This window comes from Vicia villosa, linkage group LG4, assembly GCF_029867415.1.
Source record: "Vicia villosa cultivar HV-30 ecotype Madison, WI linkage group LG4, Vvil1.0, whole genome shotgun sequence".
NCBI lineage: Eukaryota > Viridiplantae > Streptophyta > Magnoliopsida > Fabales > Fabaceae > Vicia > Vicia villosa.
The window spans coordinates 188752612-188824700 of NC_081183.1; the positions used below are offsets into that span (position 1 = coordinate 188752612).

The 72089-nt window shown below is 34.6% G+C and overlaps 2 protein-coding genes and 2 long non-coding RNA genes across 5 annotated transcripts; 3 read left to right on the forward strand and 1 right to left on the reverse strand.

The window, feature by feature from the left end:
* Positions 1 to 4658: 4658 nt before the first annotated feature.
* Positions 4659 to 5180, forward strand: LOC131600577 (uncharacterized). The gene is made up of 2 exons (XR_009283204.1): positions 4659 to 4740; positions 4828 to 5180. It is a non-coding gene; the product is annotated as an uncharacterized LOC131600577 (long non-coding RNA).
* A 23815-nt stretch (positions 5181 to 28995) lies between these two features.
* LOC131598556 (uncharacterized) lies at positions 28996 to 45593 on the forward strand. Its single transcript, XM_058871143.1, has 4 exons — positions 28996 to 29754; positions 29892 to 30874; positions 44474 to 44615; positions 44769 to 45593. Exons 1-4 carry the CDS (start codon positions 28996 to 28998, stop codon positions 45591 to 45593), a joined length of 2709 nt encoding a protein of 902 aa, XP_058727126.1.
* A 1214-nt stretch (positions 45594 to 46807) lies between these two features.
* LOC131600578 (uncharacterized) lies at positions 46808 to 47232 on the forward strand. The gene is made up of 2 exons (XR_009283205.1): positions 46808 to 46894; positions 46984 to 47232. It is a non-coding gene; the product is annotated as an uncharacterized LOC131600578 (long non-coding RNA).
* Positions 47233 to 54137: 6905 nt separating this feature from the next.
* On the reverse strand, positions 54138 to 58198 carry LOC131596445 (diaminopimelate decarboxylase 1, chloroplastic-like). 2 transcript variants are annotated; one of them, XM_058869095.1, is made up of 9 exons: positions 57439 to 58198; positions 57146 to 57320; positions 56285 to 56434; positions 55873 to 56034; positions 55366 to 55551; positions 55151 to 55273; positions 54938 to 55027; positions 54499 to 54590; positions 54138 to 54460 (listed from the first exon to the last, which is right to left on the reverse strand). In XM_058869095.1, the coding sequence occupies exons 1-8, from the start codon at positions 57912 to 57914 to the stop codon at positions 54510 to 54512; spliced, it is 1443 nt and encodes a 480-aa protein (XP_058725078.1). In that variant the 5' UTR covers positions 57915 to 58198; the 3' UTR covers positions 54138 to 54460; positions 54499 to 54509. The 2 variants fall into 2 exon arrangements, with proteins under 2 accessions (XP_058725078.1, XP_058725077.1); XM_058869094.1 differs by having other exon boundaries at positions 54138 to 54590; positions 57439 to 58197.
* Between the last annotated feature and the right edge of the window lie 13891 nt (positions 58199 to 72089).

Sequence of the window (72089 nt, forward strand, 5' to 3'; positions counted from 1 at the left end):
CTGCTTTTTCAGCTTTTTGTATTTGATACTAAGATGAGACTTGAGTTCCAGAAGTTCTGTTAAACTGGAAACTAACTATTCTCTAGATAGTTCAGAAAATACCTCTTCAGAATCTGATTCTGATGTAGATTCTGATCCATCATCTTCTGTAGCCATCAGCGCGAAGTTGGCTTGCTCTCCTTCAGAGTCTGATTCTGATTCTGATTCAGAATCATCCCATGTTGCCATAAGACCTTTCTTCTTATGAAACTTCTTCTTGTCAGCCTTCTTCTTGTCCAGGCTCATTGCACTCATAGCAGACAGCCTTCTTCTTGTCAGATCTTCTGTCACCAGAAGATTCTCCTCGTTCAAATCTCTTTGAACTTATGAAGCCTCTGAACTTCCTTTGCTTGCTCTTCCAGAGTTGGTTTACCCTTCTGGAGATCATGGACAGTTCATCTTCTTCTTCAGATTCTGATTCTTCAGGATCTTCTTCTCTAGCCTGAAAAGCGTTAGTGCATTTTTTAACATTAGATTTTAATGCAATAGACTTACCTTCCTTTTGAGGCTCGTTTGCGTCCATCTCTATTTCATGGCTTCTCAAGGCACTGATAAGCTCTTCCAACGAAACTTCATTCAGATTCTTGGCAATCTTGAATGCAGTCACCATTGGACCCCATCTTCTGGGTAAGCTTCTGATAATCTTCTTTACATGATCAGCCTTGGTGTAGCCTTTATCCATAACTCTTAATCTAGCAGTTAGCGTTTGAAATCTTGAGAACATCTTCTCAATGTTTTCATCATCCTCCATCTTGAAGGCTTCATATCTCTGGATTAGAGCAAGAGCTTTAGTCTCCTTGACTTGAGCATTTCCCTCATGGGTCATTTTCAATGACTCATATATATCATAGGTCGTTTCCCTGTTAGATATCTTCTCATACTCAGCATGAGAGATAGCATTCAGCAAAACAGTTCTACATTTATGATGATTCTTGAAAAGCTTCTTCTGATCATCATTCATTTCTTGCCTTGTAAGCCTTACGCCACTAGCTTTCACTGGATGTTTGTAACCATCCATCAGAAGATCCCATAGTTCACCATCTAGACCAAGAAAGTAACTTTCCAGTTTATCTTTCCAGTATTCAAAGTTTTCACCATCAAATATTGGTGGTCTAATATAACCATTGTTACCATTGTATTGCTCAGCAGAGCCAGATGTAGATGCAGGTGGATCTGTTGGAATTTCACCAGCCATCTTTTACTGAAGCGTTTTTCTCTTCCTGAATCTTTTCTAAACACGGTTAAGTGCTTGCACCTTAGAACCGGCGCTCTGATGCCAATTGAAGGATAGAAAAACACTTAGAAAGGGGGGGGGGGTTTGAATAAGTGTAGTCTAAAAACTTGAACGGTAAAAACAATTTGCACAGTTATTTTTATCCTGGTTCGTTGTTAACTAAACTACTCCAGTCCACCCCCACGGAGTGATTTACCTCACCTGAGGATTTAATCCACTAATCGCAACAGATTACAATGGTTTTCCACTTAGCCCACGACTAAGTCTTCTAGAGCATCCTGATCATAACCTGATCACTCCAGGAACAAATGCTTAGACACAAGCTAAGACTTTCTTAGAGTATCCTGACCACCACGTGATCACTCTAATTACAACTGCTTAGACACGAGCTAAGACTTCCTAGAGTATCCTGATCAACACTTGATCACTCTAGTTACTTACAAATTAATGTAATCAAATAAGAGTTTTACAATGCTTCTGAAAAGCTATAATCATAACAGTGATATTTCTCTTAAAGTTTAAGCTTAATCTCACTAATATATTACAACAACAATGTAGTGAGCTTTGATGAAGATGAAGTTTCTGAGCTTTGAGTTGAACAGCGTTTCAGCAAGTTAATCAGAATAAGTTCGTTCAGAATTGGTAACCTTGCTTCTCATCAGAACTTCATACAGTAGAGACTCTTTAAATTAATAATGTTAGGACCGGAGAAATTTATTATTTTAGCGAGTTATTAATTTATCGATAAATTAATAATGATTAATTTAAAGAGTTTTTAAGTAATTATACTATACATACCAAACAAAAAGACAAATTAGTCTATGCCTCTTAGAATTACATTGCAGCGAATCTTGGGACTCAACGTAAATTAGTAACTATTGTGTTCATATGCTATTGGATGCAATAAGAAAAGTTAGAGATGAGCTCCAAATAGACTTGAACTTTAAAGTAAAACAGACAACTATTGAATTATATTTCAATAGAGTGTAATATATTTTTTTCAGTTTTTATGAATTATTAATTTATGATTTTCTTGGGACCAAAAATTATAAAGGGATCTCCCGAAAAATTATTATCTTATTATTTTATCGAGTTTTTCAATTTTTTACACTGGCCCAAGTCGGGACCGGACAAATTTATTATTTTAGAGAGTTTATTAATTTACCGAGTATTAATTTAAAGAGTTTCTACTGTATTTATAGGCACTTGAGAAGATGACCGTTGGGAGCATTTAATGCTTTGCGTATTCCGTACAGCATTGCATTTAATGTTTCACTCTTTTGTCAACTACCTCGAGCCTTGTTTACGCTGTGTCTACTGACGTTGCCTTTAATAGCTTCTAACGTTCCTTTTGTCAGTCAGCATAGCCTGCCATCTTGTACTTGCTTCTGATCTGATGTTTGTGTATACAACATTTGAATATCATCAGAGTCAAACAGCTTGGTGCAGAGCATCTTCTTGTCTTCTGACCTTGAAGTGCTTCTGAGCGTGATACCATGAGAACTTCAGTGCTTCTGCTTCTGATCTCAAGTTCTTCTGATGCTTCCATAGACCCATGTTCTGATTCTGCTTTGACCATCTTCTGATGTCTTGCCAGACCATGTTCTGATGTTGCATGCTGAACCTTCTGAGACAAAGCTTCTGAGCGCTGATTTGTGCATACTCTTTATATATTTCCTGAAAGGGAAATTGCAATGTATTAGAGTACCACATTATCTCACACAAAATTCATATCCTTGTTATCATCAAAACTAAGAATATTGATCAGAACAAATCTTGTTCTAACAGGTTGGTGGCAGAGTTCGACCTGGTGGTTAATGGGAAAATAGTTTGGGATCTTACACGACAAAGATCCCTTTTCTTCGACAGTGGTGTTTGAAAAAATTCTTTCTCTTCTCTAAGGTGTTGGTTTTTCCTTCGATAGAGACAAGTGGATTTGAAAGCATTCTAGATAAGGGACTTTCTCAGTTGCTTCTACTTATCATATTTAGTGGGAAATGTCAATCTATATTTCGGAGTATAACTTGAATGTGAATTCTTACCTACTCTTTATCTAGGTTAGTTGGGCTTATTCTATGGGTGGTTTTCACTTAAGAGGTTTTGCATGATAGACTCCCACCCTCTAGGGAGAACTTGTCATATCGGGGAATGATTGTTGATCCTGGTGGAATATTGTGTCCCTCTTATGGTACTTTGATCGAATCAGTTTCTCATCTTTTATCACTTCTAATTTCGCTTTTCTGTGTGGTATAAGATCTTTCAGGAGTTGGGTTGGCAGATAGTGCTACCTAGAAAACTTAAGTTATTTTTTTAGTGTTTCCTCTTTTTAGGGTGTAGAATTAAGTATAGGGGTGATTTTCTTTTGATTTGACATGTTGTAGTTTGATCTATTTGAAGAGCTCGTAATCTTTAACGGTGATGCAATAAATGTGAAAGAGAAGAGTATTTTTTAAGTCTGAAAATGGTTTTATATAAGTAAAGGTGAACTCTTGCAGTTTCTCTATCTATATTCAGAACTATATCCTTCACCTACACCAATAAGGAATCAAGTGCTTGTCTTAGCTCAAAGGACGGTATTAGTTGGTGGTTTTGGTGCTCTCTTGATAGGTCTAATATGTTGGTCGTGAAACTGGCAGTATGAAATCTAGCCTAATTTCATTGAAGTTGTTTTTAGCAGAATTGACTTTTATCAGCGGACCATGCGTTCGGTGGTACATATTAGATTTTTTTGTTGTTTATTTATTTGCTATTTATTTTCTGTGTATCCTCGATAGTCCTTCTTTATATATCTTGTACTTTGTGACTACTTTGATTTGAAATTTCATGATTTTTCTCCTTTTATAATGTATTAATTTGTCATTAAAAATAATATGGAATAAAAGAAATCAATGTTTGTAACGATAAATACAGCATAAAAAATTGAACAATGCTTAAGCATCTCTTATGTTATGTCTCGCATTTCTAGGGCTTATTTCCTCATCTTTTTTTTTATAAATTTTAATATTTTTTTTTTCATTTGAGGCACTATAACTGAGACACTTGACGATGGAATTGAACTTGTGGTGTAACTCTTGGAAACATAGTTTATTAGAGATTTGTGTTCAACTTTGACATCCACTTCTCAATATATATCCAAATGCCTTCTCATACCAATCACATGGTGTATTCTATAATTGTACATGGGTGTAAAATTATACACATAAATTTAGACGTTAGAGCTATGGTGATTCCACTTTTCTCGGAAATGATAAATGCCATAGAAAGATACATAACTAAAAATGCTAACGAAAGAGAGAGAAAAACGTTAATGATATTCCTTACATTTAGCATTATCATGTGTGTGTATATATACATAGATTCTCACTTAATAAAACATCATCATTATTGAAAGTTTAACATTTTTAATCTCAAAACTAAAGACATGAAAAGTGTATTCATTATTTTGCTTATTCTTTCCATTCATTTTGGTATGAGTTATGATACTTGTATTCAGTTTTTATAAAATCTCACGAGTTTTTTTTTATTTAATTAATTATATTTTTGTTTTTCTGCAGGAAATCAAATGGAAATGTTAGAGGCAAAACAATGTAATAAAATTGTACCTGGTTTATGTCGTAAGTCTGGAAGAAGTGTTCAATGCAAAATACAATGCAAGTCATTATGTGGAACATTTTCTGCACGTGGAGAATGTGGGAGAGACAAAGATTGCCATTGTAGTTGTTGTTAAATTAATTAGTTATATAATGATGAAAATATAATAAAGTCTCGTGATATAATAGAGACAAGATATAATGTAAAGTATGTATGATAGATGTATCATATCACATAGACATGATAATTATATAGCATCATGTGTTTAATGTGCATGTAATATCAAATAGTAACTAGTAATATATTTTTTATAGTATGTTTTTGGTGTACATTTTGTAACATGTGATATGTTTTTTTATAGTATTTAAGTGGCAAAGTTAACCTCGAAATACACAATGTCTTTAGTTGTTTCCTTCTTTCCGGTTGCTTCTTAGTGTTGATCATATTTTCTTTTGTTATGGCTCTTTGGATACTTCATGTATCGTTTGTAACCCTTTTGTGAAATTTTTATCTATCCATATATATTTGTATTTCAAAAAATAAATAAAGGAGAGCTTAAAATATTAATAGAAAAAGAAAAGACGGCAATATATACGAGATTTGATTGCAAACAATGTATTTTTGGGTGTACAAAATGTTGATGAAAATGTGTGGATGAAAAATGGTGTAGAAAATGTATTTTTATGATACTGATCTGTCTTTGAATAATAATAAGTTAATTTTTTGGATAGTTGGATATCAGTATTTTTAGTGTAAATTATATTTTAATTTATTTTAAAATAAAATAAAAAAGAGATATGACATTTAAATCTACTATTTGATTGAACAAGAGTATCGGTACCCAATTAAAATCAAAGATACCAGATTGTTTACGTAATAATAATACTGTTATTTATGTGAGTGAAAAAATTAAGAGCGTTTAAAATGTGTACTAATTTTTGTCATAAAAAATTGAATGTATTAATTCCTATAAATATATACATTTAATATTTGATTCACTTGTAATTATGAAAATATCATCATTAAAGTATCAATTATAATTATAACCGTATTAAAAATAAATAATTAGAATTATATATTTATATTATTTATAACTATTTTTTAAAAACTATATTATTTTATAACTATATTATAGGCTAATGCACAAAAGTATTAAGTATGACACTTGCATGAACAGATTATACAAAAATTCAATTATTTTGTATCATGAATTTAATTGAAATGAATAACAATGTAAAAAAAATTTATACGTTAGATAATGATAGACGTTAAATATTAGAAAATTTTAAATTTTATTTTAAACACTTATAATTAATCTCTCGCATCGTATAAAAGTTTATATAAATATTTTAGACTAAAAAAAAAGAATATAAATTAAAAATATATTTATATTGTCAACTAGATTACATTTTTATTTTTAAAATATTGATATGATAGGATAAATATAATAATTTTGATTAATTGTATCTCTAATATTATTTTATATTGAATATGCAATGCCTCTAAATTCTTTAGAGAATGACAATATACACAATAATACTATAAAATTCCCAAAAATTAAAATTTTCTAAATTATACAAAGAAAAATTGAGACTTTACACATTATTACTTTCGATGTTCATTTACGGCTGCTTATTAAAAAAACACTATTTTTTCTTTTTCAGAGTGTTTTAAGAATCGGTCATCGGACATCAAACCGGTGAGGGTATTGGGTCACTGATTTATTGGTCGAACCATTGAGTCATTGGTCGAACCACATGACTAAACTGGATAACTCGGTTAAATAGACCGGTCGTTATAACAAAATTATATAAGTATAAAATCTGTCGATCCGAATGATTCAGTCTCTACAAATATAACTAGCATTTAAATTTTTTGAGAATATCATATTATAAATAAACTCACAAGCTCATAATTTAAATTCAAATTTTATACATAGGTATCACACACAATAAAATAGTACATAATTATAAAATATAATTGTAAACAAAAGTTTAATCGCAACATAATCTAATTGAATAATTTATAACGAAATAATTTTATTGTCTACTAAATTTAATTTCAAAAAAAGAAAAATAATTTCAATGTTGGGATCTCCTTCCTCAATATCAAAATCATTGATAACAAAATCAACTGCATATGCAACAATTTTTTTATTTTTTATTTTATTTTAATTTTAATTTTTGATTAAAATAGTCAAAATGACGTTGTTTTAATTTTAGTTTAAAAAATGATACAGTGGATAAAGTGTTTTTTCGTATTCTCTTTTTATTTTATCAAACATTTGAATATTTATATTTTATATGAATTTTTATTTGAGTTTTTTACTTATTATTTATTTTTTTGCAATATTTTCTTGTTAATTTTGTTCAATATAGTTATCATTTTAATATGAGAACTGATTTTTTAGAAGCAAAATTAATTATACAAAACATTAAAAAACTTATAAAAAATTAATGATAAAATATTGCAAAAATATTAAAATAAATAAATAAAAAACTCAAGTAAAAATTCATATTTAGTTTAAATATTCAAATCTTTTGATAAAATAAAAAGAAAATATAGAAAGAAACACCACAATATCATTTTTTAAACTAAATATGAAAGAAAAAGTAATATTTTTGAATAAAAAACCGTAAATGAAAATGGAAAGTAATAGTGTGTAAAAGTCTCTATTTTTCTCAATTTTAAAAACCACCATATCTTTTAATAATCTCTATTTTAAAGAATACTAATAATTCAAGATACAATTAATGATCTTTAAGGAGTTTTTCGAAGAGACAAGTTAGTATTGTCCTAATGGAGTATATGTAATTATCATTTTTTAAAGAATAAAAACATAATTAAAGCTCATTTAATATTCTTTATCCAGTGTTTGAGACACTAGTTAACATAACCCTTAATTTGTTTATAGTTGTCGGGGTTAATTACAAATAAAAATAATAAAATTTATTATTTTTATTAAAGATTCATATGTTTTTCTATAAATATCGATATATCATTAAAACACTAATTAACATATTCAACTTAAAAAAACATTAAATAAATAAAAATAGAGTTTAATTGTTATCCACGGTTAGTTAGTGTAAAATTTTTTATACTATCAATACATCACAACCACTCAATTATATTATTTTTAAAAAATTAGAATAAAAGTCAAACACTTCTAATAAATTAACGATTGTAATTCACTTACTGACGTTGTAAAAAGAATTTACATGCATGTGTATTCCAATTAAATTCATAAAAATATAATAATTATTATGATATCCTAATGTTGGTTAAGAATCACTTAACACATTAATGATGATTGTTATATATAGACGCCCATGCTCACTTAGTGAAACATCAGAATTCAAAGTTGAACATTTTATCCTCAAAATTAAAGCTATGAAAATTGTCTTCATTATTTTACTTATTTTTTCAATTCATTTTGGTATGAGTTATAGTACTTTTATTCAGTTTCTATAATATCTCACGAGTTTATATTTTTTTAATTAATAAAATTTATGTTTTCTGCAGCAAATCAAGTGCAAATATTAGAAGCAGAGGAATGTAATAAAATCATAGATGGTTTATGTTACAAGGGAGGGAGTTTTCGTTGCAAAATAAATTGCAAAGCGATATGTAAATCATTTTCTGCAAGTGGAGAGTGTCGCAAGCAGGAAGACAAAGATTGCCATTGTAAATGTTGTTAAATTATTAAATGGTTAAATATAATATAACCATGGAATAATCACATTGTGAAATGGTTAGGTCATAAATATATTAAGTTTACATTTTTTATCTTATATCTCAAAAAAATTAGTAATTATCCATTCTTTCATTACTTTTAGTTTTCTTTCATCAGAAAAACTTCAGAATTCAAATTAATTTTACACAAAAAATATATTCAATTTAATCCATTATAAAATTTAATGGAATCATATTAATTTTATGATAATATTTTTTTCAAATTAATTGTATTACCATCCTAAGTTTTAAATAATTTAGAATTTAAAATAAAATATAAGAAATTCATTATCATTCAAGTTAAGAAATCCGTTATCATTAAAATTTAGTAACAATATAATTCATGCAAACAGAGAAATAAGCTAAAAATGTTTTATTTTAGTGATACATTGGAATTGATTAAGCTTCTATTTTAGTGTAGAAAATGAGATTTGAGAGACTGACAGATATCGGATTTTAGGATTTTGAAAGACACAAATAAGATTTGATTTCGTAAAAGATGAGAGACCAAAAAAAAAAGTTTAGCGCATAATGGATTTAAGGCTTTCTGTTTTATTAAAAAAAAGAGGAAAATGGGGCACTCATCATGAGTTAAAAAAAAAGTAAACAATACTAAAATTTAATATTTTAAAAATAAAAATAATTGAATTTTTTAAGGAATAGCAAAGTTTTTTTAATTAAAATTAGTTGTATTTAATGCATTAAAAATTTAAATAAATAATTTAATTAAAGAATATTTTTTATATGGAATATTTAAATTGTGTTCTGGAGGACTCGTTAACATGATCCTTAAAAAAAAAAATATTTGAATCCATAAAAAGAGAAGTGTCGGTTGAATATATAATTAAATAATTTTTAATTAATTCATAGAGAGAGAAATTAATATATAATAATTAATTTTTAATTAATTAATTGTTAAATATTTGTTCCTCTCATCTTAAAAATACTCTTACTTAATATGTTTATATATGAGGAAGGTTATATTTACTCCAAGAGTAAGTTATTATAATTTACTCCACATCTTGACCATTTATTATTTTCAATCTAATGGTTAAAAATAATAAGTAATAGTTTTCTAATATGTTTATATATATATATATATATATATATATATATATATATATATATATATATATATATATATATATATATATATATATATATATATATATATATATATATATATATATATATATATAGACATATTAGAAAACTATTACTTATTATTTTTAACCATTAGATTGAAAATAATAAATGGTCAAGATGTGGAGTAAATTATAATAACTTACTCTTGGAGTATATATATATATATATATATATATATATATATATATATATATATATATATATATATATATATATATATATATATATATATATATATATATATATATATATATATATATATATATATATATATATATATATATATATATATATATATATATATATATACCATTAGATTTATATTTCATGATTGAGATTAATAGATATTTTAAAATTTTTATCAATGATATTTCTTTCTTCTTAATATGACACATGATTTAGTGAAAACAACACTTTAATCTCAACCTTTTCTTTTTAAATTCGATGGTTCTTTTTCATTTTTATATTCTCATATAATTTACTTATTTCTCATTTTATATATATATATATATATATATATATATATATATATATATATATATATATATATATATATATATATATATATATATATATAAAGATCTTTTACTAGTATTTGATAAATTAATAATAAAAAGTTCCTACATATCATTGCAAAAATAATTGTGCACTGCTAAGAAAATAAAAAAATTTCTCTTCCAATCGGTTAATTAGTCAATGTAGTGTATCGAAACTCGCAATAAATATGAAATTTCTTCTCTCCCATTTGGAAATTCTTCCCTCCCATGCCCCTGAAGAAAAATCTGAAGTTCTCAAACCTAAACACCATTTCTACTTAAAATTAGAAATTCCTTAAAATGAGTGTCATACTTCCGTCTCCTTGTTTTCATAAGAGATCAAGTTGAAAAAGGGGATTAAGTAATAGGGCATGTATCTTAATATATTCAACTCACATATATTTTTACCAAACATCTTCCTAATTTTTTTTCATAAGAACTGAGTTAGTAATATTAAATAATTCACTCATGGATTAATATCTATTAAGTCGTCGTCTTCTTCTTCTTCTCTATGTGGTAACATGATCTATCTGCTTGCTATGTTTAATTTTCTCCTTTTTGATAAAATCCTCTTTATTGAAAAATCGAATACTTAATCTAAGAGATTTTAACAGGTTGATCCCTCAAACCAAAAATGAAACTTTTGACATGCTAAGCTCACGAACTTGGAACAAGATTTTACTTGGCTGATCTCAAAAATCAAAAAGAAGTTTTACCAAGATAACGTCAACAACCAAACAAGATAAAAACTTCAAGAGAATCACACTCTTGATAAAAATATGAATACTTATACAAGTAAAACCTCACAAATATATTTCATTCACAAAGGCACTAAGACAATTTTTTGTGAAAGAGAACATAAGGGGGGGAGAGAGAGAGAGAGAGAGAGAGAGAGAGAGAGAGAGAGAATAATGATTGAATTTCAAATTCTAGTGTGAATATTAGCGAGGAGATGCCCTTTTTATATAGGAGAAAATATAGCTAAAAACACTACGCCAAATTTGTCTTGTAGCAGCACCCCTACGAAAACGCTGCTATAGGTTTCACTAAAAACAAAATTAAAAAACACGGAAAAAAAAGCGCTCTTATAGGGGGTTACGAAAGCGCTTTTAAAAAGCGCTGCTATAGGGGAGGATATGAAAGCGCTTTTCAAAAGCGCTCTTATAGGGGAGTTATGAAAGCGCTTTTAAAAGCGCTGCTATAGGGGTAGGCTACGAAAGCGCTTTTATCCTAAAAAGCGCTGGTATAGCCTTAGTTACGAAGGCGCTTTTCAAAAGCGCTGTCATAGCGTTTTTAAAATTAAAATTTTTAAAAACAAATTATACTAAACGCGTTTCATAATTTCTCTTTCATCGTTTCCATCTTGCCATCGCAAATCCCTAATTCCTCTTTCTCTACCATCGCTGCCCACAGAAAACTCAAAATCTTTCTCAGCCATCGTTGCCTTCGTCGCCCACAAGAGAACATCGTACCACAGAAAACCTTACCTCATCCTCAAAACCGCAGCACTTAACCTCCATAAAACTACCCTCACTTCGAATCTGTAGAAACCAATCTCCCACAACTCACGTATCACAGAAGAAGTCAAGAAGAGAAGACGAAGGAGATACGCTGAAGAAACGTACCTGATTTAAAGGTTCTTCCATTTTCATGTTGTCTTCATTTACGATTGTATCACTGTGTAACCTGTATGCTGATTCTGATGTAATGAAACTTAGGGTTCTTTAGGGATTGACTGGGATTAGGGTTTATAGTTCTTGAATGATTGTTGCGGTATTTCTGTGTTTGACATTTGAAAGATTGAACATTGTTGAGAGAAATCGCGAGTGAGAATCCATGATGAGAGAAAGCAATCGAGAGAGATAAGGAGATTCGCGACCGAGAGAAGAGTGAGCAGCATTCTTTTTCTCCTCTGTTTTTTTCACGATGAGAGTGGAAGAGTGTAGTACAGTTGGGAATGTGTTGTTTTAGGGATCCATTATTTATCTCCTCGTATTTCCCCTTTGGGCCGACCCGGTTTGGTCCAAGTTTCCTCATGCACTTTTTCATTGAAATTGGGCCATGAAGGTCTTGGCCCATCTGAGTTCATCTTCTTTTTAAAAAAAAAAAAGAAGATTCAATTATTTGCATTGTGGATGAAACCTGTTGATTGTTGTTGGTAGTTGATGATAAATTCTAGTGTGGATCTTGTTGTTTGAATATAAGTGTGATGATGATGATTACATGCTTGCTACTGGTGATGATACTTGAATTCTGAATTTGCAAATTGTTGTGCCTAATGAGGAATATTCAATTATGGAGGTTGTTGTTTTTGAACGAATTTGAATGAGAGGTAGAATTGCGTTGATATTCATATTGATTTTGAACACTAATTGTTGAGATTGATATTGCTAGAAATTCATATTTGTTGTTGTGGATTCTTGAAACTCAATGCTCTTTGTGCTTAATTGATGATAGAAATTAAAGTGTTGTTGTTCATTCTTGAGGATTAAGGGTGGGGATGTTCATTGAATCACGCATGTTGAATTGTTGTTAATATCAAATGGTGATTATATTGGTTGATTGATGTGGTTCAAATTCTTGAATACGGAGTAATGCATCATTTGTATGGCCTCATTTTTTCTTAAGATTGACATATTTTTTAAGCTATGGAGTATGGCCTCATTTTTATGAATACTCACATTAATGCACTATTTATGCTATTACAGATAGTTCCAGCATCATTTGTATATAAACTAATTAGTGGTTGAGTCGGTTTTTATTGTATGATTTTTTTTATAATAGAAGTTTTCTTTCCTTTGAATTAGTAGCGTTTCCCGGCCTAGTTCGACGTACAGCGCTCAATCTCTACGTTTTCTTGAGTTCGGTAAAATCTGAGGTAAATTTCTTTCTCAAATTATTGGTATTGTGATGAATTTGTCTGAAATTGCGTGAATATATATGATGTGTTTTATTGCTTTGGATTCATTCTGTATATACTGTGTTGTGCCTTAATTAGTTGTTTTTGTTTAGATTAATTAAGACATGGATAAGACATGGATGAAATCAAATCGATTGCCGAAAGTGTACGAGAAAGGGGTATTGGAATTCGTTAAGGTGATCGATCCCGCGATCTTACCAACATTGCAAAAAGAGATAGTTGTTACTTTATGTGATCTTGAAATGTATTTTCCTCCCTCGTTTTTTGACATAATGGTTCATCTAGTCGTTCATCTTGTGAAAGAGACACAATTGTGCGGACCAGCTTATATGAGATGGATGTACCTTGTTGAACGTTATATGAAAATATTAAAAGGGTACGTGAAAAACAAAAGTCGACCGGAGGGTTGTATTGCCGAACGATACGTTGTTGAAGAAGCGGTTGAGTTTTTTACTGAATATTTGTCAAATGTTCAATCAATTGGACTCCCCAAATCTCACATTGTCGGAAAAAAAGAAGGAAAAAGGCTAATTGGAAATAAAGTTGTGACAATATCAATGGTCGAACGGGATCAAGTGCATTTGTATGTTCTGCACAATGAGATTGAGGTTGAGCCGTATGTTGAAATGCACAAGGGTGTTCTCCGAGGTTTAAATCTGAATAGAAATGAGAATTGGATAGTACGAGAGCACAATCAAATTTTCATACCGTGGTTTAAGGAACATATTTATTCAAAGTATCGTTCAGATCCTGCTTCAGTAACAGAAAGGTTGAGATGTTTAGCATATAGTCCAAGTATAGTTGTGTTTTCTTATAGCGCATACGCAATTAATGGATACACATTTTATACCAAAGAACAGGATGATAAAAGTACTATGCAAAATAGTGGTGTTACCTTGGTTGCTGAAGCAATGCACATATCAAGTGCGAATGACTTAAATCCAAAATTTGCAAATTTGTCATATTTTGGGGTTATCGAACGCATTTTGGTGTTTGATTACGCGAAGTTTCAGATTCCTGTATTTGGTTGCAAGTGGGTTGAAAATAATAATGGCATACGAATGGATAAGTCAGGATTTTTGCAAATGGATCTCAATAGGGTGGGATACAAAGATGAGCCTTTCATTCTAGCCTCTCGAGCTAAACAAGTGTTCTATGTCAATGATCCGACAAGTACGAAATGGTCTATAGTGCTTTTATCTAACAAAATAATTGATGAAAACATTGGAGATCAAGGTGATATTGGTGTTGGAATTGAATCTTGTACAAGAAACAATCAAAATGAGAATGAATCTTGTAGTAGAAATGATCACAATGAGGGTATTTGGATCAATCCAACCGTCCGCGTTGTTAAGAGACGCGTAGAACATATTCCTACCAAGAAAAGAAAGAGACGTTAGTGAAAAAGGTAATAGTACTATATATATTCAATTCCGACAACTTTCTTTTTTTGACACAAGTACTAATGTGCTTTAGTTTGTTTGATACAAGTAGTATAGTTATATATTCCTATTCAATTAGTATATATATATATATATATATATATATATATATATATATATATATATATATATATATATTCAATTTGTATAGTTTTTTTCAATTTTGCGCCGATTGTTACAATACTTGTCATCCGATTTTGGTGCATATTTTTGTTTTGTACATAACTTTTGAACCATGTACCCGTTTGTCGACTTCTTTACATGTAACTATACTATTTTGACGATTCCGGAGCTGCTCATGCACTTATCTTTGCATTTCGGGACTTTTTTTATCGGTTTTGCTTCTGTCCATAATCAAAAGTCGGGCTTAGGGTCTGAATTTCGGAAAATCGACTTCATTTTTGAGTCCGTGAGGACGTTTTCCCATAGCCATGTAAATTTCGTTCAATTCCGACAACTTTCTTTTTTTGACACTTATTCCGATTTCACCGATTTCGATTTCGATTCCGATTTACTTGTACATAGTTACTTTGACTTCCATTTGACTTGTATACATGTTTAAATATTAATAGTGTACTAATGTGCTTTAGTTTGTTTGATACAGGTCAAATGACTAGTAATTAAGAAAACTCACAAGAAAACTCACAAGATAGAGATGCTCCAGATACAAATCCTCCATCTGATACATCAGCAACAGAAGTTGCACGAGGCATCACCATTATGAAAGGAATCACTCGAGATAGAGAAAAAGAATTAATATATAATTTAGAATGGAATTCTGATAACCAAGCTATTGGTACTAATGTTGCAAAGTTGACAAGCTACATTGGTACACTTGTTCGTATGCATATTCCAATCTCCGTATCTAAATGGAATATGAAAAGCAAACCGTTGGACGATAAAAAAATATGCTTTGGGATGAGCTTAAGGTATCATATATGGTTGTTGTTATTATCTTGACGATAATTTGTTTAAATTACTTATACTAACACACTCAATGCGTATGTTTTTTCGCAGAGGTCTTTTAACATACCAGATGAGCGTAAACACTACATACTTGGTTTGGCTGGAAAAAGACATAGAGGGTGGAAAGCTTTTTTAACAAATACCTATCTTAAGGATAAAGAATGAAACTTTCTTGAAGAGGCCCCTGACGTCCAAAAAAGTATGAGATCTTCATTATAGATGAAGATTGGGTTGGGTTTGTAAATCAAAGAGATGAAGCTTTCCGGAAAAGGAGTGCCACAAATAGGGCGAGAGCATCAAAACCCGCGTATCCATACAAAAAAGGGCGTTTGGGATATGCACGCTTAGAGGAAAAAATTGTAAGTAAATAGAAATGCTACGTTCTTATTAATTGTCTAAATATGTTGTAATTGACGATTTTACCATTTGTTTCAATGCATAGTTCGAGGAGACGAAAAGTGAGGAAACCTCACTTCTAGTACATGTGTTGTGGAAGGAAGCTCGTGTGGGCAAGAATCGAGCTGTTGATCCCGATGTTCAAAAAGTTTATGATGAATGTGTAAGTATAACACTGTGTCTTTAATTAAATCAAATGTTTATTAATATATAATTGATTTTTATCTCCACTAATAATTTTCGAAATGTAAATGAATTACAGGAGACCATGTCACAATCGGTATCCACCGGTGAGGACCAGGATAATAGGAGCGTACTTAGTAGAACACTAGATGTTCCTGAGTATCCCGGTCGGGTGAGGGGTAAAGGTCATGGTGTGACTCCAACCTCTTTCTATAAGCATTCTAGGAGAAGAAGTCCTACCAATGAGGAAGTGTTGTAAAAATTGCAGGAATTACAAGCACAAGTCTCTGAATTGCAAAGAGATAAAGAGATATATATGAGAGAAAAGTGCAATACTTCATCGGTGAAAGAAACTAGTGATAAAGCTAGTATCAACTGTCAAAGAACATTTCATGAGGTAATTATAAATTCTTTTTTCTTACGATTGTTCTATTTCTGTAATGATAATGACTCTATATTTATTATTGGTTTAGGGCATTTCATCTTACCAACTATACTTATCGTCACCTGATTATCGCCTAGTTGGCAAGGGAAAAGTGCACAACACTTTGGGAGATTTACTTCACCATAGACCGCTCCCGGATGGACACCTGAAAGTACCAGTTGATGTTGTATTAGATCATGATGCGGTGCTACCGGTACCTGACATGGTCTCAAAGACAACATTGTTGCGAGATGCAATAGGATCATTTGTTGCATGGCCCTCGGACCTCATTTTCATTGGTGATGAGGTATGTTGAAAACCATTATGAATCATTTAGTTTTCGAATGTCAATTCTGAACCGTTACGTTAATTATTTTTTACAAGATAATTTTAGACTACTCCTACAAAACCCGCAATTAAGGATAAAGGGATTTTGCAGGAGGACGAGTTTGTTGCATCACTAAAAGAGGTACATTTAAAGTGTTAATATATGATCTTAATCTAAAACTGCATGATTTTATAATTTACCTAATTTATATGATTTTTAGGTATCTGCTCGAGGGTCACAACAAGTGACGCAGCAAGTTTGTAGCGTACCACCCAAGGAAAAGGGTCCTCCGAAGGCCGTGGCAAAAAGAGGTGTTTTTGTGCCTTGATACCGGTAGACGCTCGGAACACTTGTTGATATATCAGATTTGACGACAGGTGCTTTCCGTGAAATTAATATGGATGAAGTTGTCTTTGGTATTGAATTCCTCGGAAATGTTGCACTAGATGACATGAAAGAGATTTTTACGCATGACCAATTAGGCGTCGGTAATATTCACTCATACATCTGTTAATCCGATAAATATATTATTTAATTATTTGAACAATTTATTTACAAATTTCAATAAAAATAGTCTAATGTTTATTATGTTTTTATTTAAGGTTGTTGTATGACAAAGTGTTGCGCGGAACTGAATTGTCAAACAGATTCCATTTTGTGTCTTCCTCCCATTGCAGCAGACAGACAATTGCTACGGAACCGGATTCAGTTAGACAGCGCTTAGTCGATAGATTCATGACCACCGGCAATACAGAAAGCCTGTATCTTTGGGCATATAATACCCGACCAGTAGGGTTAGTTTTTCATTCTTGGTTCATCTAATCTTTGTTTCTTTTGCGTAGCAAAATTTTCATATAAACTTTTGTTTTAATTTATAGAGTACACTGGTTGTTGCTTGCTATCAACCCTATAAAAGAAGTGGTATATTTTCTGAATTCGGTAGATGGTGAGTGGACCAATTATCCGGCTATGAAGTCAAAGATTGATAGGTAAGTGAGATCGTTCTAAATATTCGTGTATATTTATATATTTAATTATTTGTGAGATTGATCTAAATATATGCTTTTATATTTTTGTTAGATCAATACAAGTGTTTCGAAGTCAAAGAGACGCACAGGTATCCCGAACTAAATCAAACAACATTACTTGGATCAAAGTGCAGGTACATTAATTTTTACAATTTTGCTTATAATAGTTATGCTACTTGATAAAACAAGACAACTATAAAATCTTATTTGTTTTTCTATGTAGTGTCCGCAACAGCGAAATAGTACAGATTGCGGATACTTTGTTTTGAGGTTTTTGAAAGAAATCCTTCAAACAAATCAATTAGAGATTCCAATCACGGTATGGATTTATAACTTAGGATAATTTCTTATAATTTATTACATTTAACTAAATTATGCATATTATGTTTTTGTTATGTAGTACTTTTATGACTTTTATGTTGCTTCTTACACGAGACTTAAGTGGGAAGAAATCAAAGAAGAATTGTGTCAATTTTATATTCAGCGACTATTCATATAGGTATGAATACATTATTGTATGAAAAGTTTTATGAATACATTACTGTGTGACGGATTTTGATAATGACTTTGTGTTTGATATTAATTGACGATGATGACGTTGTCATATGAATTAAGTTTGTTGTTTGCTGAATAAGAGTGGTGAACTTTGTTTTTGTTGTTGTTGAGTTTGATTCTTAAATAAGTGGTGTTGATAGTTTGATTTGAGACTGGATTGATGACATGTTACATTGGTGGATTGAGTTGCAAATCACATGAAATTGTTTGCTAATAATATTGTTGATGTTTCTGCAAAGTTAGTTTAATTGACCGTGTTGTTCTGTTCATACTTTGTAGGACCAGGACCGTGCGCTCGTCAGATTTTGAGAATTTCGGGCTTATATTCTGATTTAGTTATTGTTAGAGATGATTTAGTTACATATATATGTTGTAAACATGTGAATTGAACTATAATGGTGTATATATTTTATTTTGGATTATAATGGTATTATATTCGTATATAATGGTATATAATGTCCTACCTATGGTTGAATATATTACAGGTTGAAAATATATTACAGGTCGAAAATAAATATAGGTTAAAAATATTACAGGTTGAAAATATATTACAGGTCGAAAATATTACAGGTTGAAAATAAATATAAATTACAGGTCGAACAAGGAGGCTTAAATTACAGGTTGCACTTTAAAATACTGCATTTAGCAACGACAGCGCTTTTAAAAACGCTCTTATATGCCTACCTACGAAAGCGCTTTCTAATTAAAAGCGCTACCTAAGATAATAAAAATATAAAAGATAAAACAAGTGTTACCTACGAAAGCGCTTTCTGGAAAAAGCGGTGCTATAGGGGATGCTACGAAAACGCTTTTCTAGAAAAAGCGCTGCTATAGGGGATGATACGAGAGTGCTTTTCTAGAAAAAGCGCTGCTATAGGGGATGCTACGAGAGCGCTATTGGCGTACCAAAAAGCGCTGTCTTTACCTACGGCAGCGTGGCTATGGAAGCGCTTTTAAGCGCTCTAAAAGCCCAAAAAAAACGCTGTAAAAGCTGCTATTTGGCGTAGTGAAAAGAAAAGTGATTCATGGGCTTTTTAATGATCATCATCAAATAGGGCTAGAAAAATATCTTTAGAGATCAACATGATCAAGCAAATGATAAAAAAAATATGATTCGAGAGATTATCAAAGTCCACACAAAACCACATGATTAAAATGTGATCAAAGTATCAGCTACGGTCTTTTTAACGTACAAGCACATAAATCCACATGTTGAGGATCGCTCTTTCTATCAAACGTCACCAATGGATGGCTTGGAAATTTCTAAGACTAAATTATCTTGTCTTATGGTAAAGAGGGGTTGAAGATCTACAACCTATATGCCCTCTTAGACTATATTGTCTTATCATTGCTGATATGGGCTTGTATAGATGATTTTCTGAAAGTTTTGGTTCTCGCAATGCAGTTCATCCATAGCACCTTGCATCTCTTCTACGGATTCCTAACTGCCAGAGTTGGATGTAGCACACATGGACATCCTCGTTAAATGACAACTAGATAAATAAAACTCTTGAAAAAGTGTGGCCCATAAATATTTTACTAGGCCCCATAGTGGGCAGAAACTCTACTTAATGTGAGTATAATGGTTCCCTGTTTGTGATACGCCAAGCAAGAGATCTTTATGATTGTATTTTATAAGAGAAAACTCATTACCTTGCTATTGAGGTAGGCCTATATAAACCTCCTTAACCTAGTGGGCATGCATAATCTCAAAGTTATTTCCTCAAACTCGACTAGCCCTACCCTACTCTATCAGGGGTAATCGTGGGTGACTCATATCCGAGGAAGTCTCATGATGTGGAAAATTCTATCATATGACAATCACATATTATAACTTGTCGGATTCCATTTAGGATCTCTTGTGCATTAATAAGCCATTGAAGATGCTTAAGTTCATGGATAAAAGCGTCGAATGATATGAAGTATCAATAAGCAATTGTAGATGCTTAAGGTCATGGATAAAAGCGTCAAATAATAGGAAGCTAAAAACAATAAAATAAGTAATTTCTAATAAAAAATACTTTAAAATCCAATCGAAAAAATGGAAGTATAAATAATCCATGGGAGATGCTTATGTTTATGGATAAAAGCACCAAATGATAGGAAGGTAAAAAGTAATAAACTAATTAATTCATGTTAGCTCCATAAATTTTAAGGTTGGTTGGCATTATTTTTTCTAAAACATGCCTCTGGTGAAGATGTCAGACAAAATATCATAACATCCTAACTGATACAGCAATATTGGACTTAGTAGAATTGTTTTGGCACAAAAGAGTTTGGGCTTCTTTGAAATGACAGATGTACTAACAGATATCGTAACATCACGAATAAGAACATCAATGCAGAGTTATTTTAAATCTTGACAGACTTAGTTGGATCCTGTGAGATTTATTCCAGATATATCTCAGTATATCTCGCAGGTCAAGATTATTTCATCTGGAACAAGGAAATCAAACCTCCAACAGAATTAATATTTACATTGAAGATTGAAGATTTGAAGATTTGTTGCAATATTTAAGGAAAGTTTATCACAAGATTGGTACAATTGCAAGCGTGTGGATCAAGCATTTGTGAATAAAGAATTCGAGGCCCAAAAGACTTCTAAAGGCTACATATAGAAAACCCTAGTCCTAGTATTTTTGTATCTTTATCTTTTATAGTTTGTAAATTAGGATTTAGGGTATAAGGGTTTTGAAAGTCTCTTGTGTAACTTGTGGTGTACGTCACCCTTGTATCTTTTGATAATTGTGGTAGACCTTTTTGTTCTCATCCAGAAGCCTTTAGGTAATGAGTTAAGTATTGTTCTCACTCTTAATCTTTTAAGCATAGAGTTGAGTATTGTTCTTGATCGAAGCTTTTAAGCAAGATCAAGTATTTGTTCTTGGTTAAGGAGTGTCTTAACTAAGTTCTTTGTTCTTAATCAAGGGGTGTCTTGATTGAGGTATTTTTTCTTAGGTAAAGCTGTGAAGCAAGACTAAATATATTTTACTGGAAGTGTAGTCTTCCCTTGTCACTAGTTTGTGACTTGATTTTTAAAGTGTGATTTTCAGCTACGTGAAAGGTCGTTGATACAGTATATGGGACTGGGACTATTAGACATCGCTGCAGTGATTGGAAGTGAGATGGGATTTCTCATATCTTGGATGGTCTTAGGTAGAGGTAGAACAAGGTAGTGATTAGGATGGGAAGTTGTAAGAATGAGACTTGTTTAGGCTTTGAACTAATATTATATTAGACTTCCTTCCTGGCATGGTAGCGCTCAGAGTAGGTGATGTTGTTCCAAACTCGATATACAATTATGTGTGTTATTTATGTTTCTGCATATTTATTTTATGCATAATCACACAGTTTTTAAAAGTTTGTTCAGGATGTCATAACAGATGTTGGAACATTCGTCTCGACATTATTTTTGTTATTTAGATATCATTTGGAACATGTGTTGCATGTACAAGAGAAATTTCAATTCAAATAAAGAAGAGTATAAAAATATTTAATAAAATAAAATATCTTTTCATTTATTTCATGATATCTTTAAATGTGTCAAAAATACTACATATATAATGCTAGAAAGTTAAAAGACTCAAACACTAAGTAAAGTCCAATTAAGTAAAAATTAAAACCAAATTCTAGTTAATTTAAATTATATATTGATTTAATATCTAAAGTCTAAACCACCTACACTTATAGATAGAGAAGTGGTTAAAACTAAGAATAATAAAATTTGTTTCAGCTAAGTGAATTTTCCGTCCATATATGACATGACATGTAAGTTAGGATAAATAGGACGTTGTTTACACTCCTAATTTATCTACATTTGAGTTAAAAAATATGATTTTCCTTGTACTATAAATTATTCTGTCCCATCTCATACTTTGTATGCAGATGATATTATGATATTTTGCAGGGGAGATCAAAAATCTATTAATGTTATTGCTAACTTGTTAGTGGAGTATGCAACCTTATCTGGTCAAGTGTGCAACAAGGATAAATCCTTAATTTATGCTGGGGGAATGACTGTTGAAAGGCACAGAGGCCTGGCTAACATCATTGGTTTTCAAATGGCTAAACCTACATTTATTTATCTTGGGGCTCCCATTTTTGTTGGTAGGCCTAAAGCTAACTATTTTTCTTTCATTGCAGATAAGGTTAAAGTCAAGTTGGCTCATTGGAAGGCTTGTTTGCTGTCTATGGCTGGCAGACTTCAGCTCATCAATGCGGTCATTCATAGCATGCTTCTCCACTTTATCACTTTATACAACTGGCCAGCCTCTCTCATCAAGCAAATCAGTTCTTGGATGAGGAACTTTCTTTGGAGTGGGAACATGAAGCAAAGGAAAATGCTGACTGTGGCCTGGAAGGATTGTTGCTCGAGTAAGAAAGTGGGTGGTTTAGGGATAAAGGCTTTACAGTCTTTCAACTCTGCCTCTAACCTCCATTTGTGCTGAACTTTGTTAAAGGGGATCAGGAATGGACTCAGCTTCTTGCTTCTAGAATCAAAAGGAACCATAAGATCATTTCATACAACATCAAATCCTCGATATGGACTAGCATAAAAGCTTGTTACGCAACTGTTATGGACAACACAAAATGGATCATTGGCAATGGATCAAAAGTCAATTTTTGGTTAGATACTTGGTTGGATGAGCCCATAGCAAATAAACTCAACATTCCTAGAGCTTTTCATAAACATATCATGGTAATGGTGAAGGACTGGCTGCTGGGGCAGAACTGGTGCATCCCTGATAATGTTTTGCAAGCTTTCCCTAGCCTGACAAATATGATTTCTCTTGTGCAAATTCCTGAAAATGACATTGAAGACTGCATTGTGTGGAAAGATTCTAGCAATGGAGATCTTTAACTTCAGCAGGCTTACGACAGGTTCCAAAGGCATAGGCCTGACATTCCTTGGATGAGATTAATTTGGAACAAGCATGTGCCTCCCTCTCATGCTATGGTGGTCTGGAAGCTTATTCACAATAAGCTGCCAACAGATGAAAATTTTACTTTGAGAGGTTTCAGTGGGCCTTCTGTTTGTTCTCTGTGCTGGTGTGATGCTGATTCTTCTAATCATGTTTTCTTTAAGTGTAAGTTTGTGGCTCCTCTTTGGAATTGGCTTCTTGCAAAATTACATTTCCCTGGCATCATTAACAACATTCAGGATTGCATTGAGATGATGTTGGTTGCGAGATTCCCTCAGGCTGAAGCTGTTGTGTTATCCATGGTGTGCAGTTTCTTCTATCATGTGTGGAGGGCGCGAAATTCAAACAGATTTGATGGTAAAAAATCGCAATGGAAAGCCTGTATCTCTCTCATTATGGCTAGAGCAAAGTTGGTTGGGATGTCTCGACAAATCATTTGGACAATAATATCACTAGTTTTTCAATATTGAAAGGGATGCAAATTAATATAAATCCTAGAAGACCCTCTTCTTTATTGGAAATTCTTTGGTGTCCTCCACCCATGGGATGGGTTAAAGTTAATATCGACGGTGTTGCTCGTGGTAATCCGGTTACTATGGCTTGTGGTGGTATATATAGAGATAGCAATGCTGCTCATTTAGGAAGTTTTTGTGATTATATGGGAGAAGGAAATTCTGAATTGGCTGAGCTTTGGGCAGCCATGATTGCTATTGAGAAAGCTGGTAGTTTAGGATGGAGGAAGCTTTGGATAGAAACAGATTGTTTACTTGTGGTGAAAGCCTTCTCCGATCCGGCTCTTGTTCCCTGGAGAATCAGATCTCGTTGGCGTCGTTGTCTTGATTTGTCGCAAAGTATAGATTTCATGATATCTCATATTTATCGGGAAGCCAATTTTTGTGCTGATTTTCTGGCGAATATTGGGCATAGTAGTAGATCTTTTTGTTGGTTTAGTTTTGTTCATCCTTCTGTTGTAAAGGATTACCTTCTAGACAGGGCTGGTACCCCTAGGCTTAGGCTCTTTCGTTAAGGGGTCTTGGTTTGGTCCCCCTTGTGTTTCTCTGTGTAATCCTTTCTTTTTTGTTTTAATGATATCTTCAGCTTATTAAAAAAAATTCAAGATTAACCGATAAGCTATGGCGACATATACTATGTTACGGTTCCTCTGGGTTTACTCATTCGTGAGGTTTAGGATTTAGGATTTTTATCACATTCAGAGACCTAGACGCTTACATTACTACCAATTAAATTTTAAATTTTGAGAATTTTTTTATTGACCTCCTAGTCTTTTTGATCACCCGCGCTGAAAATCTCAAAATGTCTCTTTATTTCAGAAATGCATCTCCGAAATCACTTTTTTTTAGAAAAAAAAGTTGATTTCGGAAATGCACTTCCAAAAACACTAAAAAAATGTGCCTTCGGAGATGCATTTCCGAAATCACTTTTTTTCTTTTGAAGAGGGGGTGTCTTCGGAGATGCATATCCTAAATATTTTAATTTTTGGTCTTGGAATGTTTCGGATATGCATTTCTGAAAAAAATCAATAATTATTAAAAAATTAAAATTAAGGTGAATCAATACAATTAATAGTATAATTAATTATATTAATTAAAATATATTATTAAATATATATCATAATAATCAAGATGTAATAATAATATTAACCTAATAAATATTTAAATTAACATTTTATTTTTAAATAAAAAATTAATAATAATAATAATAATATTAAAAATATTTATTTTCTATTTTTCTTATGATAAATCATTTTATAAATTAATTTTCAACAACAATTTTATAGTTATAAAAAATTATTTTATAAACAAAATTTCCTAAACAATTTTAAAGTTAAAAATTATTTTACTAACTTATATAAATTAAAAACATTCTAATTTCATAAGTAAAGTTTAAATTATATAAAATTAAATATAAAATTTATTCACTAAATAAAATTAAGACAAAATATTCTTTTAATTTTTTAACTAAATGAAAAATGATATTTTTATCATAATTAATTATGAAAAATAAATTTTTTTATCATAATTAATTATGAAAAATGATTGTTTTTATCATTATTATTATTATTATTATCATTATTCTTACTTGATCTATTTCATTATTATTATCAACCGTAGAAACATGACTTGGAATTATTTATAACTACATTTTAATAATTAGAATTATTTTAATTTTTTTGTAATTGAAATTATTTTTAAATTTTAAAATATGAATCAGAATAGAAATATATAATTATTATTATTTATAACTCATAAATTATATCAAATTTATGATATGTGAATTAATTAATATCCCAAAATTTTTAATTTTTGGGATTTTTTCGGATATGCATATCCGAAAAAATCTTTTTGGGTTTTTTTCGGAGATGCATCTCCGAATTAATCAAAATCTCAATTTTTGGGATTTTTTTCGGAGATGCATCTCCAAAGCAGGGGCAAGTTGGGAATTTCGCTGGGGTCACCCCCATAGGGGGGTCAATAAAGAAATTCTCTTAAATTTTATTTATATTTTGGTTGGACTTAATGTTTTAGATAAGAAATGAAAGAGTAAATTTTACCTTATATCCATAACATTATTCTTTTCTCGTTATATGGTTAATACCACTTTATCCGCTGTGATGTAGGCGATATTCGATTTAGTCCCCTGCAATATATATTTTTTTAAATTACCCTCCTGTAAATATTTTTTTTTTTTGGATTCTCCTCCTTAAGCGTACAAATTAAATATTAAATATGGGGGTAAATAAAAAAAACATATTATAGGGGATAACTTGTGCATTTAGGGGACAAAAGACATAGATTTTAAAATTTTAAGAGGGTGGTCCAAAATAATTTCTTACAGGGGATAAAGCGAATTTCTCCTATATTATATTGTATATTTAACCCTATTTTATATGCTTTGACCAAAATACCCCTATATAAATAGTTTATGTTTCAAAAATTTATTTTTCCCCTCATTCCAATTTGAAGTTATCTGACCTTATGAAAGAAAGTTTAGAATGTTGGACAAGTGACTTCAAACATAAGAGGGGGGTGTGTTTAAATTGTGAAGGTTTGAAAAGTCAAACATCTCTCATTTACATGCCAAATATTTTGTTCTTAACAACTATAAGGATGATCTTGGGAAATTTAACGTTAAAGTTGATGAAGGCATATTTTAAGATATTCCACTTCTAGCAAAGCTTATAGAATTTTTAATAAAAGAACTCTGATGATACAAGAATCAGTCCATGTTACTTTTGATGAGTCATATCCTTATCTGTAGAGGTAGATGTTGTTGATTGTGCATTTATCCTTGAAAAATCATCCTTAGAAGATGATGATTAGAGTAAAGATAAAGATCAAAGTCAAGAGGAATGCTAACGTATAAATCGAGAGACTCAAGTTAAAGAAGTCAACTTAGAAAATCAAAGTCTATGCAAAGAATGGAGGATTAGTAAAGACCATCTGATTCAAAATGTTATTGGATACATTTCTAAGGGAGTTATAACATAACATTCCCTTATCAAGGTATATAATCATATGACCTTTGTTTCCAAAATTAAGCCAAATGAAATTAATGAGGTTTTCATTAACAGCAATGCTATTTTTACATCAAATCTTACACCTACACCGTATGTACGGACGACACTGTTCATGTACGGACGACATTGTTCACGTACGGGCGAAATACTATTCATGTACGGGCAGATACTATTCATGTACGAACGTTTATTTTTAATACCTAGACGTGCATTAACCAACTTCATTACTGCATTAACCAAGTTTTTACACAGCATTAACCAAGTTTGATGACTGCTAAAAAATATTTTTAATACATGGATGTTGCATTAACCAACTTTATTACTGAATTAACCAAGTTTTTACACTGCATTAACCAAGTTTGGTGACTGCTAAAAAATATTTTTAATACCTGGATGTTGCATTAACCAACTTTATTACTGCATTAACCAGGTTTTTACACTGCATTAACCAAATTTAGTGACTACTGTAAAATACTGTTGGGTGTAAGTATTGGTGTAACAATTGGGTATATGAATAGCATTACTCTTTCATTAATTAACATTGATATCTTGTGATGCAAGAAGAGTTAAATCAATTTAAAAGAAACAATGTGTGGAAACTTGTTCTCAAATCTTCACATAATCAAGTGATTGGGGCTTGTTGGGTCTTTTATAATAAGCTTGGTGAAGATGGGAAAGTGTTGATAAAAAAGTAAGAATTGTTGTCAAAGGATACAATTACCGTGAAGGTATAGATTTTGATGAAACATATGTGTTTGTAGCTCGATTAGGGGCCATAAGAATGCTCATACTTATTCCTACTTCGCGAGTTTTTAACTCTTTCAAATGGGTGTAAAAAGATGTTCTTGAACGATTACATCCACGACGAAGTGTTCGTTGATCAACTTTCAGGTTTCATCAAACCCAACATTTCCAGTAATATATATTTCTATATTACACTATTATTTGTTTCCTTATTTATTCGAGTTAGAATTTCTTCGATCGATATTTATTTTTGAGTAGGTGTTTAGCCCAAAGAGTATAATAATTAACTAATTTCTTAGTAAAGACATATATTTTTTTAGAATAAGTTGTATGAATCAAATTTAAGTAATTTCAATTATCTAACACGCAAATGAAATGTTTATTTATGACATATATGGTTCTTTAGAGTTGAAATTTCCGACTATGTGTTTAGACTCAAAGAGTACAATAAACGCATAGTTTCCTACTAATGACGTTTGTTTAGTGTAATAAGTTACAAAATTAAAAGTTTGAAAATTTAGATTTTCTATCATAGGGGTTGGATTGTTTCCTTTATGAGGTATGTGATGGTTTAGAGTTGGAATATCTCCACTGAAGAGTAAAATATTGTATTAATTTTTAAGTAAAGACGTATGTTTAGAGGAATATTTAATGGAAATTAAAATTAGGTGATCTATATTATTTATGACAATGTTTTCGAGTAAGTCTATGGTAAAAAAATTACAATCATCGACTAATTTTTTAGTAAAAATTATATGAGTCTGTTTGATAAAAATAGAGGTTGACTGATAAGCGAGCTAATAGTTTATAGTTTACAATTGATGGCTGATGGCTTATAACTTATAGAGGATGATTAAGACTGATAGTTTATAAGTTAATTGAAGTGTTTGGTAAAATTAGCGGTTCAATTAACTTATAAATGTAAAATGACATAAAAAGATATTTAATATATAATTATTTTATTTTAAATTAAAATAAATTATAAATGTTAAAAATGAATTTTAATTAAAATAATAAGGATAAAAAAGAAAGAAAAATAATAAGCTATAAGACATAAGTTAAACCGCTATTTAAAATAGCGTCCGAAAAATAAGTTGTAAATTAGTAAAATAAGCTATAAGCTCATGATGAAAACACCGTTATCAAACGGGTCTAAATTATCATATGAGCTTATAAGACATAAGACATAAACTATAAACTCGAAAACATATCTTACCAAACAGAGCTTATCTAGTCAAATAAGCTTTACTTGGTATAGTGGGGATGGGCGCTCTATGAGTAGATTAGATCGGTTTCTCGTGGCGGATTCCATTATCAACAAGTGGGGTGTGGTTGGTCAACGGATTTGTTCGCGGGATATTTCCGACCATTGTCCTATTTGGCTTGTCAAGGATAACGAAGATTGGGGGCCGAAATCTTTTAAAATCAACAATGAATGGTTCGCTTTCAAGTCGTTCATTCCTTTTGTTGAAAAATCTTGGAAGGAAATAGCTATAGAAGGAAGGAGTGATTTTGTCCTAAAGGAGAAGTTTCGTATTCTCAAAGAGAGACTTAGGTGGTGGAATAGAGAGATTTTTGAGAGGATTGATTTAGAGGTGGAAGAAGAGGTGACGGAGATGAACAAGAGAGACTCTTTGTTAGAAGTGGTTGATGAAGGAGATTTGATTAATATTATCAAAGGTAGGAAAGAGGCTTCAAGTCGGTTTTGGTTGAACTTGAGGATCAAAGAGAATATGCTCATCCAAAAGTCAAGATTAACGTGGCTCAATGAAGGAGATTCTAATAGCGGTTTTTTTCATAAGGCGATGAAAGAAAGGAGAAGGCATAATCACATAGGCCCCATTACCTCTTCTAGGGGTTTGTTAGAATCGGTCAATGAGGTCAAGGAGGAAGTCTTTTCTCACTTCGCTTGTAAATTTGAGGAGACGGATCGGAATAGGCCTTCTTTGGAAGGTATTCCTTTTAGAAGCATTAGCATGGAGGAAAGATCTTTTCTTGAAGCTCCGTTTGAGGAAAGTGAGATCAAGGAGGCGGTATAGGGTTGTGGTGGTTCTAAAAGTCCGGGCCCGGACGGTTTCTCTTTTCTTTTTATAAAGAAATGATGGTACATCATCAAAGAAGATTTCATTAGGTTCTTTAATGGATTTCATTCCGTGGGGTCTTATCAAAGGCGGTGGTGTCTTCTTTTTTGTCTTTGATACCTAAATCTTCTAGTCCGCTTAGCTTGGATGATTATAGACCCATATGTCTTATTGGGTGCATGTACAAAGCTTTATCAAAATTATTGGCGGGAAGGTTGAAAGGTGTGTTGAATTCCATTATTTCTTCTAACCAAAGCGCGTTTGTTCCGGGGAGACATCTTCTCGCCGGTGTTTTGATAGCTACTGAAGTGGTAGACTATGCTCATAAGGAAGGTAGGAGTTGTTTTCTTTTTAAAGTTGACTTCGGGAAGGCCTACGACAAGGTGAATTGGAATTTTCTAAGGTTCTTGTTAAAGGAAATGGGTTTTGGGGAGACGTGGATGAGATGGATGGAACTTTTAGTTTTTCAAAGTAGAATGTCAGTTCTTGTCAACGGTAGTCCGACTAAGGAATTTACGGTGGAGCGTGGTTTGAGACAAGGAGATCCTCTTTCTCCGTTTCTTTTTGTCATTGTGGCGGAAGGGCTCACGGCGTTAGTTAAGAAAGCAATTGCCATAGGAGATTACGAAGGATTTAACATTAATGGAAAATGCGAGGTCGACGTTCTTCAATTCGCGGATGATACTTTATTGATTGGGGAAGGTAATTGGAAGCAAGTGTGGGCCATTAAGACGATTTTGAAGGCTTTCGAATTAGTTTCCGGACTCGGCATAAACTATCACAAAAGTAAATTGATAGGAATTAATGTCACTAACAATCTTTTAGAAGCGGCTTCTTCTCTCTTGGCTTGTAAGGTGGAAGGAAAAGTCTTTTCTTTTCTAGGTATCCGTGTTGGTTCGAATCCTAGGAGGATTTCGACTTGGAATCCGCTTTTGGAGAAACTCAAGAAGCGTTTATTGAGTTGGAAAAATCGTTTTCTCAACTTTGGAGGGAGGATTACTCTCATCAAGTCTATACTTTGTTCTCTATCCATTTTCACCATGTCCTTTTTTAGGATGCCGGTTGTAATACGGTGAACTGACTTTTTATAATCGAAATGTCGCGGTTAAGCATGAGTCGCCACCGACTTTTATTTTATCCAATTAGGAAAGGCAAAAAGAACAGGAAAGACCTTTGAAAGATTTTGAGTTCGGGGGGGTAAATTATGCAAAGGGAAGGTGTAAGGCACCCTTTGCATCCATGGTTATCCATGGGCTCTTAATTGCTTAGCTCACTTTGTTTGAAATGTTTGAATTGTTTTGAAAAGATTTTTGAAGAAGAACTTTAGCTTGTAAATAAGCGTAGCCTTTTGAAAAGATTCTTTGAAAAGAAGTAGAAAAAAGTTTTTAGTTTGAATTCGAATAGAGCAAGCAATTAAGAACTACCTACCCTAAGTTGTCTTTCTTGTTCTTTAAGTCTTTCGGGTGAAAGGATCTATCCATACCATGAAAGGGCAGGAAGTCTTTCAATTGGATGTAGAAGGGTCATCGAGTAATCGTTCGCCATAAGACTGTCCCATGCCATAAAGAGGGCAGGTAGTCTAAGGGAAGGATATAATAGTCATTAATCTTTTTAGGCAACATGCGAGGATACCTTAGCAATGGGACAATCATCTTATTCTTCCGAGGCAACATCGAGGGACTAGATGATTTTTATTCTTTAAGGCAACCTTGCTTGAGGTATCCTCGGAATCGAGGGACTTGACTATTTTTACAATTAGAGGCAACAGGCAACAAGGCAACAGAAGAGGTTACCCTAAAGGTGAGTGTGTGCATCAATCAGGTGGTTAATTCAGATATTTATCTTATAGTTAGTTATCTACTTCTGTTAAAGGCTTGCACTCCCTAAGATTACTAACCACGCAGTTTAAAATTACAGGAAATTAAAGGCGGAAAGATAAAAACCCTACGCTATTACAATAAACACATGCGGGAATGGGGGAAATTAAAACATAAAATTAAATGGCAGTCTTCAGCCTTGATTTTCCTCGAACCTTCGACTGACCCTGATCATCTGAGAATTAAATGAAAAAGGACAGTGGAACAGTGAGTGTAGGAGGAATTCATTACCAGACGAAACCAATCATAATTTAAGCCATAAGGCAAAAATTAAAAAGGTAAAATAATTTAAATAATAAAAAAAGGGATCAGAACTTAGCTTTTTGATTGCCACGGCGCGTAGTCGGAAAATCTTGAGGTAGCCCTGAAAATTTGCATAAGAGGGAAGAATTTCAGTGTATGAATGTTCTACAAACCCTAAAAAGGTTTACAAACCCTGAACCTAAAAAGGTTTATTTAAGAAAACTTATTGTGACCCAAAAGGTTTATAAGGCTAAAAAAAAACGTTAGTGGATAACACCTACCTGAGGATTCTAGGGTTTATAAATAAATCGAGGTTAACAAACCATAAAAATAATCGATTAAAAGCACATGCAAAAAATGATAATTTTTATTGTTTAAAAGACAATTATTGATAAATTTGTAAAAAGTCGGATTTTCGATTAAAAATGAATTATAAAATTATTATGTAATTTTATGTTATGAGTCTAAATAAACAAAAAATATGATAATAAATAAATAAATAAATGAAGGATGTAAAAAAGAATTGTACAATAAAAATAAGATAAAATAAATAGAAACAAGGGCTTAGCTGGTGATCAAGTGTGGCTGCTCCTGAGACCCTATGGTAGTCATGCACTTCTAGGGGCGTAGGATCTGATCTCGTGAAGATCCTGTGGTTGAGAACGACGGTCCAGCGTGTGCGCAGCTTAGGATTAGACATGCAATCAGTGAATTATTCGTTTGAAAAAATAAGGTCTCATGCCTGGTTCGAACCCAGGTCTATGATATTAATTTAAGATGACTTCTGCCAGCTGCACTGCGTTTGTTAGTTGTTGGTAATTGAAACAAATACAATAAATATAATACATGAAACTAATTGGAAAAAGTTTGAATAAGTCAGACCCGGGACCCACAAACCTGAGCGCGGTCCACTAGGAAACGGAGAGAGAGTTCTCCAATGGTTGACCAACGAATCACGCGGTGACACGTGAAGTCAGCAAGTCCCAACCCTATCTCATCATCTTCAACCTTCAGACTTCAATATTTGCTACGAATTTACCTCCATACTTGCTGCGATTTGGCTGCGGTTTCTGTAATTCTTGGTAGCAAAATCTAAAAAAACCAAATAACTCATGCAACACGTTAACAAAAACCAAAGAGTACCCATGTCACGTAAATCGATCATCCTGAGTCTGATTTTCACATCCGTTTTGGCTAAAAACGCTCGTATAATGAGGTTCGAAGGAAAGCAAATCGGAACCCTAACAATGGTGGTCCTCCTTGCCGGTGTTAAATCCTCGTCCCACCGGTTCTAAACTGTCTCAAACAATTCCAGAAGCTCATAGAAAGCATTAGATTAAATGGAAATATATCGAAACATGATAAACAAAATTTAAGAATGCATGAATGAAAACATGAACATGGTGCGCACGTTAGTCACGTTAAAGGACTTCAAAAACGATTCAACCTTACTTTATACCACCTTGAGAAGATAATTGGATGATTTCTTGCTCTTGAAAAAGGCTGTAATGAAAGAACTCGAAAGTCACTCTTCTTGATGTTTTTGCGAGTTTTGGAGATTGTTATGTGGCAAGGATTTTCGTTAGGGTCTTTCTCTTGCTTGCAGGTTTTTGGTATATATATGAGGAGTGGATTAGGTTGAAACCTTGGGCTTGGATCCTTATGCAACTTTGGAGAAAGAAATTTTGATAAAAATTATATAATTCTTTTCTATTTTTGCATAGAATCTTGATTCAATTCTTCCCTTCTTGTTTACCACGAATTTTCCTTTAAATGAGGAGTATTTTGATGATTGAATTTGATTGTAAAATCAAAACCTTGATTTAAAATTTAATTATTTCATATTTATGTATTTTATTAATATTTAAATGAATTAAAATTCAAATAAATAAAATAAATGCTATAAAAAGAAAATAATTAGTTTATGAGTGAATATGAAGCCCATGGATGTGTTTGGAATCCATGTCTTAGGCCCATTGGTTTAAAAAACTCAAAGTTCTTCATGTGCATTTCTCAAAAATCGCCCCACTTGCGCAAGCCATAACTCATTCAATATTTGTCACATGAAGATGTTCTAGGACTTTTTGGAAAGCTCAAAGAGTCCTCTGAAGTCTTCTTTGGGTTTCATCTCAATTGAGTCTACCATGTCCGAGTTATGGTCTTTGAGAAAAAATGACTTTTTGCGATCCTTTAGAAGGACCTGTAATGTTTTGGCTCATATCTCCCAAATGGTGCATTTCTGGCCTTGGCATGTGAGACACAAAGTTGTAGAGAATTCAATTTCCTTCAAAATGAGCTTTGGATGGAAAATTTCTGATGTTCCATGTGAAATTTATGGCTGGTCAAAGTTTAGTTGACTTTCTCCTATGAAAACCCTAATTTAGAAACTTTAGGTTTTGTTGATTTTGGAGCTTTTCTTGATGAATCATGATCAGTCCTTGATCAAATGATGAATTATACTTCATAATGAGGATGTTGACAAAAAAATCAAAAGTTTTGACTGTGGTTTGATCATGGTTTGACTTTTAGGTCGACTATTGATCGTTTGAGCAGTTGACTGAACATTCTTAGGAATCAAAGCTTGAAACTTGTCATGAGGATATTATAAGATATGTGAGAGACCCCGAGATCCACTTGAGGTGTCAGAACCTGATTTTTCTTTGAAAAGACCAAAACCCTAGTTTGAGGGTTGTTGTTTAGGAGAGTGTACAGTTAGTCAAATCTTGAGCTTCTGATGTTCGAATGAGCTTGAGTATAAAAATACGGTGGGCAAATTTTGGGGTATGACAGCTGCCCCTGTTCAATTTTCTTAAACCTGAAGATGTAGATTGGCATGTGTGCCTGTCGGAGTCTGAAGGTAGAAGGGGATTGAACAATAGAATACCCAAGAAATTTGCCCTTGCTGAGTTAGGGACCTTTTATAGGAGATAGGCTTAAAGATACCATCTGATCTATACGAAATTCAGGATAAGTCGTATGTTAGACTACATCCGAGCTTGAAGTATTGAAAGGCGCTTGTCGGAGATGGGCTTGAAGATGCCATCAGATGTTTGAAAAGCAGATGTTTTTCAGACTGGATCATATGCATTGATTGTATATGAAGGAGAGATGAAGTAATGTCTTACAGAAGACTACCTGGAAAGGTTCCTGAAAAGGGTAGATCATTGACTGATGTAAAAGAGATTAGGCTTTACACAAAGCTCGGGAAGAAGTGTCTTGTAGAAGATTAATTGAGAAACTCCTTGAAAGGGCAGTGGATGTATTAGAACATGTTGGATAAATATGTTGAAGAAGATTACCTAGATAGGTTGAGATATGTATTAAACAAGATTAACCTAGAAAGGCTCCTAAAAAGGGTACAAAACGTCTTACACGCGACTACCTAGAAAGGCTCCTAGAAAGGAAGTGATATGTCTTAAACAAGACTACCTAGAAAGGCTCCTACAAAGGATATGATATGTCTTAAACAAGACTGCCTAGAAAGGCTCCTAGAAAGGATATAATATCATCTTAGAAAAGATTACCTAGACAGGCTCCTAGAAAGGATATAATATCATCTTAGAAAAGATTACCTAGAAAGGCTCCTAGAAAGGATATGATATCATCTTAGAAAAGATTACCTAGACAGGCTCCTAGAAAGGATATAATATCATCTTAGAAAAGATTACCTAGAAAGGCTCCTAGAAAGGATATGATATCATCTTAGAAAAGATTACCTAGAAAGGCTCCTAGAAAGGCTGGTAGACGTCTTAGGGAAGACTAAACTAGAAAGGTTCCTAGAAAGGATGAGAAATTCTTTGATTGTTTCTGAATTATCTTTGAAGAAAGGCCAGAGTGAAGCATCAGAATAGTATTCGTCTTGGATGAGATTGAATCGTTGATACGATTGTATTTGCACCGTACTTGGATGATAATGTTCTTTTGATTATGAAGTGACCTGAAAAGAGAAAGATTAGTTTTATGCAATATCATGATGCAGGTATTGAGATTCTCGAAATAAACGAGAGTACTGTATGTTATGCATGTATTTATGAATGATGCAGGGATGGACTATATAGTGGGATCATATTGATGCTTCTTGTATAGCAACTGCTGATTGAGAAAATAAATCCCTGCATGCTGTCAGAGATAATGACAAGAAAATTCCTGTCTTTCGTTCGATTATATCCAGTTGGGGATTTTTGATCTTCGCTTGGGATGAGATTGACTTGAGTGATTTGATCCTGATGTATCCTGGGGACAAGAGAAATAAGCATAATATCCGACCCGATTTCTCAGCGGCAACTTTGAGTTTGAATAAACCATGCTAGAGAAGAAGATTGTGTCGGAGAACCGACAGTGTCAGAAGTATAAACTCCGTTGGGGAACTAAGTTTCTGTTGGGAATAGATTGCTTGAAGATAACTTCTTAAAGTTAACTATGTGGGGATATATTATGAAAATTGCTTTGTGGGGAAGGTTCCCAGAGATTTTCAATTCTTCATTGCCCCTTGTCTTTGAGTACTTCCTGTTGAAAAACACTTGCGAGAGCATACCTGACCCTGGAATCAATAGCTTGGTATGCTCGATACTTGAATTTGGAATTAGAATTTTAAAGAAGAGACAGATACTGACGTCATCTGATGCTAGTAGCTAAATAGCATTCATTGAGATTTGTGACTGATGTGACATGCCCCCAGTGATGAATTAACTTCTCTAGTTTTTCAGTGCCTTTAAGAGATTCTATGGATATGTCATGCCCCTTGTGTAAACAAGCTTTTAGTTGATCGAGTCATGCATACGAGACGTCTCAGCAAATTTATTTGTCGGGAGGACTTTTAGTCATTAATTATGCCCCATGCAGATTCATCCTGATGCCAAACATTTGAAATTACGTATACAAAATTGTTTTATAATGACACTCATTAAAATGCAATGCATATGTCTGTCTTGGAGTTAAAGACAATTTTAGTAAAACAAAATATGTAAGAGAGTGATATTTGTAAAAACATGATATCAACTCAGGATTTTTGGTAAACTTTAAGGAGTCAGGATACCCTTTGGTGACAGTACGCTTTCGAACTAACCATGCTTCAGTTAGGACTTTCAAGGGTTGTAACGTGGCTTGGTTCACGGTTTAAGAAACAAAGGATAAAGGCTCAAAGTTTATTTGTACCCATCCCACTCTTCATGATGTTCTTCGGTCTTATGCTCAGTTAACTTTGCATTTAAGTTCTAGCAGGCCTTGAAGTCGTAATGTTGATATTTGGTGATGGTTTCAGCATCGAAAGTTTATTTGGAAAGGCAGTCATCCTTCTTGTAATTTTTCTTTTGTCGAGGATTTGTAGTAACCTCTTTTTTGACTTTATTATCCCTAACTTTTGCCTGAACTGTTTATTTTGAGATTACAGTTAGCGGGATATTTCGATTTTTTTATTAGTCTCCTTCATAGGTTTTGACTTAACAGTTTTCTTTTTTCTTTTGAGAATCACGAGAATCCATCACTTATGTAAAGCACCTGGTATAATTGAGTTAACTGAGTAACTACCCTGCCCCAGGTTATGATTAAAGGTTTTAATCTGTATGAGAAGGAAAACTTCTACTTCTTAGGCTCGAAGGGGTTGACGAGGGATTAACATCCTTATATCTCCACTATTTAGGATTTGAAACAATGCTTGTACATCGTCAGCATAGTCTGTTTGAAAGCATACTGTATGAGGTTGCGGTATCGTTTTCGTCATCCTCCCTCAAAAGGCTTACAGCTTTAGCGAGAGTTAAATATCATAAAGAAAATCAATTAAAAACAAAGTTTAATATAGAAACCGGAAGAGAAATAAATCAAGACAAACATATGCAATGCATTAATGATTATTATAAAATAAATAGAGTCTGACATAAGACGAATGTTTAAACAAACAGGAAAGAGATTGCGAATGCGAGTAAATTAATGATCTAAATAGCCATCCTTTAGACTTTGTGTGGCTTCTCTGGTTGCCCAAATTCAACGATCCCTTCTTCAATCAAGTCTTGAATTTTATGTTTCAAAGGCCCACACTCTTCTGTATCATGACCAGGACTATTTGAATGGTAAGCACATCTTGCAAGATGCTTGTACCCAGGGACGGGATTAGCAGGAGCTGAGTATGGAGGCAGTAGAGTTATCAGACTCCGATCGAGCAAGTGTTGCAAAGCTTGAGCCAATGGCATGTGTAGTGGGGTAAATGACCTCTTGGGTTTTGATTTCCAAGTACGTTGGCCACCTTGTTGCTTGCGTTGATCTTTTTGTTGTTGTTGTGTTGAAGCCTGACTAGAGACCAGGACTGCCCCAACAGTGTTGGATTCATTCTTCTGATTGTATGGCTTTTTCACGGTACCAGAAGAAATAGCCACCTGAATTTTTCCGCTTCGGATACCACTTTCAACACGTTCTCCAGTCAGTATGAGATCGGTGAAACCAGACGAGGAGCTTCCAAGTAAATGGTTGTAGAAAGGACCAGTCAGTGTATTCATAAACATATCAACCAATTCTCTGTCGGTCAATGAGGGTTTGACTCTTCCAGCTAGATCTCTCCATTTTTGAGCATACTCCTTGAAACTTTCTTTGGGTCCCATAGACATGCTTTGTAGTTGTATGCGAGTTGGTGTGAGGTCAGCATTGTATTGGTATTGCTGGTAGAAAGCAACAACCAAATCTTCCCAAGTACGGATGTTGGTACTTTCCAGTTGATAGTACCATTCGAGTTGAGTTCCAGATAAACTCTCTTGAAAGAAATGGATCCAGAGCCTCTTATCAGCAGTGTGGGGCTGAATCTTTCTTACATAAGACCTCAAGTGCATCTTGGGACAAGAGACTCCATCATACTTAGCAAAGGCGGGAGTTTTGAATTTCGGAGGAATAACTACTCTGGGAACGAGTCCTAGTTCTTCAAAATCCAGCCCAGGTACCTTCTGAATTTCCACGCTTCTCAGGCGCTCTTCTAGTAGTCTATACTTCTCATCAGCATAATCCTCGTCTTGAGGATACTCATTTTCGTCTTCTTCTTCTTCCTGGTCATCAGAACCTACATGGCTTCCCTGATTGTTCTTGACACTAAGATCATCTCCTTCCTCTTCCTCTTCCTTATCTTTAGGAATTCCAGTTTCTGCAACCTTCTTGGGACGACCCTTGAATCTTCTTCCCAGGTTGATCACTCCTTTGGGCTTCTTGGTCTTTTTCTCCTTCTTAGTCAGAAGGGTTTTCAGCTCGTCTTGCCCCTTGGATAAGTTCAGGATCAGATCTTGAAACTGGGCATTCTGAGCTTGAAGGTCTTTGACTGATTGCTCAAGATTCATGATGCTGAAATAAACAGCGAGGAGGTGAGAAACCTGTGGTGGAAACCTGTGATGCGATGTTATGAATGCAGATGCAATATTTTCAAGGATCTTTAGGAAATTTAGTTAGCCACATTGGAAAATGATTTAGTCGCATCTTTGTTTGAAGAACTCTGATTTTTGGATGTTCTTCTATGGGAATCAAGCTCACCATATCCAGTGGGTCATAGCCTCTGATTCGGGATACTTCTGAATTTGAAAGTACATGGCTAGAAGAAAATAAATCCTCTTGCCCCTTGATAGGTACAACGTCTCTGAATCGGAAGGTATGTGGCGAGAGGAAAATAAATCCTCTTGCCCCTTGATAGGAATTCAATCTTTGATAAGAGCACCTGAAGTTGTGCGCCCTAAATCCCTAAGATCCTTGAAAGGGTTAGTTAAATCATGTTATGCTTATGATGTCATGATGTCATGATGTTATGCAATGCATCAGGCAAAGCGTAAGATAGTAAGGTTGAGTGAGTCCCACAAAAAAACCTGCAAGAAAACCAAAGGGTTAGTAGCAAGCACAGACAAGTCACACAAGTGTCCTTAGGTTTAAAGGCTTGCGTGAAGTTTGTAGGTAAATACCCTCCCCACTGAAGTTAAGTTGGTTCAACCTGTCCTAGAGTAGTAACCGGGTTCTATGGTGCTCATATCCCTGATCTTTCTCGCGGGCATTGTCTCAACATGGCACTCGATCGGCCAGCCAAAAGCATCCCTAGAGTCCAATCTCAATGAGTGTAGCATCGAGTATCAACCGGCTTCAGTCAGGAATCCAAAGCCAGCTATCTCGCTACTTCCTATAGGCCAAAGTCAAGTTCAACTAAGGTTCTAAGGGCGAATTAGTGCTTGTTACACCACGCGGTAGCCAAATGTCTCCTCGATCATGTTCAAGGGCCATCAGGACAAACCAAAGCGTCACACTAACGGTGGCCACCAGTTCAACCATAACGATACATGTCGTACAGCCTTCCTGGTCTCATGCCACATACCTAAGGTACACTAGATCCGGGTGTAGGATCTTTCACACAGTAGAATACCCAAAACAGCCTTTAAAGATAAAGCAAACAAGTCAAACAAGTTTAAAGTGATCCTAGCTCTAAGGTAACCCCTCTTTTAATCGAAAGTGTCCCCAGCAGAGTCGCCAGTTCTGTAATACGGTGAACTGACTTTTTATAATCGAAATGTCGCGGTTAAGCATGAGTCGCCACCGACTTTTATTTTATCCAATTAGGAAAGGCAAAAAGAACAGGAAAGACCTTTGAAAGATTTTGAGTTCGGGGGGTAAATTATGCAAAGGGAAGGTGTAAGGCACCCTTTGCATCCATGGTTATCCATGGGCTCTTAATTGCTTAGCTCACTTTGTTTGAAATGTTTGAATTGTTTTGAAAAGATTTTTGAAGAAGAACTTTAGCTTGTAAATAAGCGTAGCCTTTTGAAAAGATTCTTTGAAAAGAAGTAGAAAAAAGTTTTTAGTTTGAATTCGAATAGAGCAAGCAATTAAGAACTACCTACCCTAAGTTGTCTTTCTTGTTCTTTAAGTCTTTCGGGTGAAAGGATCTATCCATACCATGAAAGGGCAGGAAGTCTTTCAATTGGATGTAGAAGGGTCATCGAGTAATCGTTCGCCATAAGACTGTCCCATGCCATAAAGAGGGCAGGTAGTCTAAGGGAAGGATATAATAGTCATTAATCTTTTTAGGCAACATGCGAGGATACCTTAGCAATGGGACAATCATCTTATTCTTCCGAGGCAACATCGAGGGACTAGATGATTTTTATTCTTTAAGGCAACCTTGCTTGAGGTATCCTCGGAATCGAGGGACTTGACTATTTTTACAATTAGAGGCAACAGGCAACAAGGCAACAGAAGAGGTTACCCTAAAGGTGAGTGTGTGCATCAATCAGGTGGTTAATTCAGATATTTATCTTATAGTTAGTTATCTACTTCTGTTAAAGGCTTGCACTCCCTAAGATTACTAACCACGCAGTTTAAAATTACAGGAAATTAAAGGCGGAAAGATAAAAACCCTACGCTATTACAATAAACACCTGCGGGAATGGGGGAAATTAAAACATAAAATTAAATGGCAGTCTTCAGCCTTGATTTTCCTCGAACCTTCGACTGACCCTGATCATCTGAGAATTAAATGAAAAAGGACAGTGGAACAGTGAGTGTAGGAGGAATTCATTACCAGACGAAACCAATCATAATTTAAGCCATAAGGCAAAAATTAAAAAGGTAAAATAATTTAAATAATAAAAAAAGGGATCAGAACTTAGCTTTTTGATTGCCACGGCGCGTAGTCGGAAAATCTTGAGGTAGCCCTGAAAATTTGCATAAGAGGGAAGAATTTCAGTGTATGAATGTTCTACAAACCCTAAAAAGGTTTACAAACCCTGAACCTAAAAAGGTTTATTTAAGAAAACTTATTGTGAGTTTATAAGGCTAAAAAAAACGTTAGTGGATAACACCTACCTGAGGATTCTAGGGTTTATAAATAAATCGAGGTTAACAAACCATAAAAATAATCGATTAAAAGCACATGCAAAAAATGATAATTTTTATTGTTTAAAAGACAATTATTGATAAATTTGTAAAAAGTCGGATTTTCGATTAAAAATGAATTATAAAATTATTATGTAATTTTATGTTATGAGTCTAAATAAACAAAAAATATGATAATAAATAAATAAATAAATGAAGGATGTAAAAAAGAATTGTACAATAAAAATAAGATAAAATAAATAGAAACAAGGGCTTAGCTGGTGATCAAGTGTGGCTGCTCCTGAGACCCTATGGTAGTCATGCACTTCTAGGGGCGTAGGATCTGATCTCGTGAAGATCCTGTGGTTGAGAACGACGGTCCAGCGTGTGCGCAGCTTAGGATTAGACATGCAATCAGTGAATTATTCGTTTGAAAAAATAAGGTCTCATGCCTGGTTCGAACCCAGGTCTATGATATTAATTTAAGATGACTTCTGCCAGCTGCACTGCGTTTGTTAGTTGTTGGTAATTGAAACAAATACAATAAATATAATACATGAAACTAATTGGAAAAAGTTTGAATAAGTCAGACCCGGGACCCACAAACCTGAGCGCGGTCCACTAGGAAACGGAGAGAGAGTTCTCCAATGGTTGACCAACGAATCACGCGGTGACACGTGAAGTCAGCAAGTCCCAACCCTATCTCATCATCTTCAACCTTCAGACTTCAATATTTGCAACGAATTTACCTCCATACTTGCTGCGATTTGGCTGCGGTTTCTGTAATTCTTGGTAGCAAAATCTAAAAAAACCAAATAACTCATGCAACACGTTAACAAAAACCAAAGAGTACCCATGTCACGTAAATCGATCATCCTGAGTCTGATTTTCACATCCGTTTTGGCTAAAAACGCTCGTATAATGAGGTTCGAAGGAAAGCAAATCGGAACCCTAACAATGGTGGTCCTCCTTGCCGGTGTTAAATCCTCGTCCCACCGGTTCTAAACTGTCTCAAACAATTCCAGAAGCTCATAAAAAGCATTAGATTAAATGGAAATATATCGAAACATGATAAACAAAATTTAAGAATGCATGAATGAAAACATGAACATGGTGCGCACGTTAGTCACGTTAAAGGACTTCAAAAACGATTCAACCTTACTTTATACCACCTTGAGAAGATAATTGGATGATTTCTTGCTCTTGAAAAAGGCTGTAATGAAAGAACTCGAAAGTCACTCTTCTTGATGTTTTTGCGAGTTTTGGAGATTGTTATGTGGCAAGGATTTTCGTTAGGGTCTTTCTCTTGCTTGCAGGTTTTTTGTATATATATGAGGAGTGGATTAGGTTGAAACCTTGGGCTTGGATCCTTATGCAACTTTGGAGAAAGAAATTTTGATAAAAATTATATAATTCTTTTCTATTTTTGCATAGAATCTTGATTCAATTCTTCCCTTCTTGTTTACCACGAATTTTCCTTTAAATGAGGAGTATTTTGATGATTGAATTTGATTGTAAAATCAAAACCTTGATTTAAAATTTAATTATTTCATATTTATGTATTTTATTAATATTTAAATGAATTAAAATTCAAATAAATAAAATAAATACTATAAAAAGAAAATAATTAGTTTATGAGTGAATATGAAGCCCATGGATGTGTTTGGAATCCATGTCTTAGGCCCATTGGTTTAAAAAACTCAAAGTTCTTCATGTGCATTTCTCAAAAATCGCCCCACTTGCGCAAGCCATAACTCATTCAATATTTGTCACATGAAGATGTTCTAGGACTTTTTGGAAAGCTCAAAGAGTCCTCTGAAGGCTTCTTTGGGTTTCATCTCAATTGAGTCTACCATGTCCGAGTTATGGTCTTTGAGAAAAAATGACTTTTTGCGATCCTTTAGAAGGACCTGTAATGTTTTGGCTCATATCTCCCAAATGGTGCATTTCTGGCCTTGGCATGTGAGACACAAAGTTGTAGAGAATTCAATTTCCTTCCAAATGAGCTTTGGATGGAAAATTTCTGATGTTCCATGTGAAATTTATGGCTGGTCAAAGTTTAGTTGACTTTCTCCTATGAAAACCCTAATTTAGAAACTTTAGGTTTTGTTGATTTTGGAGCTTTTCTTGATGAATCATGATCAGTCCTTGATCAAATGATGAATTATACTTCATAATGAGGATGTTGACAAAAAAATCAAAAGTTTTGACTGTGGTTTGATCATGGTTTGACTTTTAGGTCGACTATTGATCGTTTGAGCAGTTGACTGAACATTCTTAGGAATCAAAGCTTGAAACTTGTCATGAGGATATTATAAGATATGTGAGAGACCCCGAGATCCACTTGAGGTGTCAGAACCTGATTTTTCTTTGAAAAGACCAAAACCCTAGTTTGAGGGTTGTTGTTTAGGAGAGTGTACAGTTAGTCAAATCTTGAGCTTCTGATGTTCGAATGAGCTTGAGTATAAAAATACGGTGGGCAAATTTTGGGGTATGACACCGGTGAATATTGTTAAAGAGATTTCCAAACTCCAAAGTAGTTTTTTGTGGGGAGGGTCGGAGGAGGGAAGAAAGATCCATTGAGTGGGGTGGAGTGATATTTGCTTACCAATTGAAAAGGGAGGATTAGGTGTTAAAAAGATTGATGATTTTAATTTTGCTCTCCTCGACAAATGGAGATGAAGGATCCTTCAAGGATCGGACTCTATTTGGTACAATCTCTTGTGTGCTAGGTATGGTGACATTTGTTTGCAAATTACCATTGGTGGAGACTTTGTTCCGAATAGCTCTTCTCAATCTATATGGTGGAAAGATATTTTATCTTTAGGGAAGGAACCATCAAAGGATGCCATAATCAACAATTGCAAATTCAAGGTTAGTAATGGATTTAATACCTCCTTTTGGCATTCTAAATGGCTTCTTGATTCATCTTTAAAAGACGCTTTTCCCTCGCTCTATGAGGTGTCTCTTCTAAAGAATGTTTCGGTTGCTTGTATGGGAGGGTGGAGAGATGGTTTATGGCATTAGGGGAATTTTGGAATCACCGATTCAGTGGCTGGAAGCTCTGCTCCGCTTGATGTTTCGTCGCTGTTTGCTATCCCGCCGACGCTGCCGGATGCTGCTGCTAATTCCTTGCTATCCGGGGCTGTTTCGGCTACTATTTTGCAGCAGCTGAAAGTGCATACTGCTGCTGCCAGTTGCAGCCAGTCGGGGCAAGATTCTGTCGTTTGGGAGTTAGGTAATGATGCAGGATTTTCTGTTAAATCATGTTATAATTTCTATGCTGGTTTTTGGCATCCTTTTGGTCCGAACAATTTGCACGATGAAGCTTTAAAGCTTGTGTGGAGGATGCAAGTTCCGTTCAAGACTAAAGCGTTCGGTTGGAGACTTTTAATCAACAAGTTACCAACAAAGGACCTTTTGAAGATTAGAGGTATGATTTTTTTGGATGATTCGGTTAAGTGTGCTTTTTGCAATTCCGCTCACGAAACTTTGGAACATCTTTTTTTCAAGTGTTATGTTGTTAAGTTAATTTGGAGGGATATAGCGGAGTGGATTGGTATGTCGGATGTAACGGAGGAAGACCCAATGGGGAGTTTCATGCTTTGGTACAATTTTTGTAAAAACATGAAAATGAAGGAGGGGAGACTTAGTTGTATTTGGTTGGCTATAACGTGGAGCATTTGGATTGTTAGAAACAGTATTATTTTTCGGAAAGATTCTTGGAGCGTTCTTAATACGATTTGGTTTATTAAGGCGTTGGTGTGGAGATGGTCTTTCATGGGGGAGATTACTCATCCCAATTGCAATTTCTACGATTTTTGTAAGGAACCGTTGTTTTTTCTATCGTAGGTTCAATTGGTCTGTAATTTCTTTTGTCGAATTTTATCCCGTACTCTTGTATAACAGGTTTTGAGAACCCTTAGTTCTCTTTTTTATTATATCTTGCTTACACAAAAAAATCTAGTCAAATAAGTTACGAAAATTAAAATTGCACAATTTAGACTATCTATCTATATAACTCTTTTTTTCAATATATTTTATATAATTTATTATATTCTTAATTGTATAGTTATGAATTTTATTTTGTTATTTATTTTTTCAAATATTTTTTTTTCTAAAAATTTGGTTTCTCCGAATATTTTTCCTTTTTTTTTTTATAGATTTTTTCATTTTATTATTATTTTTGTACTCATTCAATATTTTATCTATTCATCCTATGTAAATGTTTCATTCATTTTTTATATAAATTTATTATTATTATTATTATTATTATTATTATTATTATTGTCGTCGTCTATAGAATAGTTGAGATTTGATATCATTTTTTAATCAATAAAAACTTTGATTAATTTTAAAAAATATAATATCATATTTTACTTCATTATCGGAACTATTCTCCTTATTTTATATTCACACATTTTTTATTTTTTATATATTTTTTATCAGAAAATAGATAATGTGAAAATATTTTATTGATGTGTTACATATATTTTTATCTTACATTTTATAAAAAAAATTATAATTATTTATCGCATTTCAATAAATGATATGTCATTTTAAAATAAATGCATAATAAATATTAGTGAAAAATGTGAGAAGAGTCACAATTGTTTGAATTTAAAATTGTGAGACTAGCTTCATTAATCAACTAAAATAAAAGTATTAAAATTATAATTAAATATTATTTATTACTCTTTTGACTTTATATTTATTAAATTTCCTTTGTTTATATTATTTATTTGAGAAATTGGGTTTTATGCAAAGTATTTACCTTTTTTTTTTAAACATTTTTTATTTAATCATAATTTTTATATTCATTCATTATTTTATTTTACTTTTTGCTTTTTTCCCTCATCATTTATCTATATAAATATTTTTATTCATTATGTATCATTATTTTAATTTTGTTTTTATTCATTAACTTAATTATTTAATATATCAGTTTTTCTTGACTCATCTTTTTTTATACTTTTTCTTACTTTTGCATAAAAGTAACGCACACACATTTGAACAATTTTTAAGAGATTCACATTATATATATACCCAGCTAACTAGTGAAATATCACCATTAGAAGTTGAAATTTTTTCCCTCAAAATCATAGATATGAAAAACCTCTTGATTATCTTGCTTATTTTCTCATTTGCTTTTGGTATGAGTTATGATTTATTTATTTGTTGGTGATATTTCACAAATTTCTTGTTTATTAAATTAACTATAGTATGAATTTGATTTGTGCAGGAAATCATGTGCCAATGCTTGAGGCAAAAATAATAAAAAGGTGTGAGTTTGATGAACCTGACTATTGTGATTGGAGGGGTTTCTTTTGCCAAGAATTTTGCATGATTAATTGTCCATCATTTACGGCAAAAGGAATCTGTACCAAAGACAAAGTTTGTCATTGTCATTGTTGTCGTTAAAATGTTATTATAACTATGGAATATTCACTAGGTGAATTGTTAGCTAATAAATCAATTAATAAAATACTTCTATTGCTCTAGACAAAAAGAAATGCTTCCATTGCATATTTACCTTTTCCCAAATGTTTAATGGTTACTATTTTTTTTTTTCTATGTTGAGTATTCTTGGAGATTGTGAGTCAATCATGATTTGCAATACTCATGAACCAAAATTAATCGTAAACAAAAAGCCCAAAAACATGGAGATGAGAAGAAGCCACTCATATTGTGTTTCTTCCAACAAAACCCTAAGTGAGGGTTTCAAACAAAAGACCCAGAATCGGCCAAACCAACCATCTTCGGATCAGAGTCGGTCTTTGAATTTGGGTGTCTTGTGCAAATTAAAAAAGTTGTGTTTTTATAATTTTTTTTAACAATAAATACGCAAATTAAAAAAGTGGTGTTCTTATAATTTCTTTTAACAATAAATACATAAGGATAAAAGAAATAATTGAATAAAAAACACATTTTCATTAGACATTGTACAAAAAAAAATATAAGTATGGATCTTTGAATCAATGTTTATACTACATTAAAACATAAACCACTATAAAGAGATTTATTCTTTCTTCTTCTTGATTCATTTTTTTTTCTATAAAAAAATTGATCATTAATTGTTGCAAAATCATTAATAATTTGGTCATAATCAAGGTGCTTCAAAAAATTATTTTCAATTGAAATCAACGCAAGACTATTTAATATATCTTGTGACATGATAGATCTCAAATAATATTTTAATAATTTTAATTTAGAAAAACTTCTTCAAGCTATGCGTGCATTAGAAAAACAATTAAAAGTCATTAAAGAACTCAATATCATATAGTTTGATTTTAACTTGTCTAATAACTTTCAATTCTTCAAACAAAATTTCACCATCAAGATCAACAACTTAATTCAAATTTGACACGGTCAAATAACATTATCAATAATATAAAATATTCTCTACATCATTATTTTAATTTTAATGGCTCAATTAAATTATTTAGTTGTTAAAATTATGGATATATTAATTGATTTTATTTTAGGAGAATGAATTGATTTTATTCTATTTTTTCTATATTTTATTTATGGGAAATTACATTCTTTTATTAATTTTGACTTTTTAGTGCCCCTATAATTTTGTCAGTAAGTATTTTTTTTTAAATTCGAACAATTTTTTTTATAATAGAAAATTTTCTTTTAATATATATATATATATATATATATATATATATATATATATATATATATATATATATATATATATATATATATATATATATATATATATATATATATATATATAGGGCCGGTCCTTTGAATTTGGGTGCCCTGGGCGAATCAAAAAAGTGGTGCCCCAAATTTTTTTAATAATAAATACATAAGAATAAAAGAAATAATTAGATAAAATCTTCTATCAGCAGACTCAAGAGAGCCAATTGTTTGATCTACAATATATAAGAAATAGTGATTCTGGAAAGACTCTTCAGCAGACTTAAGATTCAGTTGTGTGGGTTGAGATGAATTTTCATCATAGTGTTGTTTTCTACTAATTTTACGTTTTTGAATAAAAACACTTTCAATCTCCGTTTCATTCCCAATCTTTTCAGCACTAGCCTTAGCATTTACAAATTCAAATTCTCTATATTTTTTCAAATACTTGATCAAACTTTTTACTAGTTTTATAGCCACATCTTTTTTTTACAAGCTTTTGCTAATTTCATTAACAGCCGTTAACAATTCAAACTAAATAATCATAGCTACTAAATATTCAAAGTTTCCAATTTCATGAGTTGCTAAAGATTCGAATTCACTCTTAATTTTGGGATCGTTATCTTGTTCAGCTAGTTGAAGTAGTGCTTCTCTTACATATGAAGTTTGAGATTTAATTGCATATACACTATTCACATGACTTTCCCAACGTGTTTGTGACAATGGTTTAATAGTTAAACCTTTCACATTGTCTCTGAGAATTTTCCAACGTTTTGTCGAATGAGAAAATACAGTATAAATACGTTGTAACACTAAAAAAAATAGTATAAATACAGTATAAATATGTTAGCAGTTTGAATTAATACGTTAGCATATATTACTTATCTCACTTAATTTCCCTAAAAAATATTTAATAAAAGTTTTTCAAAATTTATTAATACAGCTTGAATCCAAAATTGGCATGGTTAGAAGATTTTTAACCTATCAAATAACATTATCAATATTATAAAAAATTATCTATATCATTATTTTAATTTCAGTGTCTCAACTAAACTCTTTAGTCGCTAAAATTATAGATATATAATATTAATTGATTTTATTTTAAGAGAATTAATTAATTTTATTCTATTCTATATTTTATTTACGGGAAATTACATTCTTTTATTACTTTTGACTTTGTAGTGTCCCTATAATTTTAATAGTCAGTATTTTTCAAAAATAAAATTCTAACAAGTATTTTTATATTAAAAAAATTTCTTTTAATATATATAGGGGTAAAAAAAAATTTTTTGGTGCCCCTAAAATTATGGGGCCCTGGGCTCCCGCCCCGCGAGCCCGTGCTCAGGGCCACCCCTATATATATATATATATATATATATATATATATATATATATATATATATATATATATATATATATATATATATATATATATATATATATATATGGGTAAAAACATTTGGTGTCCCTAAATTTGTGGAACCTTGGGCTCCCGTCCTACGAGCCCATGCTCAGGACCACCCCTGCTTTGGAATCCAAACACCAAAAAAACATAACATAATTTATATGAAAGAACAAAAAATACCATGTTGTCGAAACCTAGACCAACCCTTACCAAGAATTACTCAACCTCGTCTGCGAAGGAGCCACATTGATAGATACGGGTTAAAGACCATGTTGTTTGAACCTAGATTAACCTTTACCAAGACCATGTTCTTTTTTATAAATTTGAGTTGGGAAGTACTAGAATGGACACCAAAGCTCTCTCTCAAAAGAAATTAACATTGTTGCGAACTCGACACTATATAATCTATTTTTCTAATAAATGATAAGATAAATTTAAATTGTTAGGGAATGATATTTAATAAACACTAATTTTACAATATTAAAACTAAAATAAAATACATATTATACTTGCAATAAACCAGACTCAGTTAGCTTGTTGGTTGGATCAGGGTTACAAGTGATAAATAGTGGGCCTGCCATTTCTCCTTTTCTAATGGCCCAGCCAAAAAGGAAATACACTCGAGGATCATTTGTAGAGCATCCTTATTCTTTAAAAATTTCTTTATCCACCTCCTTATGGGGGTCACCCCCAGCGAAAACCCTAACTTACCCCTGCTTTGGAGATGCATCTCTGAAGTAATTTTTTTTTATAGATTTTTTCAGACTTTGGAAATGCATCTCCGAAAACACCAAAAAATTGGTGTTTTCAGAGATGCATTTCCGAAATGCATGAAAATTCAAAAAATACGTTGTTTTTTACAGTCAGGTATTATTTCGGAAGTTCATTTCCGAAAAAAAGTGTTCATATACCATTTTCCCTCCTTCACTATTTCATCATTTCTCCAAAACAAACCCAAACTCTCTCCAAAACTTCCATCAAAATCAAACTATTTTTCGTCTCAAAATCAAGTTTCAAACCGTTGATCACGTTAAAGAGAGCATGGAAAGCTACAATTTGAGGTAAACATCTCTCATTTCATTCCCTATTTCACTACATTGATTGATGAAATCTGTTATGGAAACTGCGATGGTTCGGAAGTGCATTTCTGAATTAAGTTACCTAACAAATTTCGGAAATGTACTTCCGAAATCATCCCTGGCAGTAAAAAAAACAGTTTTGGTCAATTTTGCTAATTTTTGCATATGTTAGGTATGGTGCATCCGGACAACATTATCGACGATGAAGTAGTAGTTCCGGAAGATGTCAATGTTAATAACGATCCGGTTAGCGACGTTAAATCCATGATCGATGCGATAGATGTACGACGGCATTTTACAACTGATCGGAGCTTCGCTTGTCGTGAACAATCGCTTGATTGGGTTCGTAGTGAAGCTAGTAAACTTGGATTTGGCATTGTTACTTTAAGGTCCGACAATGGAAATAGTAGACGGAAAGCTTTTGTCGTTTTGAATTGCGAGATGGGTGGGAGTTATGCACCAACAAACCGGGTGTTAAAACACGAAGACACGGGATCGAGAAAGTGTGGGTGTCCGTTTAAGTTGCGCGTGACTCGGAGGGTTGATGATTTGTGGCGTTTAAACGTCATTTGTGGAATTCATAATCATGCCTTGGATGCCAAGTTACACGGGCATCCAATGGCGTGTCGTTTGTCCCGCGAAGAGAAGAATGTTATTTCGGATTTATCGATAGTCAAAGTGGCTTCGAGAAACATACTTGTCGATTTGAAGCGAAAAAACCGGATAGTGTTTCAAATATCAAGCAAGTTTACAATGAACGACACAATCTTAAAGTCTTGAAAATGGGCCCTCGGTCGGAAATGCAACAACTTTTGAAACTATTAAGCGATAACCAATACGTGTCAAGCATCCGAACGTCCGAGGACAAAGTTAGGGTGCGTGACATTTTTTGGACTCATCCCGAAAGTATCAAATTGTTCAACACATTTCCAACCGTTCTTGTGATGGATTCGACGTACAAGACCAACAAGTATAGGCTTCCTCTTCTAGAGATTGTCGGTGTGACCTCGACGGACAAGACATATTCGGTTGGATTTGCTTTTTTGGAATGTGAAAAAGAAGATAACTTTACAAGGGCTTTGGGAATATGCAAGTCTTTGTTGGTTGATCAAAAGGTTATGCCAAATGTCATTTTTACCGACCGGGACAATGCTTTGATGAATGCGGTCGATACCGTCTTCCCGATATCGACCGCATTACTTTGCTGGTATCACATAACGTGCAACGTGAGAAGTAAGCTCAAACCCGCGGTTGGCACAAAAGATAGGCCGGATAAAAACGGTAAAGTTATCAAAGTCGGTGTTGTGGTGGATAGGATTATGGCCGCATGGAGGGAGATTTTAGATGCACACTTCGAAGAGTTGTATACCGAGAAATTGGTACACTTTAGGTCTTTGTGCGTTTCCATTAAGACTTTTTGTCATTATGTCGAATCCACTATCCTTGACAAAGTAAAGGAAAAAGTTGTTTGTGCTTGGACGGATCGAGTAAGACATCTTGGTTGCACTACGACTAACCGAGTTGAATTCGCACATGCGGTGTTGAATAGATGGTTGGGTGATAGCAAGGGAGATTTGTGTTGGGGATGGGACACCGTGAACCAAATGCTCGAAAATCAATACAATGAAATTCAAACATCTTTCGGTCGGAGCAAGACGGTTATGGAACACCGGTTTAAGGGCCAAAATCTATTCTCGCAATTGATTTACAACATATCCCGTTTGGGCTTGAATTTTATGTTTCATGAAGCGAAGCGGGCAGAGACAATGGGTCCGGATAGTTCTAAATGCGGGTGCACAATTAGAAAGACATACGGCCTTCCATGTGCTTGTATGCTTTCTAAAAAAATGAAGTTGAATTCACCGATACGCATGGATGAGGTAATCGACCATTGGAAGAAGCTCCATTTTGATGATTTTGACCCGCCGAAAGAAAATGATTTTGACCCGCTGGATCCTTTTGTTTCAAGAATGGCGGAGTTTGAAGAAATGATGAGCCAAGAGCGTGAGGAAAATAGAGAGCGATCGAAGAACATACCGATTTTAGATTTAAGCGCCACTGATTGGTTCGGCGAATTTTAGTTTTTACCGGGCCGTTTTTTGTTTATAATAACCGGTGCGTGTCCTTTTTGTATGTATTGTCGTTTACCATGTAAAATCGGACTGATTCAATACATATATAATATAAGTATGTTTTATGTTGTCATTGCCATTTTTATGCCTATTTTGTATGCATTTGGTATTGTTAACCCAAAACAGAATGCAAGTCTTAAAATTTGAAATTCACCTCTGTTTCTGCATAATTCGGAAGTTCATTTTCGAATTATACATGTTTTTAGACCAATTTCGGAAGTTCATTTCCGAAACTTCCACTGAATGCAGGATAAGGTTTGTTGGGCCATTATTACTCCAATAAGTCTATAAATACAACACACTCTTCTTCATCATCTTCACACCACAAAACACAAATGACACAAACCTAACCCCCACCTAGCACTCATCTACTTCACCAGTGGCTACCCGATGCCGTTCCAATTCCGCTTCCCGCGCGACACGCCGTTTGCGGACTTGATAACGTCGCTCAACACGCTATTGCAATATACAGAAAATCGGAAGGTTGTCAAGCTTGAGTACTGCTCACCATCGCTTAACGACGACGGAGACGTTGAGTTCAAACCATTCGAGGTCAAGAACGACGAAGATTTAGCGGTTTTGTGGACAACTTTCGACCGGTTTTCTTCGAAGGATCTGATCGTGTTGGATGCGAAACTTCAAAGATCGGGGGCCGACGTTATCAAAATGTTGACTCATCCTCACCTACCCGTGTTTAACAATATGTAACTTTAATCTTATGTAATGTGATCGATGTAATCTTCATCCGTTAAATAAATCGAATCGTTGTTGTTTGTTATTTTTCTTCTGTAATCAGACCTTATTTCGGAAGTGCATTTTCGAATTCTTCAAAGGGGGGGTGAATTCGGAGATGCACTTCCGAATTCACCTATTTTCTGGAAAAAAAACTATTTCGGATTTACATTTCCGAAATCAATGTTTTTCATCAAAAAAACACGTTTTCGGAAGTACATTTCCGAAACCACATTTTTCTCATAAAATAAGTGACTTCGGAAATGCATTTCCGAAACAGGGAGTATTTTAGAGATTTCACCAGGGGTGGCCAAGAAAATAGGAAGGTGGGTAAAGAAAGTTCCTAATCTTTTTAGATGATAGATTACAATGAATCCATTTAAAAGCTTTCTACACATACACATGTAACAAACATTAGATTATAAAATTATTCTCTTATATTGTATTATTATCAAAATCAAATTAAAAAGTGTTGTTTTCAAATTGTTATTTCAACAATCAAGTGTGGTTAAAGTGGTTCTTGGTGGTGATATGGATGATAATTAGTGATAATCCAAGTGATAGTCATCGGTGCGAGTAACTGGGTGCAATGACCAATGGTGGACTATGATGATCAAAACCAAAAGACCACATTCTTGTTCAAGAGTGTACATTAGAATCAAAACCAAAAGACCACATTCTTGAACAAGGAAAGATCCTAACCTCACAAGCCTCGGATAATTTAAATCAGTTAAAGCCCCTCAAAGAACCGGATATGGTTTAAATCAGTTTAAAGCCCCTCAAAGAACCGGATATGGTCTTCGAATGTTTCACCGTGTCTGATTTTGCTCAATGATCCATCATCTTCAACCTGAAATATTTTACAAAAGATATCATTTTTCAAGACAAATCATAGATGGAGTTGAAAGTGTTTTTTCATGCAAAGGTGTAATTCTTATCATACAACTGCAAACAAATAATATAGCAATCAATATTACAATTTCCAGGTATTAAGTGTAACAAGCTTTTTTTTTGTTTCTTTTACTCAAAACCTGAGAAAAGCTATTAAAAGGATCTCTTCTATAATCGTTTACCTAACAATTCATTAGTTTTCATTAACAATTATTGAAATGTGTTTCTTTGTCCCAAAACCAATTTCTTGTACTATTCAAAAGCATGGCTAACTACATTAGCAAATGAAGAAAGATTGGTCCTTACCCAATACTCCGGAGGACGCATCTTTAGATTGTAAGTAGATGCCATACTCATGCAATAAGCACCAGCATCATGAACAACCAGACCAGTACCCTGCAAGAAACTCAGATTAGATAGTCAAACTTCAAACAAGTTGAGATTATTGTCATCATCATCATAGTAATGTAAATAAAATATTTATGCAACTATTTAATACATATCAATACATTATAGTACCTTGGCAGGAGTTGGAAGTTCTCTTCCTTTTCCTAAGAAATCGGCAGACTCACAAACAGGGCCGACCACGTCAAAAGTAGCTATCTCGGCATTTGCTGGGGCAGGGGAAACCAGTTCTATATGCTGCATTAAAAACAATATGACATTAAACATTCATTAATATCAATGATTTATAAGATAAGCTAAAAGAGAATAACAGGTACTTAAACAAATACCTGATAAGCGTCATAAAGACTTGGGCGGATAAGTTCAGCCATACTTCCGTCAATCACAATAAAGTTTTTAGAGCCATTGGTTTTGACACCTGTCACCCGGTTAACCAAGCAACAGGTATTTGCTATAAGTGATCTCCCCGGTTCAATGATGAGCTTAAGACCACGGGAAAGAACAAGCTCCCGCACCTACTCCAACCGAAAAAAATTAATAAATTCAATTAGGAGGGTTAGTGTGAATACGATTAAATAAGAACAGGGAGTATAAGATACATAAAAACTTATGTCCTGTTCAACGCAGACAACTACAGGATCACATTTGACAACAGACATCTAATAATTTGTGTATGGCATGAGTTTATCCTTTGCATAATTGTGTCTCTCATTAATGGAAAAAAAATTAATAATTTGTATACGACATGATTTTATTCCTTATTCTAGAAAAGAATTATGACCTAAATCACATATTATATGAAAAGATGAAGTGAGTTATATGGATAGAGTCCTCACAGTATCGATTAAATCTCTGGGTTTAGGAAGGACGGCACCGGCATGATAATAATCTATCCCAAGTCCACCACCAATATTCAAATAGTCAACTTCAAAACCCTGAGCTCGGATTTCGTCAATATAGTTGACCATAATAGCGGCAGCATCCCTGAAAATATCTACCTGGAAAGGAGGGAAAATAGCAAGCAACAACCACTTCAACATTCATATTTAGGTAAAGATTAAGAATCAAAGACAACAGTGCAAATTGACCTAACAATGCATAAATAAAAGAAGAAAAGTATATCCCAAAGCAATAAAGAACAAATAATAAGTAATAATAAAGGAAGAAAATATAGATGGCAGAAAAGTGTATCCCAAAGTATTAAAGCACAAAATGAAGCAGATAAACAAAGATTTTTTTTTGTATAACCTTGGTAATGGTTGATCCAAGGTGACAGTGAGCTCCTACAAGCTTTAACTCAACAGGGTGCTCCTTGACAGCATCTAAAAACCACTGCAGCTTCTCATTTCTAATGCCAAACTTAGAGTTCTTATTCCCGGTGGCAACATAAGGATGGACCTAAAGATTCCAAATATAAACCAAAAGATTAACCAATGCATATGGAGGCAACATAGGAATACAAAAATATCCATTGCTTGTGAATGTTGTAGATCGTTCATAGTTTAAAAGTATGAACAGTTAGCCCTGAGAAATGTGGAAAACAGAACTTAGATGAATGTCTTGGTGATACAGATCCTCATTTTCTTCTATGTTAAAAACTTACTTCAGCCTCGTCAATACTATACTAGTAGCTAAATTCAGTGTTGTGTTAGCAGAAAAATAGTGGATTGTTAAAATTCTGCTGTGCAAATATAGCGCCTATTTGACAACATTTTGTACTAAATGGCGTATCGCATAACAACAGCGGATTGTTAAAATTCTGCTGTGCAATAGTGCCATAGCGCCTATTTGACAACATTTTATACTAAATAGAGTATCGCATGACAATAGCATTTTGTCTAAGTTCTGCTACGCTGTAGCTATATAACGTCGCTGTAGTGGCTATTTAACAGCATTGGCTATAATATTACCATATTTTTTAAAAAACTTCACATTTAATTTTCCCTTTGAAAGCATCTTTGTGGCTGTTTAAACCGCAGTTGCTTATTATTTAGTATCAATTTACCAACAAATGATAAGAAAATAACATCTTGTCGCCAAAAATTGCTAAAAGCTCTAAGTGAACCACAAGATTCTGCAACTAAGTAAATAAACTAACAATTAATATACCTGTGGATCAACATCCGGATTAATCCGAAGTAAAACATTCACCCTCTTTCCAGCAATTCTTGCGGCTGCTACAATGTTTTCCAAGTCAAACTCACTATCAATGTTGACAAACACGCCTGCTTCAGCAGCCAAGACCAAATCCTCCAAGATTTTCCCATTTCCATTAAAGATACACCTATTCATTAATGTAGTAGCCAACAATTACACCTCATAAACTTTCAACAACAGAAAAGTACAACCGAACATCAAAACCGAATCCATTCAAAATCATGTATATGAAAAAAAGCTTAAACCTTGTGGGATCAAATCCAGCACGAAGAGCGAGTTTAAGCTCATTTCCACTAACAAGCACAGCACCACAACCCAAGGTGTTCAAATGCTCCAAAATCTTGTAATTGTTATTGGCCTTAATAGCATAACCAATAATAGACGTTAACCCTTCCAATGCAGTCTTATAAGCTTCAACATTTCTAGTAATTTGGGGTTTAGAATACAAATAAAAAGGTCTTTTTTCAACAGATTCCATAATCTGGTCCACCTTAAGACCCTCACAGTATAGATACCCATCTTCGGACTTGCTGAAACAATGCTGAAAATGAGTGTCTTGTAATGGGGTTTTGGTTGTGTTTTGAGATAGAACTGCTCTGAGAAGGGTGGGTTTGGATTTGAGAGGGAAGAGAAGGTTTTGAGGTAAAGGGGTTTTGGTGAAAGAGTGATTGTAGGTTTTGGGAAGGGAACAAGAGTGAGAGAGGAGGTGTGTACCTGCCATGGTGATGATGGTAGAGAAGTGAAAACCCTAGAATTGGAAGAACCGAATTTGATTAGCGAGGGATTGGAGTAATGCTTTAGCGTCGGCTTTTGGAGTAAGAGGTTGATGGCTATGGAGTAAGATTGAACAGTGTGCTGAAAACGGTGCGTTTTGGAGGACCAGTAGAAGAAAGCTAATGCGTTTTTGGCGTCGCTTGAGTTTTTTAGTTCTAACAAGATTTGTTCTAATAATGGAACTGAATTTGTCCCGATTGTCCCAATTCTGTTTAGTTCCGAAAGAGTTGTGTAGTGAGGGACCATATTCTGTTTAAAGGTTGATGAGTTAAGATATGGGAAAGGTCGGGTACCAAAGACCCGGATGATGAAAAAGGTTCCAACCCAATGAAGGAAAACATCTGAGGCGCCACAAAGAGTCTTAGCGTGCCAAATCCCAACAAAAACCCATGGATACAAGATTCAACTCAACCTAAGGAGGATATGAACCAAATATCACATGCAGTAGATGAATCGTATAATCCACAGCAAGTCAGTAGCGAGGAGCAGAGATTACTCAACCATGACAATGGGGAGAACATTCACCCCCCAGCCAAAGAGGTCGATAGGAATTATGGGGACGAAGAGAAAAGCGGGGTGGGACGGAGATCAAGCATCAAATCAAATGAGGCAGCCCAATTATACAAAGAAAGAAGAAAGAGAAGATGGTCAATACTGAAGGACAGAAAGATGGCGAGGAGGAGGGGAAAGAAGGAAAGCACCAGCTGTAAATGCAGTCAAAGACTTCATCAAGTAAAAGAGGTTAGTACGAATTCCGACATCATACTGGCTGATAATGAGATAGAAAAGAGTGTTAGAACAAGATTTGTTCTGATCAATTATCTTAGTTTTGATGATAACAATAATATGAATTTTGCTTAAGATAATATGGTACTCTAATTCAATGCAATTTCCTTTTCAGGAAATATATAAAGAGTATGCATAATTCAGCGCTCAGAAGCTTTGTCTCAAATGGTTCAGCATGCAACATCAGAACATGGTCTGGCAAGACATCAGAAGATGGTCGAAGCAGAATCAGAACATGGATCTATGGAAGCATCAGAAGAACAAGAGAACAGAAGCACTGAAGTTCTGATGGTATCACGCTCAGAAGCACTTCAAGGTCAAAAGATCAGAAGATGCTTTGCACCAAGCTGTTTGACTCTGATGATAATCAAACGCTGTATTTACAAACATCAGATCAGAAGAAAGTACAAGTGGCAGGCTACGCTGACTGACAAAAGGAACGTTAGAAGCTATTAAAGGCAACGTCAGTAGACACAACGTGAACAAGGCTCGAGGTAGTTGACAAAAGCGTATAACATTAAATGCGATGCTGTACGGAACACGCAAAGCATTAAATGCACTCAACGGTCATCTTCTCAAACGCCTATATATATGAAGTTCTGATGAGAAGCAAGGTTAACGATTCTGGAACAAAACAACTCATATTAACTTGCTGAAACTCTGTTCAAATCAAAACTCAGAATCTTCATCTTCATCAAAGCTCACTACATTGCTGTTGTAATATATTAGTGAGATTAAGCTTAAACGTTAAGAGAAATATCACAGTTTGTGATTATAGCTTTTAAGAAGCATTGTAATACTCTTAGAAAGATTACATTAAGTTGTAAGTAACTAGAGTGATCGTGTTGATCAGAATACTCTAGGAAGTCTTAGCTTGTGTCTAAGCAGTTGTAACTAGAGTGATCGTGTTGATCAGAATACTCTAGGAAGTCTTAGCTTGTGTCTAAGCAGTTGTAATTAGAGTGATCACGTGGTGGTCAGGATACTCTAAGAAAGTCTTAGCTTGTGTCTAAGCAGTTGTTCCTGGAGTAATCAGGTTGTGATCAGGATACTCTAGAAGACTTAGTTGCGGACTAAGTGGAAAACCATTGTAATCCGTGCGATTAGTGGATTAAATCCTCAGTTGAGGTAAATCATCTCTGCGGGGGTGGACTGGAGTAGTTTAGTTAACAACGAACCAGGATAAAAATAACTGTGCAATTTATTTTTATCTGTCAAGTTTTTAAAGCTACACTTATTCAAACCCCCCCTTTCTAAGTGTTTTTCTATCCTTCAATTGGCATCAGAGCGCCGGTTCTAAGGTGCAAGCACTTAACCGTGTTTAGAAAAGATTCAGGAAGAGAAAAACGCTTCAGTTAAAAGATGGCTGGTGAATCTCAAGCAAATCCAACTCCATCTACATCTGGCTCTGCTGAGCAATACAACGGTAACAATGGTTATACTAGACCACCAGTATTTGATGGTGAAAACTTTGAATACTGGAAAGATAAACTGGAAAGTTACTTTCTTGGTCTAGATGGTGATCTATGGGATCTTCTGATGGATGGTTACAAACATCCAGTAAATGCCAGAGGCGTAAAGCTGACAAGGCAAGAAATGAATGATGATCAGAAAAAGCTTTTCAGGAATCATCATAAATGCAGAACTGTTTTGCTGAATGCTATCTCTCATGCTGAGTATGAGAAGATATCTAACAGGGAAACGGCATATGACATATATGAGTCCTTGAAAATGACTCATGAAGGAAATGCTCAAGTCAAGGAGACTAAAGCTCTAGCTTTAATCCAGAAGTATGAAGCCTTCAAGATGGAGGATGATGAAGACATTGAAAAGATGTTTTCAAGATTTCAAACTCTTACTGCTGGATTGAGAGTTCTTGACAAGGGATACACCAAGGCTGATCACGTAAAGAAGATCATCAGAAGCTTACCCAGAAGATGGGGTCCTATGGTGACTGCATTCAAGATTGCAAAGAATCTGAATGAAGTTTCTCTGGAAGAGCTCATCAGTGCCTTGAGAAGTCATGAAATAGAGCTGGACGCAAATGAGCCTCAAAAGAAAGGTAAGTCTATTGCATTAAAATCTAATATCAAGAAATGCACTAACGCCTTTCAGGCTAGAGAAGAAGATCCTGAAGAATCAGAATCTGAAGAAGAAGATGAACTGTCCTTGATCTCCAGAAGGCTAAATCAACTCTGGAAGACCAAGCAAAGGAAGTTCAGAGGCTTCAGAAGTTCAAAGAAATTTGAACGTGGAGAATCTTCTGATGACAGAAGATCTGACAAGAAGAAGGCTGTCTGCTATGAGTGCAATGAGCCTGGACATTACAAGAATGAGTGTCCGAAACTTCAGAAAGAAAATCCCAAGAAGAAGTTTCATAAGAAGAAAGGTCTTATGGCAACCTGGGATGAGTCAGAAGTTGATTCAGACTCTGAAGATGAGCAGGCCAACTGTGCGCTGATGGCGACAGAAGATGACGGATCAGAATCTACATCAGAATCAGATTCTGAAGAGGTATTTTCTGAACTTACTAGAGATGAGTTAGTTTCCGGTCTAACTGAACTTCTGGAACTCAAGTCTCAGATTAGTCTCAAATACAAAAAGCTGAAAAAGCAATTTGAATTTGAAACTAAGAAGCTGGAATTGGAAAATTCTGAACTAAAGGAAAAAGTTTTAAATTTATCCAAAAACAGTGGATCTCCTTCTGAAACAGAAAAAGCCATTCCTAGCATGAATCATATTCTGAAAGAATATGACTTGAGCTTCAGAAAATTTTTATCTAGAAGCATAGGCAGAAGTCAACTTGCTTCTATGATATATGCTGTGTCTGGAAACAAAAGAGTCGGCATTGGTTTTGAGGGTGAAACCCCATACAAACTTGAACCTGTTGATGAAATGAAATTCACATACAAGCCATTGTATGATCAGTTCAAGTATGGCCACTCCCATGATATTAGGCACACATCACATGCACAAAGCTTTCACGTTACACACACTAAGAAGCATGTGACACAACCTAGGAAATATCATGAAACTCACATTAAGAATTATCATTCTGTTCCTCCTGTTAAATATTTTGCTAAACCCAAGTTCAATCAGAACTTGAGAAAAACTAACAAGAAAGGACCCAAGAAAATGTGGGTACCTAAGGATAAGATTATTCCTATTGCAGATATCCTTGGCTGCAATAAGGACAAAGCACAACATGTCATGGTACCTGGACTCTGGATGCTCACGACACATGACAGGAAGAAGGTCTATGTTCCAAGACCTGGTGCTTAAGTCTGGAGGAGAAGTCAAGTTTGGAGGAGATCAGAAGGGCAAGATAATTGGCTCTGGAACTATAAAGTCTGGTAACTCTCCTTCCATTTCAAATGTACTTCTTGTAGAAGGATTAACACATAACCTCTTATCTATCAGTCAATTGAGTGACAATGGTTATGATATAATCTTTAATCAAAAGTCTTGCAAGGCTGTAAATCAGAAGGATGGCTCAATCCTATTTACTGGCAAGAGGAAGAACAACATTTATAAGACAGATCTGCAAGATCTTATGAGTCAGAAGGTGACTTGTCTTATGTCTGTTTCTGAAGAGCAGTGGGTCTGGCACAGAAGATTAGGTCATGCTAGTTTGAGAAAGATCTCTCAGATTAACAAACTGGATCTGGTCAGAGGACTCCCTAATCTGAAATTCAAATCAGATGCTCTTTGTGAAGCATGTCAGAAGGGCAAGTTCTCCAAACCTGCATTCAAGTCCAAGAATGTTGTTTCTACCTCAAGGCCATTAGAACTCTTTCACATTGATCTGTTTGGCCCTGTCAAAACAGCATCTGTCAGAGGGAAGAAATATGGATTAGTCATCGTAGATGATTATAGCCGCTGGACTTGGGTAAAATTCTTGAAACACAAGGATGAGACTCATTTAGTGTTCTTTGATTTCTGCATTCAGACCTATTCTAAATAAGACTCCTTATGAATTGTGGAAGAATAGAAAGCCCAACATTTCATATTTCCATCCTTTTGGATGTGTATGCTTTATTCTGAACACTAAAGATCATCTTGGTAAGTTTGATTCCAAAGCACAAAAATGTTTCCTTCTTGGATATTCTGAACGCTCAAAAGACTACAGAGTATACAATACTGAAACATTGATTGTAGAAGAATCATTCAATATCAGGTTTGATGATAAGCTTGGTTCTGAAAAACCAAAGCAGTTTGATAATTTTGCAGATTGTGATATTGATATATCAGAAGTTGCTGAGCCAAGAAGCAACGCATCAGAAGCAGAGCTTCTCAGAAGCAAAGAATCTGAAGATCAAGTATCAGCTTCTCTGGAGGATCTAAGCATTTCTGAAGAACCATCTGTCAGAAGATCATCCAGACTCATCTCTGGTCATTCAGAAGATGTCATTCTTGGAAAGAAGGATGATCCAATCAGAACAAGAGCATTCCTTAAGAACAATGCAGACTGTCAATTAGGTCTTGTATCTTTGATCGAGCCAACTTCTGTTGATCATGCTCTAGAAGATCCAGACTGGATAATTGCTATGCAAGAAGAACTGAATCAGTTTACAAGGAATGATGTTTGGGATCTTGTTCCTAGACCAGATGGATTCAATATAATAGGTACAAAATGGGTCTTCAGAAACAAGCCCAGAATGAGAAGATGAGAAGTTCTTATGTATGGGTATCTTCTGAAATGAATTTTTTTTTAAGAAGTTCTGATTGAAATCAATTAGAATTGTGATTCAGTTATTACTAACGTTTCATTGTCTAAGTTGATTCAGAATCTCTTTAAAAGCAAAACAGCTGAAACTGGCTATCCAGATGGTAAACACGTGTTCACTATTCCTGGACAAGCGTGCGTGCAGTTGAGGGGACGTCTACTTAGGTAACTGTGCAAATCACGTCTTTTGTCATTATTATCTCTCCTCACGTCACGTAACATTAAATGCTTTTCATCATTTACTCTCTTTCAGTTTTCTTTTTATATTCTTCAAACGTTTCTTTTTCGTTCTCTCTCTTTACATTCATATCATAAACCCTAGCAGTTTCCAATATCTGCAACTTCATCATGAATCCATCGTCAAGCTCTGGGAATCAAGATAATGATCGGAAACAAAAGAGAAAGGCAACTGCTGAACCAGAAACCAAACCAAAAAGAGTAAGGATCACCTATGACCCTCTCAAAGTGAACCCGTTTGAAGCTATGATGTCTGGAAATTACTCTAGACGTATGTATCAACCCCTTGACGGTACCCCTCAATCACCTCCCTCTTCAAAGACCTCCACCACCTCTTCCTCCTCATTCATCCTCTCGGAACCACCTTCTTCACCATCTGATATCTCCTCTCCTTCAACCCATCCATCAGATATTTCTTCATCTCTCTCACACCCTTTTCCCACCAGAACACCTAATCCCTATAGTGTTGTTCTTCCCGACTCCAGGTTCACTGTCAACCCTCCAACCCCTATCACTCAATCATATCTGGAGATTTTACATTCTGATGTAAATGGCTGGTTGGAGATTCTGGGTGCTGCTCACCTTAACCATCTGGATGAGTATGCTACAAGCAACCTTTGGAATACCTTTCGTCAGGATTTTCTGGTTAGGGCTACAGACACGCAGAGAAGGATCATGTATGAAGCTCCTGGTATTCGTGGTCTTCGGTTGGAAGCTGGTGAAAGCAGCAATCACCATCTCATCAGGAACAGAAGTGTTCTTGAGAAGAAGATACCTGCAGATGAGTTGGAAGAAGAAAATCTCTGCAGAGACATCGTGGTGTGGAAACCATGGTTTCCTGTGCTGACTGGAGATTTTCAGTGGTTGTTTAACTGGTTCAGAATGAACCCTTCTGACAAAGCACCTCACATGGTCTTTCCAGTAGTGGTTTATCCTGCTGAAGTTGCTGGTCCTACTCCTCCAACAAACCTAGCAGCTATTCTTCAAGCGTTGGAAGATGGAACTTCTGAGCTGCCTGAACCAGAATATGCTAAGGCTACTTCTGAGTCAGACTCAGATGAGGAAATGGAAGATGCGCAAGCTGAAGATCTCCCAGAAGATCACCCTGCTGAGATTGCTGTCCCTTTTGGCAGAAATTCAGGTGCCTCTTCTTCTGGTGAAACCTCAGCTCTGATGGAGACCTTGGAAGCTCTTCATCAGAATCAAGCTATGCTGGCTTCTCGTTTAGACGCGCAAGAAGTAGCCAATGCTGAGTTTCGCTCTTTCATGGCAAGGCAAGCTACAAGCACTGACGGGATTCATGATGTTCTGGCGCGGATTTTGCGTAGGCTAGGATCTTAGTCCTTTGGTCTGTGTAGTTTTCTTTCCTTGTTGCATCTGTTTTCCTGCATTCCTCTTTTGTAATCTTTCTTGTTGGAATCAATGAAAAGTTATTTGTGTTTCTTTCCTTTTGTCTCTTGCTTTGCATCTGAATCTCTTTCTTTTTGATGTTATGACAAAAAGGGGGAGAAGATAAATGATAAATGATTTGATTAATCTATCAGTTGCTGGGTAAAACTCCCACACATTTACTAACAAGAACTGCAAGTTCTATATGGTTTAAGTGTGTTGCAGGTATAAAGAAGTGAAGAAAATCTTCAAAGCAAACACAAGAAGCAAAACCATAAGAAGCATTATTCTGTAAAAAGAATAAGCTTATGGAAACTGAAGCAAGCTGAGTGCTGTCAAGCTTCAGAATCAGAAGCACTGAGAATAGAATTTGATCCAAAATTTGTCTATTTGCTTTGACAAAATTCTATTTGCTCTGATATATTTTATGTTCTGACTCGTTCATGCTGACTTTTGTCGTTTAGTTTTTGTTCTATAACATTTCAGGATGTAGAGATGCTCTGATGATGCTCTGGTACATTCAACAATGTTCTGATACAAATCTAGCATGAAGTGATGTTGGAAGAAATTCAAAGCTCTGAAGCTATCCGAGGGAAGCAGAAATCAGAAGCTGTGAATGTTCTAAAGATCCAGAAAACTCAAGTTCTGAAGCTGTCCTAAATGGAAGCAGAAATCAGAAGCTGTGAATGTTCTGAAGATCAAAGAAATTCAAGTTCTGAAGCTGTCCTAGATGGAAGCAGGAATCAGAAGCTGGGAATGTTCTAAAGATCAAAGAAATTCAAGTTCTGAAGCTGTCCTGAATGGAAGCAGGAATCAGAAGCTGTGAGTGTTCTAGGGATCTAAAGAAATTCAAGTTCTGAAGCTGTCCAATGGAAGCAGAAGTCAGAAGCTATGAATTCTCTGAAGACAGAAGCTTATGTGATCGTCTCTACCGAAATAATCAGGGAAGTCCTTTATTAAAGTTCTTCGAGTATTTATTTCAGGGGGAGATTATTTATCTCAGGGGGAGATTGTTAATCTCAGGGGGAGACATATTCACATGCTTATGCTATAGCTGTGTAATTTGTCTTTTGCCGTCTGTTCTTTCTGATCGCAAATTCATATCATTTATATATGTTTTTGTCATCATCAAAAAGGGGGAGATTGTTAGAACAAGATTTGTTCTGATCAATTATCTTAGTTTTGATGATAACAATAATATGAATTTTGCTTAAGATAATATGGTACTCTAATTCAATGCAATTTCCTTTTCAGGAAATATATAAAGAGTATGCATAATTCAGCGCTCAGAAGCTTTGTCTCAAATGGTTCAGCATGCAACATCAGAACATGGTCTGGCAAGACATCAGAAGATGGTCGAAGCAGAATCAGAACATGGATCTATGGAAGCATCAGAAGAACAAGAGAACAGAAGCACTGAAGTTCTGATGGTATCACGCTCAGAAGCACTTCAAGGTTAGAAGATCAGAAGATGCTTTGCACCAAGCTGTTTGACTCTGATGATAATCAAACGCTGTATTTACAAACATCAGATCAGAAGAAAGTACAAGTGGCAGGCTACGCTGACTGACAAAAGGAACGTTAGAAACTATTAAAGGCAACGTCAGTAGACACAGCGTGAACAAGGCTCGAGGTAGTTGACAAAAGCGTATAACATTAAATGCGATGCTGTACGGAACACGCAAAGCATTAAATGCACTCAACGGTCATCTTCTCAAACGCCTATATATATGAAGTTCTGATGAGAAGCAAGGTTAACGATTCTGGAACAAAACAACTCATATTAACTTGCTGAAACTCTGTTCAAATCAAAACTCAGAATCTTCATCTTCATCAAAGCTCACTACATTGCTGTTGTAATATATTAGTGAGATTAAGCTTAAACGTTAAGAGAAATATCACAGTTTGTGATTATAGCTTTTAAGAAGCATTGTAATACTCTTAGAAAGATTACATTAAGTTGTAAGTAACTAGAGTGACCGTGTTGATCAGAATACTCTAGGAAGTCTTAGCTTGTGTCTAAGCAGTTGTAACTAGAGTGATCGTGTTGATCAGAATACTCTAGGAAGTCTTAGCTTGTGTCTAAGCAGTTGTAATTAGAGTGATCACGTGGTGGTCAGGATACTCTAAGAAAGTCTTAGCTTGTGTCTAAGCAGTTGTTCCTGGAGTGATCAGGTTGTGATCAGGATACTCTAGAAGACTTAGTTGCGGACTAAGTGGAAAACCATTGTAATCCGTGCGATTAGTGGATTAAATCCTCAGTTGAGGTAAATCATCTCTGCGGGGGTGGACTGGAGTAGTTTAGTTAACAACGAACCAGGATAAAAATAACTGTGCAATTTATTTTTATCTGTCAAGTTTTTAAAGCTACACTTATTCAAACCCCCCCTTTCTAAGTGTTTTTCTATCCTTCAAAGAGGAACTGGGTTTTACTTCATGGGGATGCAAAGGAAATTGCAAGAGATATATGGGATCTGGGAAAGGAGTATGGCATAGTTCACAAAGGAGAAGAAGGAGAAATTCTCCAGGAATTAGTAGTCAAAATGAAGGGGAGAAAAGGTAATCCCTAATGAGTTTAGGGAGTAACAGGGAGAATGATATTTTCATTAGTGATGATTCTGATAAGTTATAATGTTAGAGGGTTAGGGGGCCTAGCAAAGAAACATGAAGTTCAAAAAGTAATCCAAACATATAAACCAAAGGTGATGTGCATTCAAGAAACAAAGATGGATTTGATAGAAAGGAGTCTATGTACATGGTGGTGGGGGAATACAGAGTGTGATTTTCATTATAAACCGTCGGAGGGAAGATCTAGCGGTATCCTCACAATTTGGGACAATAAAGATTTATGCGTCAAAAGAAGAATAGTTAAGGATCACTACATTTGGTTGATCGGAGAATGGGGAGAATCGAAGATAATAGTCAACATCGTGAACGTATATGCACCGTGCGAAGCTAATAGAAAGAGGATATTATGGGAGGAATTAAAAAATGATATTCAAGCAAGGAGCGAAGAGAGGTGGTGTGTGGTTGGCGATTTTAATGCGGTTAGAGAAGAATCTGAGAGAAAAGGAAGAAGCGAAAACTCAAGAAGGGGTGAGATGGAAGATTTTGACAAGTTTATCACAGACACAGATTTGTTGGATTTACCCCTACATGGAAGAAAATTTACTTGGTCTAGAACTGGTGGATCAGCCATGAGCAGATTAGATAGAATATTAGTAACAGAAGCTTGGGACAGTCAGTGGCCGGAAGGTAAACAGAGCAGTCTAGCCAAAGGGTTATCGGACCATTGTCCAATCATGCTGAGAGAGTCAAATCAGAACTGGGGACCAAAGCCTTTCCGTATGTTATCTTGCTGGAGGGATGTAGAAGGCTACCATAATTTCGTTAAGGAAAGATGGAGAAATATGTCGATGGAAGGATGGGGAATGTATGTCCTCAAAGAGAAGTTCAAAAAGATAAAAGAAGCACTCAAGGAGTGGCACAAAGATCACACCCAAAACCTTGGAGAGAAAATAAAGACAATCAAAGAAGAGTTAAACAGATTTGAAAGCAAAGAAGAAACCGCGGGGCTGTCTGATGAAGAAATCAAAGTGAAGAGGGAGAAATCAGCAGAGTTGCACCAGTTATCATTCTTAAATTGCAGTATCCTTTGGCAGAAGTCAAGAATCAAATGGCTAAAGGAAGGAGATGCCAATTCCAAATACTTTCATGGATATATTAATAAGAGAAGAATAGACAACGAAATCATGTACCTCGATGTGAACGGAAGAAGAGTGGAAAGAGTGGAAGATGTGAAGAAGGCCATATTTGAACACTTTAAGGAGAAATTCTCGGTAAAAAACAATGGAATCATAGACACAAATCTGAATTTTAATCGAATCTCAGAGGAGGAGTCAAAGGAGCTGGTCAAGAAATTCTCAGAGGAGGAAATCCGACGAGCAGTATGGGATTGTGACAATTCAAAAAGCCCAGGCCCGGACGGTGTAAACTTCGGGTTTGTGAAGGAATTTTGGGAAGAGGTTAAATCGGATTTCATAAGAGTGTTGGATGAGTTTCATAATCACGGAAGGATGGTTAGAGGGGCAAATTATTCGTTTATCGTGTTAATTCCAAAGAAGAAGAATCCAACAAAACTGGAGGATTTTCGACCAATCTCGCTGATTGGATGCATATATAAGGTGATTGCCAAGATACTATCAAACAGATTAAGAAAAGTGATGGGTTCAATCATTTCGGACACGCAGACAGCCTTCATTTCAGGGAGACAGATTATGGATGGTATGCTAATCGCGAATGAGATAGTGGATGAGGCAAAACGAAAGAAAAAAGAAGTGGTGTTGTTCAAGGTAGACTTCGAAAAGGCATACGACACAGTGGATTGGAAATTTCTAGAGGAAGCAATGGCTAAGATGGGATTCCATGAGAAGTGGAGGAGATGGATTTCGGAATGTTTACAATCAGCTTCGGTTTCAGTTTTGGTGAACGGAAGCCCCACCGAAGAATTTAAGGTGGGCAGAGGACTGAGGCAAGGGGATCCGTTATCCCCTTTTCTATTCTTGATAGTTGCAGAAGGTTTTAGTAGGCTGATGAAAAGAGCAGTTGAGATGGAAAAATTTTATGGCTTTAGATTTGAAAAGGAAAGGAAAGCTTCTCTCATCTCCAATACGCAGATGACACAGTAATTTTTGGAGAAAAAAGGTGGAGTAACATAAGGTGCATAAAGGCAAATCTTGCATTATTTGAAATGATGTCAGGATTGAAAGTCAATTTCCATAAAAGCTGCATTATTGGTGTTAATGTATGTGGATGTTGGCTTCGAGATGCAGCGAAAAGTCTGAACTGTAAGGTTGGATCCATACCGTTCAACTACCTCGGGATCCCTATAGGCGCCAGCCCAAGATCCTTGAAAACTTGGCAACCGGTGGTAAATGCAGTGAGAGCCAGGTTATCAAAATGGAAACACAAACACTTGTCTTATGGAGGTAGAGTGGTTATGTTAAAATCTGTCTTGTCCGCATTACCCGTCTATTTCTTGTCCTTCTTCAAAGCTCCGGCAGGTATCATCTACAAACTCGAATCACTTTTTAAACATTTCTTTTGGGGGGGTAGTGAGGATGAGAGGAAAATTAACTGGATCAAATGGGATAAAATATGTAGACCTATAGAAGAGGGAGGGGTGGGAATAAAGAACTTGAGAGATTTCAATCTCGCGTTACTAGGCAAGTGGGTTTGGAAAATTAGGAAGGAGAGGGGTGGTCTTTGGATCAAAGCGCTGACGGATCGATACGGTGGTACAGAGGGTATTCTTAGAACTAGTGATAAGTTTAACTCGTTATGGTGGAAAGACATTTGTAATCTAGACATAGGAGCTCAAGAAATCGCTGAGGATTATTCGGTGAAGGAGAGTTATAACACGAGGATAGCGGAAAATAGAACTGATACATCTAGAGAATGGTCTGAGATTTGGCTCAAGTCGGTGCCGTCAAAAGTACAGTGCCTAGTGTGGCAGTTGTTTCATAATAGGCTGCCAACCAAGGATAATCTATGTAGAAGAGGAGTCATAGCTCAGGAGAGTAATAAGTGCGCGGGTGGCTGCGATGTAGTTGAAACAGGCTCTCACCTCTTTTTTGAGTGTTCTAGTTCTGCAGGGTTATGGTCTCGTGTCACCAGGTGGATTGGAGTGCTAGCGGTGCTGCCTATAGATGGCTGGGAGCATTTCTATCAGTTTGGTGCGCTCATCGGGAGTGGAAGAAAATCAGTATTAAGAGTTAGAACGATATGGTTCGCGTGCATATGGATTATTTGGAAAGCAAGAAATAATGTCATTTTCAAGAACAAGACTACGACAGCGGATCAGATGTTTGAAGAAGTGCAAAGGATGGCCTGGTTCTGGTTAATCAACAAACAAAAATCTCTCCGATGTAATTCGATACACCGGCATCAGAATCCAAGGCGAATTCTGAGTGAGGCTTGATATTGGGTTCAGGGGGGAAAGGCGCGGGCAAGGACAGCTGCCCCGGGCTGTGAGTGAAAATTGGGTCTCAAAACTGAGTCACAATGGTTATATCGCAGCTCCTAGTTTTTGAATCATTCCGTGGTCTGGGGTCCGTGGAGTTCAGGCACCGAATCGAAAAGCAGCGACTGTTTGTCATTGGTATGTTGTGAAATGAGATTGGTGAAGAGTCTCCACTGTTTGTGACGTGTGTGAGTCGAGTATAGCGGAAGCCGAGCGCAAAAGGCAGCGGTTCGGGACTAGATATCGAGGTTGCGGGGAGTTATCAGAATTTTTCAGTTGGAAGAGCAGAGGCAGGAGAGCTAGTTTCATCCTCAGCAGCATTGTTAGTTTGAAAGCAAAATTAAAAAATTCAGTGATGGATCAGTGGTTTTGTAAACATCATGCAGATAGTACATTATTGTTAATGCATAGGCTAATGAATCTGTTTGTCAGTTAAGGAATTTTATCATGTTTGTGTAGTAATGGTGGTGAATGCCTAGGAGGGAGTAGTATAGTGGCTTGTTTATTTACTGGTGGAATATATATTGACTGTAAGTAATGAGACAGAATTGTATTGCTGATGAACATCCTTGTGCACTTCTTGTGCCTGGGTTGTTCTTTTAATATATTTGCTTTTTCCAAAAAAAAAAAGATATGGGAATTTCTTACCTCGGTTCTTATCTTATGTTTCTAAAAATATTTGGTATTTTTGGAGGTATATTTTCGGACGCACGTTATTTTATTTAACGTTGGTTTTTTTCGTAGGTGTTTTTACGGAAGCATTTCTGTTATGTATTTTCGAAACCATTTTTGATAAACTTGCGCCAGATTCTCTTCTCCTCCCTCATTCTGAAACTTTTTCATCTTCCACTCTCCAAACTCTCTCAAACCTCAAAAATCATTTTTTCATCAAACTTGGTTTTTTTTTCTCTCGAGTTTAACAGAGAGCATCAACTTCAACGATCAACACACTCCAAATCATT

Bases quoted from the DNA above. Each gene is read 5' to 3' on its own strand.
- LOC131598556 (XM_058871143.1), top strand. From the start codon at position 28,996: ATGAGTAGATTAGATCGGTTTCTCGTGGCGGATTCCATTATCAACAAG. The intron at 29,755-29,891 runs GTATAGGGTTGT...GTCTTATCAAAG, and splicing joins AAAGTGAGATCAAGGAGGCG to GCGGTGGTGTCTTCTTTTTT. The intron at 30,875-44,473 runs GTGAACTGACTT...CTTGTGTGCTAG, and splicing joins AGGATGCCGGTTGTAATACG to GTATGGTGACATTTGTTTGC.
- LOC131596445 (XM_058869095.1), bottom strand. From the start codon at position 57,914: ATGGCAGGTACACACCTCCTCTCTCACTCTTGTTCCCTTCCCAAAACC. The intron at 56,035-56,284 runs GTTATACAAAAA...CCTCCTTTCCAG, and splicing joins TTGGATCAACCATTACCAAG to GTAGATATTTTCAGGGATGC. The intron at 54,591-54,937 runs GTAAGGACCAAT...AAAATATTTCAG, and splicing joins TGCGTCCTCCGGAGTATTGG to GTTGAAGATGATGGATCATT.